The following is a 72,089-nucleotide window of genomic DNA, read 5'->3' as shown; positions in this document are numbered from 1 at the left end:
GAGGGGGGTGTATTCATATGCTCCTAGTATGATCTGATATAATCTCTCACTCATATCCGTACCTGACGATGACAAACACATGCAACTGTGAGACTGACTTCACACCTAACGTAGGAGGACGCAGGAGAAAAATCTGTGTATTTTTCAGTCTAATGGCTCATCATTTATGAAATCAAGCCAGGATTCAACTTGAAAAATCTCATAGTGAACATTAAAGTTGACAGGCTCTTCATTACAATCTGAGTGTGCTTTTGTGTTTTTGAGTGTGTGTGTGTGTGTGTGTGTGTGTGTGTGTGGGGCGGGGGATAGGGCTCATTGGCATGCAATGAGTCAGCCTCAGAGCTTTAAGGCTGGAGAGCAGCCCTGCACGCCTCCCACACCATCGCGTGTCACTGCCAGTGCCCCCCGTCACCACAGCAACGCTGCATCTTGGGACACAACATTTATCCCCTGTCTCACCCATCGATCCCCCCACTGCCACCCCAGAAAAGAGAAGAGAGCCACAGTGCCAGATTCTAGCCTCTACCTCTAAGGCCAACCAACAGAGGGGGGGGGGGGGGGGTGGAGGACATAAAGCATCGGGCCATCTGTGTGCACGGACCCCTGATGAATCCCCCCCCCCATCCCCCCCACCCCCTCCCCCGGCCCATTCTTTGCCAACTATTCTCTAAGGCATAGAAACTGTTCGGAATGGGAGGGCATCCTATTGCCCTTCTCCCGGCCCACCACTGTACTGTATGGTTCATCAGCGCCATGCTGCTTCCACCCACGACCACCAGAGGTACACACAAGCGTAGGCCACTCAACACAACTCAGTGACCAAAGTCAATTACCTGCCACATTTATCTCAGCTGGACCCTGGCCTGGGCGTAAATCTCTACCTCGGGTCAATAATCTCTTCTCACACTCCTCCAAGGGGCCTCTACTGCCATTAGACGATCCACTGGCAGGGAGGGAGAGGAGGAGAGGGAGACGAGAGAGAGGACGAGAGAGAAGGGATGAGAGAGGGGGCAGAGAGAAGGGATGAGAAAGAGGACAAGAGAGAAGGGATGAGAGAGGGGGCAGAGAGTCCGGCAGCCATCCATCTCCCCCAATGACCCGCGGTCACAGTTCATACTGAGTCATAATACAGCCACTCTGCACTACACATACAACCATAAACCCCTGGCAACGGTCAGACTACAAAATGCTCACGGTGAAACCATTCCCTCAGCCGAGACTGCAGCTTGCCAGTGAGTGGGCAGGTACAACACATCCGATGTGTCTGAGGACAAACACAATCCAGTCCTAATAGGAAATCTCCAAAACTAAAGATGTCATATTTGGCAGATAATTACACTGGATGGCATTGTGGGCCAATGTTTGTTTCCAACAAACGCTTGGCAAAGAGGCCTAATTAAGTACAGAGTGGGCCTATTCGCCCTGTGTTTCTGCGGTGGATGTGTGGATGGGATAATGAGTTTCCTGAAGAGCGGCAAGCTGGGATAATGAGTTTTAGAGGACTGTTTCATAAGGACTTGAGAACCGAAACATCCAGAGAGGTGACAAACAACTCAAGATTGTCCACAGTGAGCGTTCCACCTGCAAGCTGCAAATCATTATACCACCACCGCTCGCCATAGGTCCTCCAGTATAATGTAGGTAATGATGGGCGGTGGAAGATTGAGGACTCCCAGACTGGCATGCTGACAATGGCATTCAAGCAGGCACACAGCGGGGATGTTGTTGGTGTTTATAAACCATCAACAGCTGACAGATCAGATGACCAATAACTTTAGAGCTTTACGAGAGTGGCACACCCCTAATCTCCCTGTGTTGACAGATGGTCCATGTGGAATATGTGGGGCTTCTCAGGCTCTCTGTCTCTGACACACGGTTACCGCTGAGAGAGATGGGACCAAGCAAAACTGAGCATATCTTTACAGTGGTCATAAAAGGGACAATGAAGCGACGTGAGACTTCAATTTATGTGAGATGGCAGCTGCTGGTGCCAGCGAGAGCAAGTAACGGACTCTAGCACAATAAACAAGGCAATGAGAATAAATGGACTTGTGTGTGTGTGTGTGTGTGTGTGTGTGTGTGTGTGTGTGCGTGTGCGCGCGTGCCTATAGTACACTGTGTGTACCATCCTGTGTCCTGGTATAATCATTTGTGCCGTTCAGCAAAACTGAACTGCGGCTCCTCTGTAAAAGCTCAATGTATCCAATTTCCCGTGCTGCCTGAGGTGAATTTCATATTTTCTAAAGCATCCCTGGTGACGTTTGGGAATGTCAATTAAAAAGTGTACAGTAGGGTAAATTACATTAAAAGGTCTCATTTTCAGACGAACACAGTCCATGCATTCACAGCTAATCGGTCCAGTCAGCCAGGCGGAACACCCACTCTCCCTCCAGTGGCGGCCTGAGCGCGCACACACACACGCGCACGCACACACACACACACACACACACACGCTCACGCTCATACACACACACACACACACACACACACACACACACACACACACACACACACACACACACAAACAGACAGTGACATTCCAAAAGAGATAGAGGAACTAAAAGCCTATCCGTTCATCATTGCGGACAAACTGGTTTTCATTTCTCCTCAGGGCTGAAGACCTGTGTGGTTATTGAACTGTGACAATCAATTCCTAAAGTAAACAGAGAGAGCACACAGTCAGGGTTTAGGGAACCTTGACCCACTGTTCTGCCTTGGGAGAGAGAGAGAAAAAAAAAACTGCACAGTAGAAAGAGAGTGAGAGCTGAGCTGATCAATAAGTCACACCATATCGTTCTGCAGGAAGAGGGAGTCATAGAAAGTGGTGAGAGAGGTGCCAACTGTGAGCCATAATGAGTGACTGTCCAGAACCCATGGGAAGACCAGATCAGAGTCGCATTAGCCCCCACAACTTTCTTTTTTTTTCCTGATTTCAAGGGCTCCTCACAGCCTTAAAATTCATCATGGTCTATTCAATTTGGACCATTTTGTGCAGAGCTGAAATGGTTTTAAACTCAGGTCAAGTAACGAGATTATTTATATAGTGCCTTTTTACCTCACAGAGGTGCTCAATCACCACCCTGTAGAGTAGATGTGTCTGTGTGTTTGCAAAATAGTGAGAGTGAAGGAGAGTGAAAGTCTATCTAATTATCACAAACACGGTTGGTCAATAGTACTGTGTTGGTTGTCTTTATTGCTTGGACAAATTACTTTACTTGCTTCTGTGATAAGCTCTGATTTCACTGCAATTATGCTATTGATTAGGCACATGCAGGCTGACCCCGGTCTTTACAAGCTTGAGCAAACACCGACCGACTGAGCACTTCTAAACATTAACCCTTCACTTGTCTCGCTGCACACGGAACTTTAGCCTTGACTCATTGATAAAGGCTCTTTTACAACCCCAGACCGTATCGCTAATCACTTTATGTGCCCCCATAGAGGTTTGCACCAGATCCCTCTCTGTGAATGTTATCTTAGTTCTTGATGGTGTGCCAGGGGTTGTAAATGGTCATACTGTATATGATAAGGAGAAGGGATAAGAGGTGGAGAGAGAGAGCAGGTGTTATTACCCGCCACTGGTTCAGGAGAATTGTCTAAATGTCCTATTGCACACTGGGAATCACTAGTGAGAGACAGAATAAAGGTTTCACATGAAGTCTGTCAAACAATGAATCATAAATTGAGACCGATATACTGGTGAAAAGATTGAGGATGGACAACCCATACAGTTATGGGAGAGTGAGATTAAAGCCGGGCAGATGCTACACAATTACAGCCACAGATTTGCCACAAGCGAAGTTCTTACGACTGAATTTACATGTCATGAAACAAGAAATGTAGGTACAATAACTCAATAGGAAAGGTTCCGTGTATATCACACTTTTCAATCTAAAGATGCTGAATCTTCAGCCTGGCGAAGCATCCAGAGGGGCTTGGGAATATGATTAACTCAAGAGAGCTTATGGGAGTCCATCATATGACACACACACACACACACACTCACACACACACACACACACACACATACACACACACACACACACACACACACACACACACACTTATAGTGAATGACCACTTACAGTAAAAGTGACTGCAGCAGACCAGTTGGCTAACCCAATGATCTACTAATGGTCTAGAGATGGATGTTTTATTACAGTACCTCCCTCTTTTAGATGTGACAATTTACTGTAAATTGCAGTGTAATGAAGCACGGAGACTGTTCCTCTTGACTATGATGACTCATAGTGTTACTCAAGTCATCAGTGCTCAACAGAACACACACTGTCCATGAACAGAACGTGGATCAACTGCCATTCACTTTGGTTAGAGGTATAACAAGCTAGATAGACAGCAGTGAGAGCAAGCCAACCTGAAGTCATATGGAATTGATTCTATCAGTTACCTCCTGTCGAAAACTCAACACCTGTCATACGGTCAAACCAATAAAGCTTTCAATAAACATCCATTTGACGTGATGCCTTTAGGCCTGAGGGAGTTGGAGAGCGCAGAGAGAGATGGAGAACTGAGCTGAACCATCCTTAAGCTTTGTACACACATGGGGTAATTGTGTAGCTACTGACCAGTAGTCATTCATTGTCAATGGAAGATGGTGACAGGACACAACATAAATGCAACCCCGTAATGATTGGGAACCAAACACATCTCATCTCAGGGCCTGTTAAAACTAAGCCTTTTTTGAGCATGCTAATGTGCATCGTGTGCACCACCAAACTACACACTGCACACTATGAGTAGTGTACTGGAGTACAAACGCCCACAAGCGATCTACCCATGGCAAACTCGGCGGAGTCTCAAGACAAAATCACTCAAGACAAAATCACTAGATGTGTGTACGCAGATTTAGGGCCTATAGACCCATCAACCTAACTTCGCCATAAAGCTACTGTATGTCAGATCTACAAATCACTTGAATATAAGGCCTTGTCTTCTTGCCCACTAGTTCTCGCCTCCATGACTGCCTCCCACCAAGTCAGACCTTTCAAACACACAACTTCTGCAACTAGTCATGTTAAGTGAACCTATTTTTAAGCCTCTCTCCCTCCAAAAACGTCATCACCAATCAATCGGCGAAGTGAGGCATACCCGGTTAAGCACAGCGCAGGAAGGATACACTCTTGATGCATTCACCAGACACACACATCATGGGGGGTGAGTAGGAAACCAGAGGCTCTGGGACTGAGGTGAGGTGCAGATTTACAATAACATGCTGTGTAGCCAGGACACTTACTGCTTCATGCCGCCTCACTGGGAGAAATAAAGCCTCCAGGAGGCCATTAAATAACACTGGAGAAGAATGAGGTGAGAGGAGCGGGAGAATGACTGAGTTACAGTTACTGTTGTGTTATTTTGCTGTGGCTCAACGGAGAACAGAACAATCCAACTTCATCAAGATTTATGTCTGGAGATATAGATAGATAGATAGAGAGAGAGAGAGAGAGAGAGAGAGAGAGAGAAAGAGATCAAGAGATACAGTATATAGAATAGATCGATATATTGATTCAGAAATGTAAAAGAAGGGCAAATGTCTGTTCTCTAGTTTTGTGAGATGGTCTAGGCTCATGATTTTGCCCTACTTTGAGGGCTATGAGTGACCATCATGAGGGCATGTATTCAAATAAATGTTCACACTGTGACAGAATGAGGCTGCCTCTCATCCCTTGACATAGAGCTCTGACCAATCAATGAGAAACTCAGGACATGGTGGTGATAGGAATAGGGCTCTTTCTATTTTTCGCACTCTGGTAAACAGCACCAGAAGTGATCGCCCTGTCCTACAGACAGCAAATAGTTCTGGTGTGTAGGGAAGTACAGTATCTCACACGAGAAATGTCCTTACTTGGAAGAATATTTAGAATTCGGAATGCTATGCTCTTCTGTGCTATATGTGTGCAATATTGTATAGTCAGACATGGGATATAAAGCTACAGGAGTGATACCCCGTTGGCCTGTGACTAATAGCTAAAAGCTCTCAAAAAATTACAAAAACTTGTGGCATTCAGGTAACAGTGTGAAGCCCAGGCTAGCATCTGACCTGGGTACAGTGTTTCCTCCATGTTCTGTGCCTCCACCACTCTCTCCTTAGAGGTGGTAATAGGATCTAAGTAGAAGCCTGATTAAAAGGACACTTCCTCCTTGGAGACCAGGCAGACATTATTTTCGGGATTTTTTTTCCTTCCTCAGAGCGTCGGAAACCTTTGTGCGGGAACAGCGGGGCCAGATAGCGAGCTCACACGGCGGCGGCTAATTAAATTAAGCCTCCTTTAATAAAAGAGGAAGTGAATTTACCGCTTTAATCCTGACTTCGCCTTCAAAGGCAATGGCAGCAAAATAAGACGGCAGGAGAAAACACACAACCTGCAGATATGAATTTATGTGTGTTACATTACGCTCGCTGCCCCTGAGCTACACACAACCCGTGTGAAAAAGAAAAGGATTGTTTTAGGAGTAGTCTAAGTAAGTCAGAACTCTCGATATCACAAACTTTTCATCCCCAAGTCCAGGGTAGCTGGACTGCACTTGTCTTCGTGGTGCTAGTTCTCATTCGACTCTCAAGCAAGCCTCTTTGACAGCGGGAATACCCAGTCTTACTCTGAATCCCTTTACAGGAGCACAGCTCTTTTCTCCTTAAATCTGTTTCCATCAGTTGGCACAGGGCAAAGGAGGGATTATCATACATGTCTATTAGCAAACTCATCTTTCAAGACATACAGCAGGAGAGATATGCAACCGCAAATCAATCTGATCACAATCCAGATAACACATAATCATGGTATCCTTGACACCGACACACTAAATAATTATTCATATAGTCATCAAGAGAAAATTAAATAAAGAGCAGGTCAATTTGACAGGTAGGAATACACTCCTATCGTTTAAAAAACCTAGGACTTTGGTTCTCGGCAGGCCCGTGATTGTGGGCCACAGCGCTCTCTCTTGGCCCAGGGGGCCGGAGAGGAGAGTCAGAGAGAAGGGAGGGATGCTCTCCTCCTCTCATCCTCATTATGTAAACGAGGTGCATGACTATTCCTCTGGGTCCCTTGAGAGTTAATTACCACTGGCTTCTTGGCCTAATTGGCTGAAACTAAGAATTTGCCATTTCTTATTCCTATATATTCCCCCCTCCTCTCTCTCTCTCTCTCTCTCTTTTTTCTCTTTTTCTCCACTTTCAAACACAACCTGTTTTCCGCTCTCATAATCTCCTCTCCTCTCTCCCCTACTCGTTCCTCTCCTCTTTCAGTTACTTTTCATGCCAGCTGAATTTCTGGCTTCGATAGTTAATTTGAGCATCTGCTCCAGCTGGCAGCGAAAAGATAGATTTTTACAAATTGCTAATTCCAGCTATTTGGCTGGACTAATCACTATTGGAAGAAGAAGAGGAAGTGGCAGAGAGTTGCTCAACAAGTAGGAGTGAATCTAGCTCCACATGGAAACAAAATGGCCAGAGATGGGAATGACAACTTGGGACAGAAAATGTAAGTGCTTGAGTAAACGTGGGAAGAAATGAGAGAGGCTAGACAAACATGTTGAGAGAGGGGGGGAGCAAGTACAGAAGAACAGATGTGGATGGGAAAGAGAGCGAAAGCAATCAAAAACTATCTTTGATGCCCAGAGGACAAGCACGCATAAACAGTTTTTGAACTGCAAACCATTGGAGCATTGAATTCCTTCCATCTCATCAAGGATACGTGAGAGACATCAGTGAGTAGACTCTGTGATTTACCAACCCACAGGTTATCATAAGTCATCCCTGTTCTTACTGATCTAAACAAGTATCCTATTATCAAGATATCTACAGTAAGCATACTCTCATCAGCAGACTAGTGATGATCATTTATGAAGCTACGGTACCAGGCAAGGATGGTTACACAGTACCACCCCCATGTAGAGGGGAAACCATGGGGCTGACACTGACATAATGGAACTATGAACCCATTCATCCTCAGGCAGAACAGGTCATGGGAGGGAGGGGAAGCGGAATTGGAGAGGGGGGACTCCCTTGAAAGGTGGATTGATGGTCTGCCGATTCAGGACCCGCCATGTCTGTGGGTAGGGGTGTGGGTCGCATACAATGGAGAAGCCATTACCACTTTAATTAAGTGACAGTCAAAAGATATGGATTATGACCAGGGGAGTCGTAGGCGAGCCAGCGTAGCATGATGACTGTTGACAACCCTGTGAAGAGGGGACCGTGTGGGCTGCTGAAATACTCTGACATGCCTCAGAGTGCTTGAATGAAATGGTGCAGGCTGCTCACACCAGGAGAAATAAGATAAGCAGTCTATCTCGATGCATTGTAGGATCAATCAGCTTTAGGACCGCGGTTTCCGTTATCTCAAACACAATCTGCTACTTTAGGTTTAAGCTTTGCGTTGTCATGGCAACTCAAATAAAATGATAAAAACATAAAGTCAGACTCATTTTGCTGTCGTACATTCAGTCTAGAATTATAAAACAATAACAGGCACATCCACACAGCAGAGAAGACATTTGGAGACAAAAGTAAAGTACAGTCCCATTTTAAAGGAGTTGATCAAGCTGCATGGTGATGGAGAGAGAGCTGGAGATTAGCCTTGCTAGCAAGCAGTTTAAAGCTCTTCGCAGGTGCCATGCTAATGGTGGCTCCATACCGCTGGTGTATCAGGGACTCTGCAGCTGGCCCTTTAAAGATAACAGCAATATTAAACACTTCTGCCCAGAAATACTATTTATTCAGAGTAATGAGCAGATACCAAAGCAAAATGAAAAACCACAGGACTGGGGACATGGAGAACAGAGAGTGACAGAAAAATAATGATAAAGGTAGAATAAAGAGAAGAAAAGGACCCAGAGAGAATGAAAGGCATTGAGCACATGAAAGAGGAAGTACTGTATTCTCCTGCGCTTCAAAAAAAAAAAATCAAATAAAAATGTCATCCCTTCTGTCCTGCCAATGCATCTGTGTCCCTCCCTGAGTCTTCATGTGCCTATGAAGGCTTCATATTTACTTTGTATTCTGAGGTTAGGTACACTACTGTAGGCCTGAGTTAAGGTGACAACATACTGTAGTTTACCGGCCGGTGAAGAAGAAAGAAGAGGAGCTGGCAGCAGATAGGTATCTGGCCATAACTGGTGTGTCAAACAGCATGTTGGTACCCCCCTCATAACGCAGGTCAGAGCAGCGGCTGTATTCATTCTCACTTCTCGGCAGAATGGTGTGAGTGCCCCCCATCTTCCTCCCTCACTCGTTACTCTTCCCTTAACAATAAAGGTGGATGTGTGGGTGTTTGGGTCCAGGAGACAGCTGACCCCCCCCCCCCCCCCCCCCCCTCTCCCAGCACCTATTAGGCTGATTATCAGGGGTGTCAGTCAGAGGCTCCCTCCCCAGGCCTGCAGGGGCTGTGCTGATGGACAGATCCAGCACTCCGCTGAGACAGGGAGGCTGGATCTCTCCTCTCCTCTCACCACCTGGACCAGGAGGGAGCAGGCTCTCCCGCTGCATGGATCACGGCAGGAGAACACACGCAAACACAGGGAGGCAGAGAGAAGTCTGCAGCGCCTGAAAAAGGCCTGGCACCATACATGCTTGTGCGTACAGTAATAAAGGACCTTGTTTATCTAAGTATAACATCACCTTAAGTCAAATGCTCAGATATGTAAAAGGTGTCTTGGCTATGGGCTTGGGCTCATACAGTATACATAGAGACATGATGCTCAGAGACTGTGGGACAGCTTGCATGTTTCTGTGTTGTACCACAGCACTGGACCTCCATTAATAACTTACATGACTGAACCAAAGCTAGTAGGCAGTGAGTTCTGTGGGCAGACGAGGTGGTCTCTACTGTTCTATTCAGTTTGGGTCATTAGTGAGGATCCATATCATGGAGCCTCGCCTCTGGTTTGTCAGATCCAGCTAACAAGGGCCAGGTAGTCAGAATAGCTTTTCATGGTTTTGATCTTTATCCTCATCAAATGGTGTAGCATCATTACAAAACTACTCTGGTCTGTTTCTGTCTGTGAGTCATACTGTCAAACTGTATTAAAGTTAAATTTCACTGGGCACAACAGCAGAGAAAAGTTAATTCCCCTCTTAATTAAGCCGAAATTGAAGTAGGACAGGCAGGGATTCACTTTTGTTTTCCCTTTCTCAGAACAAACATTGGGCGTGCGTGCGTGCGTGCGTGCGTGTTTGCTTTCAATTTTTGACTCAATTGAGCTGGGTGCTCCTGACGAGCAGTCTGGCCCCTCTATATTGTGGAAGTGCTCAGTAATGAGGTGCCCGCCGCTGTTCAGTACGCCAAGCACATGTGTTGTGATGCAAATGAGCCCTCCCCACCACAAACACCACCCTTAATTGTCCTCTTTGATCTCAGGCTAATTCCACTAATTAGTAGTCAGCTTTCAAAGTTGAACGCTTTGCTTTTCCTCAGCATGTGTGTGTGTGAGAGAGGAGCGCCACACAGCCACGGTCCCCTCTCCTCTCCTCTCCTCTCCACCGCACCCTGCCAGGGTACAGCAGTTGGGGTTGGAGGGGGCAGAACAGGAGCAAACGGAGCACATGTTCTGATGACATGATGATATTTTTATTCAGCATACATAAACAAACACTGAGGCAAACTCATACTGTTCAGCCACACCATCCTGGTGTTAAGTCATAAACAGTCATTCTGCATGGATTAGCACAGATTCACGTACCGACACACAGTTCTATATGCACATATACTGTATTCACTGTTAAAATACAGACATGGGGAAAAAATAATTAACAAAATCAAGAAGGTACGGCCAGTAAAGCGTACAATCTGTCAGTTCCACACACACTGACACACTTACACACTCGCACACGCACACACACACACACACACACACACACAGAAAAAGACACAATTGCATTTCACATTCACAAACAGTGCAGTAGACATACAAACAGACACACACACTCTTACACACAACTGTAATTATGTACTATTATTAGCACCCTGTTCTAGCTCAATTTTTTCACAGCCCTCTGGGTTCTGAGTCCCCAGGCCAAGCTCATAAGATAAGGCCTCATTCTGGCATCTTCATTTTGCTTTTCTTTGAATTGCATCACACGCACGCACACACACACACACACACACACACACAGCCACCCTCCATTGTCTGTGCCAATTGTAGCCGCTATGTTTGAGCCAAACAGTTGTGTCAGCTTGTTCCATATGTATGAGGGGAAACTGCATTACCAACCGTCTATGCCGATGTTACTGTATCAGACTTGGTCTGACCTGAACACAGCCTGTTCTATTGAATATTTTCTTTTAGATTCTGCAGTAAAAGTTTCATTGAATTGTGCACCTTGCCAAAGTAGGTGGTTTTCATTGACATAAAGAGGAAGAAATCTTAATTGAAACAAGTGGTCTCACCTGCATTTAGAGGAGCTGAGGGACCTCACTTTAGGGCTCTTTTTGTAATCAATACTAATCACTGGAATAAAGTGCCGTAGACGGGCTCTGGGCCATCCTCTGGCCACTAGTAAAGAGGCCCATTCACTTCTGATTCCAATCAAACTGAATTGTGATTAGCTAAAGGCTAAACGGAAGGGAACCAATTCATAGTGTTGTATGGGTCTGACATCTGTAATGACAGTCCTGTTCCCCAGACTCTGTCAACACGTTGATTGTGGGTAAGTTGTGTACTATTTTCCCTTCAGATGGGTATGGATCACATAGACTTAAAAAAAAAAAAAAAAAAGATAGATTGCACTAACTCTATAGGGTTATTTTGTCTCCCCCTGAAAAAGTGGAAAGGCTGGACTATTCATTAGCAATGGATCACACACACTCTTAACACAAACCCACCCTGACACCAATACACACACTGGGAAAATCTTCCCCAGAGGAGAAGCAATAAAAAAAAAAAAGAGTCAATATTTTCCAGAGAGTGTGGATTATAATAGCCACGGAGAGGAGAGGGGAGGCGGGGAGGCAGCAGCCTGACACAGCACAGTCAGAGAATCCCATGCCAATCGGAGCATGGCCTTTTAGCCGCAGACTCTGGCAGAGATGCCAGTTTGACGGACGATGCGAACTCCAGTGACATTTCTCCAGGGCGGGGGGCTTTGGGCGGAGAACGGAGGGTGGGAAGATGGGGGATGAGGGGAGGGAGAGTAGAGGGTAGGCCTATATAGAAGAACGGGGGGGGGGCTAGATAAAACAGAGCTGCCAATTTGCAGCTGCCCATCGTTAGGGTTTCAGGCAGTGTAGCTACCCATCCCCCTCACCTGCAGCCCAGACACAAACAAGGGGCTTCTTGCTTATTCATATGGGCCTCACAGCTCATTAGAGTCTTACCCATTAGCGGTAGCCAGCGCCTCTCTCCTCTGTCAGTCAGCAGACAGACAAGCTGCCTGTCAGGAGTGAAAGGACGCTCACACGCCCTGCAGCACAAACACTCAACTTCCAACTCTTTATTTATCCATTTGTTTTATTTTTGTTTCCAATTCCAAGGACAGTCATAGGAGCCACTGGCGAGAGTTATATTGTGGTTATTGTGTGGTTATTAAGTGCCAAAAGGTTAAGTCAATTGGAAACACATTCATTTTCAGACAATAACCCCGCATTCCAAACAATGCATTTTGGGGCTTTTTGGACAAAAGGCTGGACATGCATTTTCAGGGAAGGTTTGAACTCTACCTCTTACAAGAAGTCTACTGTGATAAATGTTAAAGCAGCATCCCTTATGACCTTTACCAGTCCTTTGTTTTGGATTGGACAGATCCTGTAAATTCTAGAGGGGATCTGACCAGCTCGGGCCGTGACTGTAGAGCCAGTGTTCTGTGACGTCCTGAGGGACTGAGTTCCACAAAAAGGCCCATGGCAACCCTGCTGACGACCTCTCCTCTCCTCTCCTCTCCTCTCCTCCCCATTGGTCACAGCTTCCACAGCACAGTGAGGTGGAGCAGCCTCTCTCCCTCACACCACCACACATCACTCGTCTCAGACAAAGGCTCTAGAAGAACACAGCACACACACTGTACACTGTACAGAGAACAGCAGGCAGCACAACATATTGGTCTTGACAGATACAAAAAGGCTAGTTTCATCATGGATCACTCCTCTGTAAGACTGATACGATGAGCTAGAACAGACCCAGTGGCACTGAAAAGAGGTTCGATTGGGGACTAAGGTTGTTGTGGGACTTGTGCAGTGAAGGGGGTAGAGGTTTAATTTCAGGTCACATCCTGCCTTCGGGGGAAGTGGGGCTTGCTGTCGTCGTCCCCCCTCCCCCCTGCACTGCTCTGCCCCCTCTCGCTGATGGCAAGCTGGAGCATGGGCCTAACGAGCACTTTGTCAGGTTTGTTGTTCTAATTAAGTCAATTAGGGAAATGCAGGGGCAGATGGCAAGATGTGAAGGGAAATGATTGTGCTTCCTATCGCCTCCGCTCTCCCTTAACCCTGGAGCAGCACGGCCTCGCTGCTACAGATGTGAGCGTACAGGGCTCTGAGTGGAGAGCTGAGTCAGAGCTACCTGAACCAGACAGAGGTGGGGAGGAAGAGAGAGAGAGATACAAAGAGAGAGAGAGAGAGAGAGAGAGAGAGAGAGAGAGAGAGAGAGAGAGAGTGTGTGTAGGGGTCAACTACAGTATGGCCACATATCCTCAGAGACTACAATATGTGACTCATCATTTCTATGAACCCAAATATAGGTATAAACTGAGTCGAAAATAACATTTACACTTGCGCATAAACACAGACCCACACAGACCCACACAGACACAGACATAGACAGTGGTACAGACACAGGCACGCACGCACGCACGCACGCACGCACGCACGCACACACAGCTTGCCTGTATGAAAAGCAGAAATGTGTTCTCCTCTGCAGTGGGAAATGGCTGAGACTAAAGGAAACACTAGTGCAGATGAAGCAGCAGTCCGATTGGCTCCTTACCCCTCGGATTCCATCATACCCACTTTTGGGGTGGACTGTGTACGTCATGACAGATGGCTACAAAGAACCACCAGGGCAATCAATATTACAAAGGAGGAAATATGCTGAACTAGGGGAATCTGTGCAGCTTTAAGCCAAGCTTGAAGAAAACCAAGAAATATTTACTTCGCTGTTAAAAGTTGCATTCTGCAGTTGCTGGCGTTTGGATGCAAGTCGTGGGAGGGCAAGCGATCAGAGAGCAGGGAGTCTGGCTTTTCAAAGTGTTGAGGATGAGGTTGGAGTCTATCATCCCCATCCATCATAAACAGACCACACAAAGAACACTGAAAACTAAATTACATATTCAGTCAAATACACAAAACTTTTACCACAAATAATTCCATGCATTACTGAAGGCTAAAGAAGTTCCTCCCTGTCTTTCTCGCGCACGCACGCACACGCACACACACACACACACACACCTATCCACACCTACACACTGTCTCTCTCTGTCCCATCAGGATGTACCTGGCCCATGTTGGGATGCCAGTGTGTGAGGCAGCAGCAGCAGCCTACACCTGATGCCCCAACCTACCCCCCCCACTAACACACACACACACACACACACACACACACACACACACACACACACACACACACACACAGACACCCACAGACACACACACACACCCCAGGCCATGGAGTGTGAGCCCCCATTAGGATGATGGGATTTGGCAGCTGCACTGGACTGAGTTAGCGCTCTGCTCAGCCCTCCTCATGGCACCCTAATTAAAACAAGACCTAACTTCTAATTGAAAGATAATTAGCTGAGGTACTATATGTGTGTGTGTGTGTGTGTGTGTGTGTGTGTGTGTGTGTGTGTGTGTGTGTGTGTGTGCGTGCCTGTGCCAGCTAGACGGGCAAAGCAAGGCAAAGAGAGAGAGGGAACTAAGTATCCCATTCAACTAACTAATTAAAACTCTTAATGCTTTATAAACCTCCATAAAACTTTATAAATCCTTCATAAACCCTTATAACACCTAGATAGATAGCTTCACAATAAAGCCTTAGATATTGTAGTTTGTTTAAAGTGGGAACCTACAGTAGCATGCAGTGGGCCAGCTGACCTCAGTGACAAGCTTGTGTTTTCCCAATAAACAGTACTGACAGTTTGACATTTCCCAAGGAAGAGTGTCTGCTTCAGGTATGTTTTATTCATCCTATTGACATCTCTGCAGGCAGAGACAGAAACAAACCCCCCAAAATGAGCCAGACTGAAATAGCTCGAAAAATGATGCTTGTGTTTACCTCCAGATACTTAAGACTGATATGCTCATCTCTGCAAATGGAGATGGGGGAGATTACATACAGGGCTTGAGACTGACGCAGACAAGCACCATTCTCCTACACCCCAACCGTTTACCAAGCAGACAAAATGAGTGGATCTGGTGATACCTGGTACAAGGGACCCAAGCCTTATAGTACGTGCCAGTCTGATACCGAGCCTGTTGGATGGCACATCCGAGATTACGTTCACGAGGCGCCACCCCGCCTCATCCCCAGTCACATGACGCGGGAGCTCCTCTGTGAAGGCACCTCCAGGACAAAGCTCTGTTAGTGGGGAGACACTGACTCCCTTGTTCCCTCGCCTGGCTACCCATCAAGTGGTGTTCCCTTACGAGGAGGGCTCGGCCCCCTGGAGGGAATACACAGTTCAGCTCAACCCAAGACACACACACTGGGCCTTGGCCTGAGCCTGGACAGCCACTGTCTCTCTCTGTGTCTCCCTGTGTTAGCACGATGAGCTAGCAGCTAGCGTAGCGTAGCGTCAGAATCACAGCAGAGAGAATGACAGAGAGGAAGGGGGACATCGAGAGGTTGACCGATATATCCCCAAAGGTATGCAGTTATTACAGAAAGCTACGAGCTAAGGACCTCTGTTCTGATGAGTCATCACTGTTCTCTAATTTGGGCTGGGCTCCTGTAGTGGCTGCTCACACCTAGGAGGCTAGCGTCACGCACATAGGCATGATGCTCAATGGAGTTGAACACTCGCTTTCCTTTCCCTTTTCCATCCTAAATTCTTGCCTCCCCCAATCCTGGCATATTCTTGTAAATCTCACCAGTGTCCTTGCTCTGCCCTCAAGTGAACCCGGGCATGTCGGACCTGAATCCATCAATCACTCCATGCCAGCCATGAGGAGGGTGGATGAGGTTGTGTCTACTGAGGGTTTCCACATATATAACCGCGGCTCTGCTTCTTTCGGCAAAACAGCCTGCAAAAACCTCAGCTTGCAGCCTTAGAAATCAGTAGTAAAGTCACAAGAGAGCCTCACCAGATTTAAGATTGCAAGATTTACAGAAGACACACACACATGCACACACGCACACAGGCATGCACACGCACACACACACTCACACATACAGAAGAGAAGAGAGGAGAGGAGAGGAGAGGACAGGACAGGACAGGAGAGGAGAGGAGGAGAGGAGGAGAGGAGAGGAGAGGAGAGACAGGGTGTCAGTGGATGGGTGTCCTGTGGCTGGGCAGGATGAAGTGTCCCTGTCACAGGTCCAGCTCTTCCTCTGGGCCGCCGCTGATTAATTGGCCATCCAGCTCCTGTGATAGTGGCCACTTTAACCAGCGCTCCTGGGAACCTCACCCATGTCCCTTTCACTCCTGTCCTGGCAAAAAAAAAAGAAAAACACCTCCCCTCCTCTGCGCCAGCGAATCTCCTGCTAAAATTAGAGACTTTCTCTCCTCCTCATTCTCCCATTCTTTCTTTCTCTCTCCATTACAAACGTCAGCACCCCCTTCACCTTGCCAAGGGGGGATAATGTCTCTTTGCAGGGGAGACATTTCAGAACAAAGGATGGGGTCACACAAACAGCTTGAACCTCAGCATGCTATCCCCATCTGTTTACATGTTCACTAGTGCGTGTGCGTGCGTGCGTGTGTGTGTGTGTGCGTGCGTGTGTGTGGGGGGGTGTGCCTGCCTGCGTGCGTGCGTGCGTGTGTGTTTGTGTCTACCGAGGGCAGGTGCAGCTGGCTGAGATGAAGCACCACTGTCTCAGGTAAACGGCCAGACGCAGCAGGGGGACACTGCAGAGTTGACATTGGGCCTATGGTGCCTCTTTGTCATCCTCTCTCACACTCACTCTCTCTCTCTCTCTCTCTCTCTCTCTCTCCAGCTTTTTCCTTACCTCACGTACACTCATCAGAGTTAGCATAGCTTAGATAGAAATGTCATGATGATGGTTAAGGACCGTGATGACAAAACATCTGTTATCAATCAAATACTCCTTAAACTCATCATTGAAGGTAGTTCATCTCAGGCAGGTCCCTGGACTGAGTAATTAAAAGTATGTTCAAACATCATTCTGGTAATGTCATTATCCCCAACATATATATTTGACACTCTGCTGTTCTAGAAGCCATCACATAAACTGCCTATGGTGCCTATCCCCGTCCTATCCTCCAACAGCGCCCATAGAGACGACCATGCTGCGGTGGGATTACCAGGCTGTGTTTTCCCTGAACAAAGGCACTTACTCTGCACCCGCATCCTCCCTCAGCCCCCAGCCCCCAGCCCCCAGTCCCCAGTCCCCAGCCTCCAGCCCCCAGCCCCCAGCCCCCAGCCTCCAGCCCCCAGCAGCCAGCCACCCAAGGTCAATTGCCTCCCCCCCTCTCATTCTGTGGTTTATGTACCTTTACACCCAGGGAAAGACGCTGCGCTATTTCTGCTCTGCTGCAAGGTGACTGCTTACACAGGCTGGGGCGGCAGGCGTTCTATAGGCTCCACTGCAGAGAGGTTGGCACACGGTGACACCGGGTTCCACAGGCCCGTGACACTCTGGCCATGAGAGAGGTGTACAACAATGGAGCTCTTCACATGGCACACTCTTCTTTGTCACAGGGTCTCTGTCTCTCTCTCTGTCTGTGGCTCTCTTTCTCTCTCTCACTCACTCAGTCTTTTCTCTGACTCTCTCTCTCTCTGACTCTCTATCTCACCATCTTTCCCTGTACTTTCTTCATCCATCTTCTCTCTCTCTCTCTCTCTTTCTCTCTCTCTCTCTCTCTCTCTCTCATATATATATATATATCCCTCTCAAATCTCTGAATCTGTCGATCCCTTCCTCCTGTTCTCTCTCTCTCTAAATTCCCCCGCTCCCCGATGCCTCCTTACATCTGCCACGGCTGACTGCAAACTCATTTATTACAGGTCACAAACGCAAGTGGTTCATTTAAAAGGACGCTCCGCCCCAGCCCCCTGAAGCACAATGAATAATCTACCTGCAGAAATAGAGCACAAACACTACTCCATCGGTACAAGGAAGAGAGACACAAGCAGAATCATCGTCCCTTTGTTTGGCTCAGCGCATTATAAGGCAATTTATCTTAACTGACCGTGCAGCAAAACATTGGGCTCGTTTTTGGATTTATTCATGCGCACACAAATCGTCAAATCAAGATTAGGCTTGAGCATGCGTTCCAGCTGTCTTGAAACAGTAAATATCACTCAAAGCCCTGCTGTAATTACATTGTAAATGCAGATTAGCTGTGAATATTTTAAAGGGGATTATTAAAAGAGGAAAGAGAGGGGAAAAAAAACACAGCAAAATTACCCCTTCAGCACATCCACACACAAAACACATGAAACGCTCTTTAGAAGGTGGAGCTGTGCTTTCATGGCTAAGTTTGCCAACCTATTATTATTCCTTTATTTGTTCGCTCATTATTCACAAGCAAGGGAGAAAAAAAAGAAGAATAAAACAAATCACTCTGACTTGTTAGCCACTTCCCAGGAAATAACAAGGCAGACACCAGAAATTATAAAAGGCACAATTATCACACACTTAATTCTAAACTTTGTGGTAATGAGTGTGTCTTAGCGGAGATTAGCCATATTTCCATTGTCATTCTAATTCTCCCTCTTTTGTGGAGCTCACAAAGCGAGGGATGAAAGCACAGAAGTAGACAAGTACAGCAGTCTGAGGAAGAGAAAGGCTGTGGATTACCCGGGTGATGCTGTCAATCACCATTGAGGCTTCACCCGCACACCCCTCCACCTACCCCTCCCCCTCCCCCCTTCCAACCCCCCTGACGGTTTAAAAACTCTCTAAAACACACTTGTCAAAAGGCCTCTGCCAACACTAACTGCAGCCTGACAATGCCCCTCCATGACAGAGAGAGAGGAGGGGAAGCCGTCGTATTGTGAGAGTGGCACAAAAGTATGTGGAGATAGACAGACGCACTTGGACTCAGACATGTGCATTGTTCATGCATGTCTGAATGAGGCTGTTTGAAGGATGGGTCAAACGCCGCATGTACGGCATCATGTTGACACAAAGGGAAGACAACGAGGTGGTGCAATGCAGGCCTGCTAACGGCTCTCAAAACTAATTGACAGTAGCTGTACCTGTGTATGACATTGCATCACTTGGCTGCTTCTCACCATCTACAGTACAGCACGTAAACCAGCAATGCTTCATGACAACAATAATAAACAGGACATTGTCAGTTTTGCCCCCCCCCCCTTAAAATCCTAATTAAAACCCAGGGGATTAATTCCACCACCGACACCGAATTCTCAATCCATCTTGGCAAACAATGGCGGATGTCATTTCTATTTTTTCCACATATTATTTTCTGTAAGCATTCCATCTTTAAAGAGAAGTTCATGTGACACACACACACACACACACACACACACACACACACCCACACACACACACACACACACACACACACACACACACACACACACATACATACATACACATACATACAGCCTCTACTCAGACACCTCAAACTCTGACATTAATTGTTACACAAAACAATTCTTTGTTTTGACAAATGGCCATGTTGTGGAATGTGCTGTAGTAAAAAACAGAAATAATGTGACACAAACCTTCAAAGCAGGGTGAGTGGAACTACTCAAGACATATGACCAAATTGTAAACACAGGAAAAAGAGAGAGAAAGCACAGGAGTGTCATTCTATTTCTGCAGGCTTAATGAAACTCCCCGTGATCTAATTGTGCAATCTATGTACTATACATGTGATGAATTCCCATCCCAATAAAACATGCAGTGACCTTTGGGATGCTACTCGGAATTCAATTAAGACATTCTCAAGCAAAGACACTTTGATGGATGACAATGATGCTGATAAAAACACATGAGCCTATCCTTGCTTGTATACATGCCCATGTGACATATACATGTATGGGTGATCTACATGTCACATTCAATCCTCACTCTATTCAACCATCACATAATTCTATTCATGAGGACAGCAACCGTTCTGAAAATGTAAATATTGACTGTAAACACATACTAGTCCAGATTTGACAGTATAGAGCATTATTCTCCAATCAATGTTACAACATGCCGCTTTTTTGTCATTCAGAAAAGAAACAGAGGTGGTGGACACAAATCCCCTGCCCTTTAACTTCCCTCACGCGCCACCTCACAGGATCAGTGGTTCCTGCATGGTCTCTCGATGCTCTTTTCAGACGAGGACGTCGTTGGGGAGTGTTATGCATCTGAGCGAGGCACTTAATGCCGGGTCCAGGGAGCAGCGAGTGGCTCATGAGCCCGCCTTCGCTTGGCAATAGAGGACATCGTCTGAATCAAAGCCGGCTATTCTTCCAATAGAGTGCCAGACACAGAGAGGTCAAATCGCCTTTCATAGGCAAAGACGGGAAAACATGAATAAAAGACCATTGTGCGACGGTGGTATATTGATGTGTGGGCAGTAAATGTGACACCAGTCTTTCTTGACTCCATAAAAACAGAGGGGAATACAAGTGACATTTATTTCACCAGAAATTCAACACACAATTCCCCTCCTTTGTGATCCAGCGTCCCTGTCTCCTCCACCCTTTGTAAACATTCAGATTTACTACTAACCCAACCATTATGAGAACAAACACTAACCCAACCATTATGAGAATAAACACTAACCCAACCATTATGACAATAAACACTACCATGTCATCTTTGCAACTTGTCCTTGTCGTTTTAGCGACTGTGTGATCTGTTGGTAGGAATACTCTTTGCAGGTCCCCTTGACAACGCAAAAATCCAATCGGAGTAAATCTTGTCATTCAATCATTAAAACACATAGGTCTACATTAATTGTTGACCTTCCTTGAGGAAAATTCCAATTCCTTCAAAGCCAGCAAAAATGATCACCATAACTGTGAAGGGGGAGCTGGTGTGAAACCCTAAAGGTCCCGGTGCATTCTGTCAGTGGTGCCACTGTGGGACCCCCAGGCACACGTGGCAAAGGTGAAGTGCTGAGGTAAGCCTTGTAATCTTATACAGGGGGGGGTCCATCACACGCAAACACACACATACATACATAAACATAAACACACACACACACACACACACACACACACACACACACACACACACACACACGCCTAAAAGCAAACATGCACTCATAGGCAAGCAAACCGGCGTTAGTGTTAAAAGTACTATTTCAAGCCACAAGAGGATAGGGGGTTTCATTTTTTGATGATGGTGTTTCTCATTTCTGATGAGACATTTCTGTCTTCTCACTGGCAGGGCTTGATAAACACTTAAGCTGATTAACAGACTGATATTTGTATTATCTGGTCTTCCACGGCTTCTCTCTATGTCAACTTTGAAATGTCACAATTTACTGTGATTTAAATCCACAGCCCTCTGCTCCACAACTGGAGAGATGGTGTCATTATGTTCTATGTGAGGGAAATGAGTATGCATGTGCACATATGCAGTGCATTAAACTATATTATACTGCATTATGAAGTACAATGCTCACAGAAACTGCAGCAACAGAACCATAAAAAGAGCATAATTGCTGTGCAATCTAGCAGAAACTAATCAATGTAATTGGCTGTTTCTCTAATTTGATCCAAAACGTTTAGAAAACTTTGAAAAGGCGATTGTTGCTAATAAACAATAATGTCCATATTCAAAGAATGTTTGGATGGAAAGCACATCAAACCAGACTTTATGTGCTGCATAGTTCAAATTATTGGCGAATTGGCCAACGCAACAACCCAAAAGTCTGTCTAATCACATACGTGGTAGACGCGTCTGTCCCTTTCTTTTCTGCAACCTCTTTATTTGTTTAATCTAAAAGCAATTCAATCACTTTATTGTCGGCCTCGGGCAGTGCGGGTCAACTTCCCTGCGCTTTATTGCACATTTAGATCTGAACAAACCACATCCAAAGGCGCTGGTGGCGCGCGGAGTGAGGTGCGTTTGCGCGCACGGAAGTGGTGTCCGTTTAATCTAGTAATCGCCTCGGGTAATTGTCGCAATACGGTTCTTAATGTGTAGACTAAACAAACGAGAGGTGATTTGAGACCAATTGTTTTTCTTATGTATCGACAGACACAGAACAGCCAGTGAGGTCGGTGGCGCGAAAATAAACGTGCCAAATCGGCCATGTATTTTTTAGGGGCGGGAAGTATTTTCATTCTGAGACAAATAACCATTAAACGTGTCAAACATGTAGGCGTTGTAGCAAGAGGCCTGTAGAAAGTTTGACCAGACTGAAAACATAGAAGAAAGTGAAAGCATGTGTCGTGCCAAGGATATGCAGAGCTAACGAATCAATATAGACTAATTAATAAAATCAGCAGATGTACATAATGACAGTCAAACCATCTCTCTAAGTGAAAACAAAAAAATCAAGTGTCACAGTAGATGAAAGCCACTCCACAATCCTCGCGATTATGCTGTGATGCCAAGAGATCTGCCTCACTCGAATACTTGGACAGTGCGGGTAGCAAATAGGCCTATTCGTAAGCACAAGTCTCTCTCTCTCTCTCTCTCTCTCTCTCTCTCTCTCTCTCTCTCTCTCTCTCTCTCTCTCTCTCTCTCTCTCTCTCTCTCTCTCTCTCTCTCTCTCTCTCTCTCTCTCTCTCTCTCTCTCTCTCTCTCTCTCTCTCTCTCTCTCTCTCTCTCTCGCGTCTCCAGTTCATACTACCACCGTGTGGATATCTGCACTACACGCAATCCCAGATGCCGTTGCAAAAAAAAAATCAGTTACTAATCACAGTTACTAGCATTACACTACTGTACTATGGCCAGCTGATGCTGCAACTATGCTATTACTAGGCTGCTAGGCCTAGTATTACTACTACTACTACTACTACTACTACTACTACTACTACTACTACTACCACTACTACTACTATTTCTATTACTACTAATAATATTAATAATACATCACAGTCCTAATACGTATGATTGTAGAGACAGCTAAAAGTAGCTGCACGGGAATTAACAACCAAAGTAAACAAAACACGTTTATCTGCCGGAATCTAATGTTGTCTCTGAAAACAAACAAACAAACAAACACACACACACACACACACACACACACACACACACACACACACACACACACACACACACACACACACACACACACACACACACACACACACACACCAAATGTCCACCAACCCAACGGACGGCGCGAGAATAATAAAACCACACCACCTGAGTGGTGGACTTTTCTCAGTGGGGTCCACTGTGCCCAGGAGACACGTGTGACGAATATTCAATTCTCTGTATTCTCTTAAAATGCAACAGTACCGCTCTGTGCGGTTGAGATTCCTTTATCTTTTTATACAAAAACAGTGTAAATAAACAAAAAGAATACACGACCAACCCTTTATTCGTTTACAAATTCGGGGCATTTGGGCATTTGGACAATAGATGCTGTCATTAATTCCCAATAACATGTCTTCTCTGACTTCTGGCGACGTCGTATGAGGAGACGCGCACTTTGATGTTCAAGGTTTTTCGATAGAGGACCATTTATTTGCGAACGAAAATGCGTAACGAAAATGAACAAAAAGTGTGAAGTGTATAGACAATGTTTCCAAACAAATTACCAAATTCATAGGAGCTGTTGGCAAACTGGACACGAGCCCTTCCACGTTGTTACTGTAGGCTACGTGCGTGCGCACAGTTGTGACAAGTGTAGCCTACAAACACCTTGCGCACCAGACACCATGGGCTGTCAGGGCTGTCAACTCACTCACCTGACTGCGAAGAGCTCGTTCGAAACAACACTGAAGTGAGGAGAAAGCCGAAGCAACGCAGAGCAGATGCTAGCTTCATGTTTGGGGTGGCAGTTACTCCTTTGATTCACATGTCCAGTGGCAAATTCCTTTCGGCTCGAAAAATATTAAACGTAAGCTTCAGTCAGTTTGCCACTTTTGACTCTGGTAAATTATAATAACTCCAACTGTCCCCGCTTAGTTTGTGTCTTCCGAGTAATTGTGAAAGTTCAAACCGATGGACGTGTAGTTTCCACGGCGCGCTACAGTAGCCTATGTATGGCTTGTCAAAATAGTAAAGCACTGTTCATGCCATTACTCTCTGAGTTGGATACGGTGCGCAGCGAAGACTCACAATCCAGAGACACACCCCCTTACAACTCTCTCTCCTCCCACAGTCAGAAGGATTGGTCTAGGGTCCAGTTGGTTAATTCAAACCCTCCCCCTACACCTCAAGGAATGCACCCATTGGCTTTTGGAAGTTGCCAAAATCCTTGAATTTGTTGCGTCGCAGCATCGGTTCGCTTGCACCTGTCTCTAGCCCAGAGGAAAAAATATTGCTTGTCAGAATGATGCACCTGATCCGTCGGGAGACCAAAATAAAGGACAAGACAGAGTTAAGTCTATTGTTAAACTTTTAGTCGAATGTAGTATATGCATAATGTTTATGTATTAATGATTGTGTCTGAAGTATATGCCTATGAATATCAATATTGATTAAAAGTTGATTATCAAGTAATTTTGTCATAAATCTCTTAACTTCAAGCGACCTGAAACTCCATGACCAGATCAGAACGACCTACCTCCCAATAACAGTCCTCCCTTCACACCGGAGGAGAGGGGTGAGCACCTCCTGGAGTTCCAATATGCCAAAACATCTGGTCCAGAAATGCAGTGTCTTACGTCCTACGCACACATCCACCCACTCACCCATGGGTGCACGCGCACGCGCGCACACACGCACACGCACACACACACACACACACACACACACACACACACACACACACACACACACACACACACACACACACACACACATCCTTGAAAGGTTGAATGAAATACGGCAGGCCTATTATTTTTCGTTTATTCCTCTTTCATTTTTTAAGCTTGACACCTCAATCCAACTTTAACATATGACTGACACCCCACTTATTAAAGAACATATACATACTTTTGAAACTATTTAGACTTTTTAAATCTATTAGCATTTAAAGTTGCATACATTTACATTGGTTCCAATGAAGAGCACACTGTTGCTATGGTCATATTCAAAAAACGCTACAATTAATCTTTTTAGCTTGACTGTCTAATCCACCGTAACATTTTATCTACTGCCATATTAAGATGTTTAACTTTCTTTAGAAACTTCCTTTTCTAATTATTATTGTTCTTCCTGATATCTCAACGATACTCCTCCTACAGTTTACAAGCTATAAACACCGATCCAACTTTACAACTTACAGAGAGGTCTAACGTAAATTGCTTATGGGTGCAATCTGTAATTCAAACAACAACAAAGCGGACTGCCCGCCACTTGTTTGGTAAACAGCTGAGGGATGGGGCTGGAGTAATGTAAGCACTCTCAATTTCAAAGACAGAGCTATTGATGCAATGACTGACCATCTATGAGATCAACATTATAGTTGTGACCATGTGTTGAAGCTGCAGATTGTTTGTTTACAATTATTTTGCCCCAATAAAACCACCTTGCTCGCTCTCTCTCTCTCTCTCTCTCTCTCTCTCTCTCTCTCTCTCTCTCTCTCTCTCTCTCTCTCTCTCTCACACAATTTACCCATCTTCTAATGGCTACTTCCAGCATGATAATGCACCATGTCACAAAGCAAAAGTTGTCTCAAACTGGTTTCATAAACATGACAATGAGGAATGTTTCCAACATCTTGTGGAATCAATGCCACGAAGAGTCTAGGCTGTTTTGAGAGCAAAGGGAGACCCTACCCAGTATTAGTATAGTGTTCCTAATAAAGTGTTCAGTGAGTGTATATCTTACCTTAACAATCCTCTAACCTTCTCTCATTTCTCTGGCTATCCTACTTCTGACCCTCTTTTATTCATCTTTCCATCCTATTACCTCACTTTCTTTCTGTGTAGACTGTGTCGACCGACTCCACTTACACAAATGTGTAGACTGACTCCACTTAAAGATCTCTCATTCAGATTTGTAGACTTTTTAAACTGTAAGCATTTTAGGTTGCATTCATTAATTGGTTTCCTATTGTACACTTTAAAATACATCTCCTCTTTCATCTTTTAAGCTTGACACCTCAATTCAACTTTAGAATGTGTAGACTGATCCCACTTAAGTAACTTCTATACAGACTGTTGATACTATGTTGATACTATCCAGGAAATCTATCTATATACTAAACCAGCTTTTAACTGACTTTGCAAGTGCACAAAGTCTCTTCAGAAACTACCTTTTCTAGTTTAGTATAATACTTTCTTCAAAAAATAATAGTTGAAACATTCAGAAATTCTAAGCATATCAGGATATATATGCAATGAACCTATTATTTTGAAATGACAATTCTATAACAATATGATATAGTTATAATATTTCATTTCTTTGTTTATGTCGGCAGCTGCCATTCTTCCTGTGGGTAAGGTGGTGACCATTAGCCAAATTCAGAATACATGTATTGACTACCTGGGCCCACAGTAAGTGTTAGACTTTTACATCAGCCACTTGTTCCAGTCCACTTCCCCCTATTTTATGTAATTTATCTCCTCTACAAATTATCCTTGAGCACTTCTTAAGACTTTGAAAATGGGGAGTTTGCACTCACTTTGCTAAAAGTCAAAGGGGCTGTTTTCTGCTTGAGCGCAGAATGAATAATGCACTGAGCTGTGTGGCACTTCCTTTCCGCAACTGTACTGCTGACCTTTCACCACAGGAGGGAGTCACAATCTCACCTCAGAGGACACTGATGCAGCAGGGACTACTGAGGGTGACTCAAGCTGTTAGAAAACAGGTCTACTAACTATGAATTTGACATTGGCACCTTATCATTTAGACACATTATTAAATAGGATTCAATGTGATGAGCATTTAATATCAGTGACCACGCAAAGTGATTAAGAAATATTAAAGCGAGATATCACATTTAATATGTTTTTTGGGGGGCCTGAGTAATCTCGAATAGCTGCCTTTTGTCGTTTTAATACCTAAAATGCAATTTAGCAGCTCCATGTTTTTCCATTATATATAGATCTTAAGATGCCTCCTCTGACAGTATCTTCTTAATGCTGTCAATTAGATAATTTATTCCTGGGATTATGAAAGGGAATACGATGAGGTTCCATGTGTTTGTAGAGGATCCCCCAGTGCTGGGTGTGTAGCTAATCTAATACGTAACTCCCTGATTTGTTTAATGGATGAGACTTTGCTGCATGAGGCGCGCCAATAAAAACTAAGCCTCCTGAGCCCATTCCCCCTCATAATGATTCCAGACACACAATGTGAGAGATATGAAGCAATTTTATCATACTCCTCAGTGTTTACTCCACTGGTGTCTTGCAACCAAGGTGATTCCTTTCCTGCAGTAGGAGCAGGAGCATATATACCATTCATACTCATGGGCATTCAACATACTGCAATAATAGACCCACATGTTGCTATGGTGAGCGGAGACACCTGGTGTACTGTAGTGCATTCAGGGGTGGTGGTGAGATTAGTATACAAGCTAATGGAGCCTTAAATAGACAGACGTTTCCACAGAAATGGACATCCATTTTGGAAATTGAATGGCAAAAAAATCCTTTCACAAAATTCACATTCCTTTGTAATACAAATCACATTCAGCCTTGTAATAACCAATTGTGATTCATTTTGCATGACAGGCATTTTAAGGCCTTAACTATCTGGTATTCTTAAAAATACAAAAGAAATATTTCCTGTAAGTTTTTATTCAGAAGCTTTAACTGCATGTTGAGAAGTGCAGGAGCTGATAGAAAGGCAGTAGGGAAGCAGGTACTGTCAACAACGATAAAACTCCACCTGTGGCAAATGTATCTTTGGGATACAAAGTCTATTTTGTGACATTTCTATATCGTAACAGCCTTTCAAGGTAAGACCACAATACTTACAAGAGATGGCAGAGGAAATTGTTGAAAAACTGTGCACTGTACGTCACAACTTCTCATTGTAGCTGTATTGGTCTTTTAGTATTTCTCCTGAACAGGACAGAGTCTTTTTTCTCCTCATAGTTCCATCTGAATTGGACCCTCAGGCCTAAAATAATGGAGAACATGACAGGTTTGTTTTTCTCCCTTCCAATACAATGCCTGGAAAAATAACAGGCTTAGATATGCTGTTCAGAGAATGATTCATGGCCAGCTCTGAGACACTGTGGACAAGAAATGTTAAAGGCATTTGTTTTTGTTAGATATGGGATGCATTGGAGTGAGTTTCTTTTAGTGCTCCTCTCCCCAGAAAAAAAGATTGGACTGACTAAATCAACCAACTAGGAATGTTACGCCTATGATTGTGCCTTAAGAAGATGTAGCAAGCAAAGTGCAGCTCCTACAGTAAAGAATGTGAAATGCTTAATTACAGTCATCTGAATATGTAAATAATATCATTTCCATGTGCATTTATGGTAGTGAGGTGCATTACCTGATCAGACAGAGGCCACATACTGTAGGGAATGTTCTAAACAGTGATGAGTCAAGCTCCGGGAGCAACCCACTGAGCAATAAGCAGCATTACTGCATTACGCACACATGATTACATGGGCACTTCCTCAGCGAATGACTCTCATCAGAAGTCACTGGAGAACTCAGTGAGTGTGTAATTGTTTCCCATTAGGGGAAACGTTGGCGAGCATCGGATCACATCTCTCCCCGTGTTTGCTGACGAATGCTCAGTGTCCAGTCAATGAAGCAGGCTCATTCTCTATACAGCCAGTGGGTTGTGGCTGAATTGCCCAGGACCCCAAAAGCCAAACACGATTGTCTGGCAGTGGGGATAGACCAGATGAGACATGCGTGTGTGTGTGTGTGTGTGTGTGTGTGTGTGTGCGTGTGTTGAGTGTGTGTTCGGTGTGTGTGTGTGTGTGTGTGTGTGTGTGTGTGTGTGTGTGTGTGTGTGTGTGTGTGTGTGCGTGCATTGCAGTGATAAACAATTGTCAGCATGCGTCCTTGTGAATGTGTTCTTAAATTGGATAATTTACATTGCAAATTATGAGCCGGTCGACAGTTCAGGCAAGGCCAGCTCTGTCAGGTGAGACTCCTGGATGAGGTAGAGAGGACTTTGTTTAAGTTATTATTGGAGTGACTGGTCACTCTTTCGATGAGCTGTGGTTTAGTGTAGATTATGGTAATGATGATAGTGCCACTCCGAGGACAGTTTCTCTATACACTGCTGCCATCTAGTGGATGAAATAAACTCTGGCGTGTCACTGACTAGTCTCTTTAATGAGACCTTGGCAAGTGGATTGTATTGACAGTGATCTCATGAATAGCAAGTATTCAAAATGATTGCATTCCAAGTAATCTCTAACCAGGATAAATTCACAGAGAGAACTAAGAGGTATTAAATAGGATGTTATTATAACAAATCTAAGGGAACATGTAATACAGTCATTTGCATACATACAACAACAAGAAATATGATGACAATCATGTTAACTACTGTAAATGAAGTCTATCATTTTGGTCAAATGGTAATCCAGAAATGAGCATGTAGACTGTGTAATATGTGAAAATGTCTTACCAGTCTTGATTACTGTTAGAGAAATACTGTTATCCACTGGCCATTCATGTGAACTGCATCTGCGGTAAAGGCCAACACATCTCCTCTGTCACTCGTGTCAGCTTGCAAAACTGCCAAAGGAGTATGATCATCATACTGTTTTACAGTGATTACATCTAATGTATACATTTAGATTTAAGAACAAACAAGACATTTCTCTCAACCTCTAGTCTTTTTTAAAGATTTCATTTTTCACCAGACCCTAATACCACTGGATGGCAGTACGAGAGAGACAATGAACAAGGTGCCTATTCTCTTTTTGGAGCATGGTACAGTACAGTGGGACAGTAACCTCTGAATGTGTGTGTGTGTGTGTGTGCGTGTGTGCGTGAGTGCGTGCGTGCGTGCGTGCGTGCGTCTTCCTTTCCACTCTATTGTTGTCAGGCAGGTTTTTCAACTAACTCTCCTTCCTTTATTCCTATGAATCCCAATTTCTGAGATGATTTATGCCTCATGCATGAACACACTCAGCACCTTAGCAATAGGCACATGCCCACTGCTTGTGCTTATGTCCGCCCTCAAAGGTAACCAGTAGGGCGGGAAGAAGGCGGAATGAATTATTTGAGCAATACTGAGACTACCTCATACCACTTTTCCCTTGATGTAAGTGCGGGGGCTGTGTTAACTTCTATAATGTAGGGTTAAATCTAACATTGGTCACATTGACTCATCAATACTATTGTCACGTCATGTGACTTGGAGGAAATTCAATGAGGAGAGAGAGAGAGAGCAGCACATGCAAACCACAGGCCTCAAATACTACAGACTAAATTTCTCTCCTATTAATTCCTCTCTTACTAGAAAAGAAAGACGCCTGTTTTTCTCAACCTGTTGAATGTGGCATTACAGACATAGCCTTTATGTCTGTACCACCATATTAGTGTAGAAATACGATAACAATGACCTTTCAGTTTGTTACTCACCTATCCAGAGAACTACAACAAACAACAAAGTCTGTAGTATTCCTTGGTTCAACCCCTGTGACCACTAATAAAACGACAGGGGTGTTAGGGCAGAAGGGTGAGTAAGGTCAGGCCAGGGGCGAGTGTCACCTGGATTACAGCAGTCATACCAGTAGCAGAGCAGCCCCACCACACCATAGAAGAACAGTGAGTTGCTCCCAACTCAACCCAACTGTCAGTTTCAAGAGATCTCTCCCCAGATAACCCTCTTTGAAGCTACTCCCTCCCTGTGCATGCATCTCTGTCCTGCACATTGCTGCAGCTCTGGGCTTTCTGCTCTCTGCATGTATTGAACTGGTAGGGACTGGTAAAGAAGTTCAGGGGGCCCGCTGTGCCACAGTGTCCGCTTTGAGTGTTGCATATCTGGGGCCTCTTCACTGCTCTATTGACCCCAGCCTTGAAACCACAGAACAAAATCGCTGACATTTGAAAGCTGAGAAAACCGTGCCAAGCCCTTGCAAAAAATGACACGTTTCTTTGTTTTTCTTCTCTTCTCTCTCCCAAGGGGGTGTCTCCAGCAGCCTCGAAAGAGAGGTGTGTGGTGTGTGAGTATGATGTTGATGTACAGGGTGCAGCACTGCATATGTTCATAAACAGAATCTCTATCTATTGAGGGACAGCACCATGAGAGATAACATGCCCTTTAGACCAATTCAGGAATTCATACCATATGATTCAACTTTCTTTGAGTTTACAGTAATTCAACATAGGCCTACTCAATTGCCATTTAATTACGTTTGAGCCCACAGGCGGTCAAATCAATTCACCTCAAAAAACATCAGCCATTAAGTCCCCCCCTGCTGTGTTGCCGGAGTGTTGCAAAACAATACTGCCATGTTCTGACATGTTCTAATATACGTAACTGTCATAACGCACGTGTTTGTAAAAGGTGGAGAAGTACAATCGAAGCCGAGATGTACAGTATAGAGAAGCCGAGATGCTGACAGAGGCTGTGGTTTAGAGAACTAGAGGCACGCGCATTGGTTAAACGTCTGACATATGGACACAGCAAACTGCTTCCCCTGCTTCATCACTGTATGAAAGGTTTGAATAGCTGAGCGATGGCCCCCCTCAGAGAAAAGCAACATTTTTATTGCATGTAGATTTATCCCAATTATGATGGTTTTCCTCCAGTACTTTCACCCTTTCTCACCTGTTGACAGTGTATTTTGTTTTTTTAATGACATGCATCTCCATTATCAATGTCTACCTCATTCTTGAACGTTGCTATGCAGGCATGAATAACTATGATTTTAAAAAGTGCATGTTTATCAGTAATATGTTGTGATGAATAATATTATTCATACTATCTATCTATCTGCAATATTTACAGTATTGTAGTGTGTTTCTATTGAAGGGATCTACATTTATTTCCTGTTTTCAGTTCAGTTCTTGGCAGCTGTGGGCCCATTTCTGTCAAACCACTGGTGTCTGTATCCCTACATCCCCACACCACACTTCCAGCTTAAACCCTCACCCTCACTCTCTCTCTCGCTTCCCAATACTACATAACTCACAATCCAAGCCATCCTGCAGGTGCATTCTGCTCTTTTTTTTTTCTCACACTTTTTCCTTTTGACAGGTGTCTGGTGATCTCTTTTTACCTTACCTCTCTCTCTCTCTCTTTGTGTGTCTGTCTGTCTCTCTGTCTCTCTCTCTCTCTCTTTGTCTGTCTGTCTGTCTGTGTGTCTGTCTTTCTCTCTTTCTCTGTCTCTGTCTCTCTCTCTCTCTTTGTGTGTCTGTCTGTCTGTCTGTCTCTCTCTCTCTCTCTTTCTCTGTCTGTCTGTCTGTCTGTCTGTCTGTCTCTCTCTTTGTCTGTCTGTGTGTCTGTGTGTCTGTGTGTCTGTCTCTCTCTCTCTCTCTCTCTCTCTCTCTCTCTCTCTTTCTCTCTCTATGCTGTTTGCCCCATAATTTCCCTCTTGTGATGATGGCTATATAACTGGGTAAGCAGAGGAAGGAAAGTGGAAGTTCCCCAGTCCAACTTCCTCAGCACACGTAGATTGCGACCCTGAGCTACCTGACCACAACCCGAGTCTGGTTTCTCACACAGGATGTTTTGTGTCAAAACTCATCCTCATTGCTCAGGCCTTACAGTATAGGGTGTGTTTTACTCAGCCAAAATGTCCATATGCCACTGTCCCATGTGAGGGTTTCTTTGTCTAACAATCACTCTCCATGTGTCCTACACTGTAGAGCACCAACCGCCCACACCAGTGGAGCTGGATTCCCCTGACACAAACATTCCCCTCTCCATACAACTTCTGTTGGTCCCACCCCTTCCACTCCCTATCCTCCCCTCCCCTCCAGCACTGTGACGTATCACATCAGACAATCACTGCACTGAACACGCTCACACACCTATCTAAGTGTAGCATACTGTATAGTCTCACCATCCACCCGCTGGTCTGGCACATGTTCTTCCACCCCTGTCTTATTATAACCACATTGTATGTCTATTCCCAACTCAGCTTCATAGGGGGCAGTGGCACAGTAACCTGGGTACAGTATGTATTGTGTAGTGTTGGATGTGTGCTTGGTGAGTGTTGGAGCAGAGTCACAGTGCACAGGGCCAGCCCAAACATCCCCCATCACCAGGCTGGAAAAACAGGAATAGGAGTCACCAGCGATTGCACAACTAGCGAGTAGATATTTCTGGGCTTAAAAGATCAGGAACTGCCTCCTGTAACTCTAAACTCAGAAAACAAAGCCCTTCCATCTTTACAGACAACTTGTCATTTTCAAAGCTTAGACAAAGGTAATATCACATCAAAAACACTCACTGTTATTAGATGGTCATCATCACGTCACACAGTAAGCCTGTTATTAAGTCATTATGACTTTGCTGTTACATTGTAGGATCATTGTAGGATTTTGCCATGGCAGTTTCAGTATCTTTACAGTGTGAATTGACAGTGACTGACTCCCTAGGCTCTCTCAGATCCCTCTGTCACATCAGTCTGACCACAGGCATGCTCTGTGGATAGCAAGAGACCCCAATACCTCCACACAAGGCTTATCTTCACATGGGATCTGCAGAAGAGACACACACTGCCCATATACCAGAGAAACCTCACAGAGGAAGTCTCGCAACAATCGCTGAGCAGCACAGGGTAGCTCTGCCTTTTCTCCACAGGAAAACCCCTACTGCAGTCTGGCTTCACTGAGTCCCAATCGGGTGACACGTGAGAGCCAAGAGTAGGACACATCTTTTTAAAAAGATCTTTTTGTATCAATATATTTTCATTCAGCCTTTTTGTATATCATTGCAATCAGATTTACTAGACCCCATTATCTAGATCCCATAGATAAGACACATGTGACTACAGTGCAACTGATTCAAAACCATCCAATGCTAGATCTATTCACCATGAACAATAGACACACACTGTCAGTACTAAAGCAAGCACCCACAGACTTGATAATACTTTATACTAGCCATTGTTTGATTGCTTAGCAACATACTGCAGTCGGCTAGGTTTGCAGTAGCCATTGAAGCTACAAGTGAGGACAATTCTATACTTTCCCTTCAGCTAAATTCAACCCCTCACCTCGTCAGAACCTCTGATATTTTAGCCAGACTGGCTACCACCTTTTGCTTTGACAGTTGTGGTCGACCGCTTTCTCATGGGCTGTACTTTAATCCTGAACACTATGTCTTCAGAGTCACGACTGGTAAAGCTACACTGATAAGGGTTCTAATTCAGAGAAGTGGAAAGGACAAGTTGCCCCTGTGGCTGATTCACACTCCGACCACACACACCGTCTTAGATTGGCTAACTGAGGCAGAGGCCATCGCACAAGTCTCTGGGACCACATTTGCCGCCTCTCAGTTTCAGGAAGTTGAACACTAATTGGTGTTCATCAGCGTAAGCTCAGTGCAGTTTGTACTCCCTTTGATTTCATACTTGAAAACACTGCAAGAAGATGTCACTGATCTTAAATCTGAAATAGTCTTGAAATATATTATATATATCTTGTATATATTGACTACAAGTAAATAAAGTATTAAGAGTAACAAACCCAACTTCCCTACGTGCTAATGGAGGCCCAGGCAGAGTTTCAATGCTCCAGTGTTTAAGATGTGAGTCAAACATACTGTATAGATATGATCTGCAGAGGATGAATTTGTGATGCTACCGTCCCCCTTACATAACTTTGATTTATGTGATGTGTGTGTGTGTGTGTGTGTGTGTGTGTGTGTGTGTGTGTGTGTGTGTGTGTTATGAGGGGGTGATATGCTGATCTGACATTTACACAGTCCAACAGTCACTAGAACCTGTTTATAGATAAAATAAAATAAAAAGACACCATAACTGTATTGAATCACACCTGACAACCAGACCATTAAAATCAATACTTTAATAGAGAAAAGCCCATGCCTTATAAACATACAATATGCTATTTACAGCACATAATTCTTCATTTAAATGTCATGGATTCTGTAGCAACATAGATTTTGGTCATATCCCAGTATTCCTTCAGGTCCATTTGTTTGAAACATCACCAAATTCAAAGTTGTGCCCAATGGAGTAACATCACAAGTTAGGATTTTGAGACTGTATTGATAAAGAAATCTGTCAAGAAATACAAAAGTACATAGAAGGCAAATACCTGAGAACCCCCTATATACTGTAATGAGATATGTTACGGGTACACAGTGCAATAGCACAAAGTACTATATAGTGCCAAAATATACACAGTAATATATATTACTTATATAAAAATACACTGCAACCCTCTCTTTACCAGCTTGTTGGTTAGCACTTATTAGGAATAAAATAAAAACAAACATGTCATTTTCATAAAACTATTTCTATTTTACATTTCCAAAGAAAAATAGAATTCCAACACACTCTTTCAGTATAAAAAATGCACCACAATTTAGAGCGTCACTAATGTCTCTTCAAGTATGCTCTCTTCATGGAGTCTTTCAACTGTGGATTCTGTCAATAATCTCACTTTTTTGTGTTGTGTTCACATAGACTTTAGCCTGCAGATATATTTACAAATATGGTTCAATGTTTTATCATTATCACTCTTCAACAAGGGAGTACTTACAGAGGTAAGACAGCTTGTACTGTATTTACAAGACAGCTGCAATAGCAAAACACTTCATGAGCTATGAGTGCATACCAAAAGGGCCTCTCCATACACAGCACCGCGTGCCAGTAAAAAGCCAGATAATGCAATTTCACTGTGTGCTATCAAAATTACTCTCACTTTCACAGAGAACAATCATATTTATTTCCAGTGCACTTGTGTAAGTTTGAATCTCCCTCAAAAGCCTAATCTTGATGTTCACACTATTTCCCTCAATTGGGAAACAATTCCAGCATGCAGTAGTACGTATAATATAAGAGGAATTCAGCACATTACATTACGCAAAACGAGTACAGAGAAGAGGGCTTCAGGTAAAAAAAACAACCTGTAAATAGTTGAACCATTTAGCAAACATAAAGCTGATCTGACTGATAAGTTTCAGATAATGTAGACACATTAAAACCCCTCTGAGGCAGAGGTTTGAATCAGTCAGCTACCCAAAAGGCCACTGAACAGCCTGACTGGGTACCAGACATACATAAAAGAAGCCATACCGGAGAGTAATAAGCAGTAAACATGACATTTCCAATGTACCTGGACATGGAGCACAGTAACAGTTTCTACAATTAAAAAATATAACACATACTGCCTCTACATCCATAATCTCCTAAATATAGTAAGCCTACAGCGACTTGCTGTGAGAAGTTTGCTACAGATTGAATGACTGATTGTTTTCTGAACATAATTTGTCCTTCATGCTTGCTTTGTTGAGAAAAACAAATAGATAGACACATATTCATTACAAGGTACAACAATAGGCAAATGCAGGCACATTAGAATACCTTTAGTTAGAGATATTTTGTTGGATTACTGTACATACCATGATAGGAACAAATAATTCAAAAGAATAATGCATTGAAGGGATGAAGAATAATTACAATTGTCAAAAAAGTGTAAACAAATTCCAGTGCCAATACTTGACATTAACAGTAAGCTGTTGCAATAGGAGTACATTCCTCTCACTGAAGTATCTGTCCATGCCACTGTCCTGTACGTAAACAGAAAAGAGCTGCCGCTTTGATCAGGATTAGGTCTTACACAACAAAAACAGGATAAGGAGCCTACGAGATGAGCTCCACCTGAGTCTGGCCACACTGTGCTGTATGTTAGACCATTGTAACAGACATGTGTCCAACATTTATTAAAATATGACACAGGCTGCATAATCAACAGTGCAACAGTGAAATTACATATTTTGCCAGCAAAATCGTATATGAAAAGCAGCATTTACATTAAGCCTTATGCAGTTCCTGTCCAAGTGCCATATCATCATCAGTTTCCCTCCACTCTCTACTCTGAACAGACTCTGAGTTCACCCTACTGTCCACCACACTGCTATCTGTCCAACACAACCAATGCTTCAGCTTAAAGTGCATAGCCTACAGTATTTTACTGAGCTGGATCCTTTCCGCAGCATATACCGTGAAGTATTGACATGGTGCCTGGAGAAAGCTGGGTGTTTACCATAAAACACGGGGGTGGTGTGTGTGAGCTGGAGATATTAAGTACTATCATTTAACTATCTAGGAAAGGAGTGGCTTACTGCTTCCTCTCTATACCCAAAGCTTAAGACCTCAAGTGCAAGAACAATTGGTGGTTTGCAGTGCTAGTACTCTATGAAGTGCCATGAAACCGATAAGGTTATACTGTAGTTGCAGAAAAGGTCACTCTTTAATGTGACAACATGACGCCTGTGCAGATCACATGAATACGACATACAATAAGATGCAGAGAGGATGGTCTGATACAGAGGAACCCAGTCCCACACTACGACAGGAAAGACACATACGAAACACCAGTGGTGCACAGTAGGACTGTCCAATATCCTACTATGCATGTTTGGCTATATGGAAACTACACAGCATGCTACCAGTCATGCCACATTCCTTCAATATCCTGGTTCAGCACAGTTGGGTATACTATACAACGGGGGTAAACACATGGAAATGAGTTGAATATGGCATATCAAAACTGAATAACTGGAAAACAATAGCAGCATAGCTGAAAGGGAAATTAAATACAAAAGTGGTCAATATGGTGCAAATCAACCCATCATTTTCAATTAGCCTCTGGGAAATGTTCATCATTTATTTTGGTCTTTACGTAATGTTTTTGTTTGGTTTTGTGATGGGGGACGCCTCAAAGAGTAGAGCCCTTATATGGTTTGTCTGTGTGATAGAAAAGCAATAGAAAAGTACAATAGCCTTTAGGGAAAATAATACAGCAAGAAAGGGGTGATAACATCTACAGTATAACTACTCACAGTAATAGCTGCTCTGTTACAACCTCAGAGACAATATGTCTGGCTGTACTTTTTCATTTTTCATTTTTTTCCCCCGACAAGTAATCACCTAACTTCAGATATATACATCCCAACCGCATAATCTTCAAAATGGCTTTTTTAAAAATGAAAATGTGTATTTGGCCCAGACCTTCATATATTTGTTCTGAATGATAGCAAGTAGCTAGCATGCTACAAATGTTGTTTTTCTTGTGGTTATTTCTGTTGACCAAACTACTTTCCCTGTTTTTATTTTTGATCCTCTACTGAAAGGTGTGTTCTCCACGGACTATGTGTGAGGAGAACTCGTAGCGGTCCTTGCTGCGGTGGCCACAGATGTTACACTCCAGTGGGTCTCTGTAGCCGTGGCAACCCATGTGGATGGTGTACATGACATGGTCCAGGAAGAGAACACGGCAGTGCTCACACTGGAACACTCTGACCTCCTGCCCCTCACGCCCAAACACACGCACCCCATCCCTGCTCATGGGCCGCTCTGCCCCCCCTCGAGCCACCTCCGCTGTCACCCCTACTGCCTCAGGCCCCCGCCCCTCATCCCTGCTGTAGGCCGAGCTGGGCCGAGGCCTGAGGTGGGGGTTGTTGCTGTGGTAACCCATCCTCTCCTGCGGGCTGCTGCGAGCGGAGTCGGAGTCCAGGCCGCTGTTGCAAGGGGACTCTTCCCGGCCAGCTTGGGGTTGCTTGTGCCTAGGGAGGGTGATAGGGCCATTGGAGACTGTGGGGAAGTCAGGGGGAGGTGGGGGCAGGGGCGGGGCCTCGCGGCTGCCTGGTTGTTCCAAGTGGTGGCCAAGGGGGTAGACATGGTGGAAGAGGGGGTTGACCATGGGCACCACCTCAGCCAAGGAGTGGGGCGGGTGGTGCCCCTGGTGGACCATGGGCCGCAGGGTGTCAGAGCCCAAGTAGGAGATGGCGTTGTTGATGGCCTGGTCCATCATGTGAGCCTGCATCATCTCAGCCTCCTTCTCATACTTCAGATTCATCTCATAGCTCAGCTCAGGGTAACTATAGCGTGACATCTTCTCACCTGCAAAGAGCATGCACACCACTTTAAGACTCACATATGACAAACTCTCAGTAAGTGAAAATGTCCACTTAAATCATACAACTTGAAACCATGTAGGTCCCATATCCACCACAGAGTATAGAATAGATAATTGTACAGTTTATGATGTGTATCAGTTTTTTAAGATATTGTGAAATACTCTAATTAGGAGAAAGTGAATTAGTCAATCAATAGCTAAACTGTATGAATACGAACATAAGCACTCTAACTGTTCCACTTTTTAACGAGCCGGCAAACTCAAAGTACAAATAATTTTTTGCATGTATATTTTCTCTGATGGCTGCAGGTATTTAATGGTGGAAAGCCCCATTTGAGTGCACTGTTTAACCCCTACAAAACATGGATGCGGTGAGATGTTTTGCTCCCCTCTAGCTCGATAAGAGCAATGGCAAAGCTACAGGTGTACCAAACCACAAAGTCAAAAACATTTCCTTGTCTCTCTCATCCGCTCTCTGTCTCTTGCTCAATCTCTTCCTCTCAATCTAATAGTGTGGTAAATAACACTTAATAAACAATCCTTTTTCAGTACTAATAATTGCTTAATGAATACATTTCTAGTCAGACATACAGTAGGTCAATAATAGTTGTACTACACTACAATACTTACTAATAAAATTTGACACATATTGAACTTACATTATCCTTTATTTCTGACACATGATGTGTAATTAATTACAGGTTTTAAGAAAAGAAGGAGCAATATGCACTGTGGATATACAATTTATATGAGTAAACTGTAGCCTCCAGTAACCTGTTATATACAAATAAACAAATAAACAAAAGCATGATCCATTGCCCATTATAATTGCAATAATTGTAACTATTGATGCTTGTTGTTTAATACCGTAAACACAATCATGGTGCTCCCGAGGTAGTGATGCTTACCCACAAACTTCTGAGGGGTTGTGCTCTTTCTCTTGCCCAGGTTACTCTGCAGTCTCTCAATGACGGGCGGTCGATCAAAGGTTGCCATGGCGGCGGCCCCTGCCAGAGGCCTCTGCTCTTTGGGGACCTCACCTGGAAGGTCAGGGAGAGTGGGTGGGTGTGTGTGGGTGGTACACCACAGGGCAGTGAGAAAACACACTCATAGCTAACAATTCCTATTTCTGTATTGACTGTCATGTCAAGAGAGCAGCTTCTTTAGCAACCCATTCTTTTGATTCGCATCCAGGGTTAGATACTGCTAGAGTAGGTCAAAGTCACTTACCTGGGTAAGGTCCAGTGTTAGAGGTGGTATCCATGCCAACACTGCGTAGGTAGTTGTGGCAGCGCTCCTTATGCTCCTCTAATGATGTACGCTGTTTGTAGCTCCGGCCACAGTAGTTACACTTGTGTGGTTTACCCACTAGATGTGACATGACATCAAAGGAATAAAAAGTATTAATATCATTCACCAACTCGCAGACAGAGAGAAGGTGGGTACAGTCCAAACACTTTTGAGATGACACAACTAGATGTGAAATCTGTAGAAGCCTGTCGTACATAGAGCAGGGAAGCCATAAACTAGAACAGGCCACTGAGCTCATGGAGTCATAGTTCCACTACTAGTGTGATCCCACACATCCATTGCCAACCAGACAGAGACGATGTGGGCGTGATACACAAAGACTTGCACATGTCTGCTATTCATACGCCCTGGAACATATGTACAACTCTTCCGGGAGCACACCCACCTACAACTGGCCTGCTCTATAGACAAAAACGTTTACATTTAAAAAAAAAAAATCAGCATCCCGTAGTGGTAGGAAAGAAACTCCAACGTTGGACCAAAATATTGTGTGTGTTTCTGTTCAGCAGCTGGAGGTGGGGAGTGATTCATGGTGCAGGTTCCATTCAGACTGGGTACATGCTGGGGCGACCGAGCCCAGAGGGAGGGACGGAGGGAAGAGGACGGTACAGTAAACAGTAAACCGCATCCATCCATCCATCCATCCATCCATCCATCCATCCATCCATCCATCCATCCATCCATCCATCCATCCACTGATCCATTGATCCATCCACCGATCCATTGATCCATTGATCCATCCATCCATCCATCCATCCATCCATCCATCCATCCATCCATCCATCCATCCCCCCATTCATTAAATCCTCTATTTGTTGATTCATTCATTAACAATGATGCCATGTGGCAGGCGAACCCAAGGAGGATACTACTGAACAGCAAGACACACAATAGTCATCTGTAGTGTTCTGAAACCCTTTAGTATGAATCACAAAGGGACATAAACAGATACACAGTACACAGGCCAGACAACATCCACACTGTGACCCAGACACTGTACCAAGACATGTGTGATTCACGTGAGAAAGTGCACAAGTTGTGATGTGACCCCTTTTACTGAGAACAGTGATCCCAAAACATGTTTCGGTCGGAGGTATGAAAGTCTATGAAAGTGAGACACAGACATGTCAGTAACATTTCACATGTGGAACTCGTGAGAAATGATTGAGCTAATATGGGTGTGAGAGAGATGGAAGAGAGCCATGACATGAGTTGGTTTGTATTCACTCAATCGGTTTGAAAAAATCCATCGAGTGTCGCTCATTGAGATCACTTATCATCCAAAGTCATTTACTTGGCTATAAAGCTAAGAACATTTGCAGATATTTACAATAGGAATCTTACATAAAAAACACTACAACAATTAACCAATTATAATTATTTTTTTCCAAATTAAATCAAATTGTCCTGCCTATGGCTTTTGAATAAAGATAACATTTGCTTTGCTTAACCACGTCTGAAAATTGTTAGATCGTAAAATATAACCTCATTGTCATAGACCACTTTTTGAGTCATTAATGTGGAACGATTATTATAGGTTATCTGTCTGTAATCTTGTGGTCTGTGAATGTCAATTGAATTTGACACGGGGTTCAGGGTTTATGAGTAAGACAAGATGACAAAACAGTGATGGTTTCAATATTTTTGATATGTGGGTGTATGAAGTACCAGTATTAGCATCAGGACGGAGAATGTAGTAGAATAGTATTAGAGGTAGTAGGTGTTTTTCATATATACAGTACTTTATCTACAAGACATCACAATGGAAATGTCTGCTCCAATGATCACAGCCACAGCACCTGCAAACTGTCGACTGTGGCATTGGGCAGTCACACTTTCATTTTGGAATAGGCAACACACATTAAGACAGAGCACACACGCACGCACACACGCGCACACGCACGCACGCACACAACACACACACACACACACACACACACACACACACACACACACACACACACACACACACACACACACACACACACACACACACACACACAATAGCACTACTCATTTGTAAACCCACCCCCACATGGCCTTTTGCAGATGTTGGATGCATCACTAAAATCCCACTTTCAGCAGCTATTCTTGGTAATGCAAATGCTTTAAGAACTGCATTCAGACTCACTTGGTTGCATCCACTTGGGTGATAAACAGGAACTTCTGATCTGTAATATCAAATGAAAGGACCTCTCTCTCCCTCTCTCTCTTTCTTCTTTATATCTTAGTCTCTAACTTCCCTCTCTCTGTACTACCCCTGTTTCCTGGGCAGCATGCATACCATGTGTCTCCCAGGTGCCAGGGGGCAGGAGGAGAGGAGAAGAGGCCTTTCAAGTGGTGCCCTTTACGTCAGACAACGTCACTCTAGCCAACTCCCTATGCCACAGCAGAGTTCCTGACATTCCACTGGAAGTCAGGTTGATGGGCAGAGGAGAGGCATACTGCACAGCTACAGCTACAGTACAACATTGCAGAGGAAACTACACCTCATTTCACCCTATGTACTGATTGGGGAGGCTGAAGAATTAATTTAGCCTTGCAAAACAGGAAGTGAAAAAGACAAAAAGGTCCAGAGAGAGAGAGAGAGAGAGAGAGAGAGAGAGAGAGAGAGAGAGAGAGAGAGAGAGAGAGAGAGAGAGAGAGAGAGAGAGAGAGAGAGAGAGAGAGAGAGAGAGAGAGAGAGAGAGAGATGAGTTGGACCCTGAAAGATTAGCATGTGAGCAACATCTAAGAGGGCAGGGGATGAGAGATGAGGGTATTGTCTGACCCTGATCTCAAAGGCAGGGGGAGTACACAGCGTGTGATGCTCAGATAGGAAAGTGGGTTACAGTTAGAGAGCAGTGCCTCTCTGGGGTGATGCTCTCCATATGTCTACAGAGAGAGAGAGTGAGCTAGCTGAGCGGGTTAGGAACAGCATGCCCTTGGTGTGACTAACCACAGCACTCACAGGGCTGCCTGCAACAAAGAAAGCCCCATAGCTGCATCCATCCAACAATGAAAGGCAGGGTTAGGCACGTGAAGGGACTGATACTCAGTCTTGACGTAAATATAGATAGATACAGAGTCAAACCAGGGCATGCTTTCAGTCAAACAGAGACAGCCCTATAACAACACAATATTATGGCCATAGAGAGTGACATAAAGAGTGATACTGTATCTCCATAGCTAAACACATTGCAACTTAGGGGTGACCAAAAGAAAGTTCTGCAGATAACGCAGGCATAGACCAATGGAAATAGGAGAGTAAAGGAGTCTAGGCTTAGATGTGAGAGAGTGCCATTATGGGGGATCAGGAGGAGGATGTACAGTGTCTGACCTGAGTGTGTGCGCAGGTGGCCGGTGAGTGCGTCACGTCGGCGGCAGGCGTAGTTGCAGAAGGGGCACTTGAAGGGCTTCTCGCCCGTGTGCAGCTTGACGTGTCTCAGAAGGTTTCCCTTCTGCGTGAAGGAGACACCACACTGGTTGCACTGGAATGGTCTTTCACCTGAGGGGGACACAGAAAGTCAAGGCTGTTGTCGAACAAATTCCATCTTTAAATGACAACATTAAATAAAACACACAATCGCCACAGACCTGCAGCTACTCTACCCAAGAGCAAGAAACTGTCTGGACCGTTAAAGTAACCAAGCCTTAGCAGAGACTAAAATAAACGGTGCGATTTCAGTGGGGAGACAAAATGCAGCATGTGGTTAGATGTAGTACATTCATACTAACACATTGTGAACTAAACCCCTACTGTTGTCACCCTGTGCCATTTATATCTGCTAGTGTCTGGAGTGTGGTGATGATGAGGTGTCAGATCTCCACCCTAGTAATAGCACACTCCTATCTGTGCTGCATCACAGGCTCTCTCACCACACAACAGGTAGGCAGGCAGGCTCATCGAGTGTGTTTCCATCCCTCACCAGGCCCTGAGGTAAGGCCATAGGTCACATGCTTTTCCACACACCAGTAAGAAGGTGATAGCTAAGTTTAGCGTGGCTAGCTGTCGTCGCCTAGTCAGACGGTTTACAGAGAAATACACAACAGGGATGTTTCACATTTACATTTTGGACATTTAAGCAGACACTTTTCTCCAAAGCGACTTACGAAGTACATTCGTCTAAAGTAAGCGAATCATCTATACGTCAGTCATCGTAAGCAAACATCTATGCTAGGACCAGGTGCCATTGGCAGTCACAATGCGAGAAGAAGGAAGGATAATTATTATAATTATTATAATTATTATAATTATTATAATTTTTTATTTTATTTTTTTATTAACAGTAGAGAAACTGTACAGAGGGGTAGTGGGGGTGTCGAGGTCTTTAGGAAGGACAGTCAAGATGTAGCCTGAAGAGATGGGTCTTCAGTCTATGGCGGAAGATTGGTAGTGACTCTGCAGTCCTGACAGCAGTGGGAAGCTCGTTCCACCACCGGGGAGACAATGACAAGCCATGACTGGAAAGCCATGACTGAACAGTGCGACCGCTGCATCCTCGTAGAGGCGGCGGTGCCAGATGCCCAGCCGAAGTGGAAGAACGGAGTGATTGGGCAGGGGTTTGGGGGCTGACCATTGCTTGCAAAGAGGGAGGGGCTGTGATATGTTTATTTCATTTTCACAACGACCTATTAGTAGACCAGAGGTACTGCACATTTCTTTCCAGCTTTACCAGAGATGATTGTATTCTGTATCTTGTTTGCCTGGTTCCCAAGTAGTGCAGTAATCTAGTCTCGAAAGGCACATTTTGATCTGCTGCCGTTTGGAAACGTGATCCTGATGCTCTGACGACCAAAGCAAAGTAATAGCATCAGGAAACAGGTTGCGGGGGATTCCTAGGATATTTTCCCTGATAATGATTCCAAGGCTGAACTATTGTCTTGTACAAAACAACAGGGCTCTCCACACCCACAAAACAGAGAAACAACTCTCACATGAATTCAAATGACTGAAACAATTAATGGAATACTGGTAGGAAAATACACAGTAATAGTAATATCCATTAAAGTGTAAATATAATAAAAGGGGTTATTGTTTTGTTTCAGTATTCTAAAAGTTATGCTTGATGTAGCCTATGTTCTATAACAATCTTAACACCAGAAAGCAAACTGGGTAATTACAATTTAGTAACATACAGTGTAGGAGATTTGAGTCAGATTGAGAGGATATGTGAGGAAAGGACTATTGAACAATATTTACCATTGGGCAGTTGACTTCCTGAATCGGCTGTCTCAACTGTCCCAGCTACCCCATCTTGTAGGTTGTTTGGGCTGTCAATCATGGGCTCCTCCAATCCAGATCCCTCTTCCCCGCTTTGGCCCATCTCCTCTGGTACTGTGCTCATCTTGTCCCCTTCGTCTTCCACTCCTCCTTCCTGTTTGATTGTACGTTCTATACGAGATATTTAAAGTAAGTAATCAAAGTGCAGGGTTGGAGTGAATGACCTGTGGAATTGGGATTGTGTTTCCCTTTGAGTATCTAACTTGATTGGCGAAACAGGTTAAATAGTTGTACTAAAACTCTCAGGTGCTAACCCTCTCAAAGCATAGTTGCTCCAAATGTGGCTATCAGACCCAGTGGGGACACAGCACACGTTATGGATGTTATGTACAAAAAAAGGTTATGTACAGAAACACAGCTCTACTCCCAGTATAAGTGGACTGTGTGATGTGCTGCCAACATTTGAGATTTGTGGAGAAATTAAAAACAGGCTGGTCTTGTTCCCGTCCCTGGGGAGTAGGGGAGTGTCCTGGCCAGGTGTTCAGCCCCTGTGGGTTTCCAGTTGACTGGCGGTGGGAGACTGGGTGGATGGGGGGCGGGGGCTCTGACTAAAGGCGGGAATTTCTCTTACTGGGTTTGCCACAACACTCTCAATATCTATCACCAGACAGTAGGGGGGCTGACAATACACCATGAAGACAGAATGTGCACACACACAGACACACATTAGACACACACACACACAAACACACACACACACAGTCATATAGACATGGCCCAGATTCTCCTCCAGCCTGGCTTTGATAACTATTTTGAGAGTCACCAGATACACATACAGTACATAATATAGGGGAGACCGGGATCAATTATAACACCCTGCTTTTTTCAATCAAAAACAAGCTAGAGAGATAACACTGATTATGCACACACTCAGTGTTCTCTCCCTCTCTAACAAAAATCAAGCAAATCTCTCACCCCCTTCTGCATTTGTCCACAAACATAGTTTTAGAGGTATGAAAGTAACTTTTTTGATTTAAAGTATTTTTCTTCTGCTGTCCTAGATTCAGACCCAGGAAGACAGACAGGGGACTGGCCCTAACGATACTTGAGAGTGCAGCAGAGCAAATCTGAACCAGCACATGTATGAGACGTGTATGCACAAAGTCATTATATTTTGGGACCATATTAATGGACTGATGAGAATATATATATATATATATATATATTTATATATTATTCTGCTTTAACACTAGTCTTCCCAAACGGACGTCCACGGACATTATGTGACATTATAATAAAATAACTCTGGCCTAGTGAAACCCATGCCCTCCTCCTTCCCTGACTTTTCTTAAATGTCTGTGTTTAACATAATAGCGTTGTTACAATTTCAAAATCATAGAAGCATTGGAATCTGGAAGCATTTTCATGACCTGAGGCGCGATTAACACCTGCTCTCAAAAGGCGCTCCATCACTGTAACTTTTACCCTCATCATAGTGAATCTGAAACTGACCTTACAGTTATGAATGGCTTACCCGTAATGGGTCGCACATATAAACAGAAAGTATTTGCATGATCAATGCGTGATTACATGTGAACAAAAGCCAGCGCGCACCCAGCCTCTGAAGAAGAGACACCCGTATGTTGAAAAACACTACGTTTTTTCTTTCAGTCTATTTAGACCTTGTTTTCATGCATCCTATGATATCTCAGGCTACAGTATGTGTGTCTGCGTAAAGGCCGGTGATGTTGAAACTGAAAGTCATGATGTGGATAATGGACATATGAACATTGGAACATGAACATATTACTATAACAGTTATTTGCATGATCAAAGCAATTAGATGTGAACAGAAGCCCGCACAGCACACACCCAGCCTGCCAAGAACAGACATGTGCCCTTCATCACACCCGTATTTCGAAATATAGGATTATAACATTTGTTTTACTCAAGCCATCATTTTGTCTCTTAGAGCCACCGTATTTCCACCACCTGTCTGTGTATGTAGGCTACAGTAGCCTACAGTATTGTATGTGTGTCTGATTGATAAGGGAACCCTGATTGCAGACATTTGGAACACTTTTGTGAGTAACTGGATTGCTTGTTATAAGCCATGACACAACATTAATATTGGTTTTTAATGTGGTTTACATGGAGTGGAGCATAAGAGACGATGGATTTGTCTGTGCACGTAGCCACTGAAAGAAGAAGTGTTTGTGTCCACTTTTACTAACTTTTGCAAATGACTGGGGTATAGACCTTCTTGCAAATATGTATAATCATACGTCATTACATGTGATTATTGCTTCAGATTACTGCTCTGTTTCACTTCTATATAGCGTTAAATTGATGCTTCACATTTGACTGCAGGTTATTGCTTCTTTACATGACGCTATGTACAGTTACACCAACTATGTCCGTCAATATGTTGTATTAAATATGTAAGCTCTTTAAAATACAAAATGTAATATTCTAACAGAACCAGTTCATAATTTTGAATGGCATTGATCTAATGATTACACTGTTACATGAACATCAATAAATGGAGGTCTCCAGAGTCTGGGTACTCTGGGTACTTTAATTTGTATTGAGGGCCCGGGGCTTCTAGTAGACTGTATGGTTCATGATACAATGTTAATTGATTTCTTACATCATTAGACCACACAACCCTCTGTTTTAAAGGTGTTACATTTGCCACTGCATACTGTTACAAATGCCCCTGCTCAAGGGGGCAAATAACATCAGAATTGTTTAAGTAAAGACTATTAATGGTATGAGTGATTAGTAGACAGATGTACATTTCTATTACAAACAAATTTGTATTCCTCCGCAGATACGTGGTATACAAGTGGAATGACACTGCTGATGTCTGGGTGTATGTGACCCTTCATGTTTGAGGTCTACATGTTTGAGGTCCAGTTGTCTAACAACAGGTGGTTATTGACAGCAATAGCTACCTCTGCTATGACATAGCAGTCTTTAGCATAATATTGCGCCTTCTATCACAGAACCTATCACAGAAGCTGTATCCTGGCAACATCATGCAGATCTAAAAATTTTCCATTTATTTGTAGCTTTTTCTTCTAGGCGTGAGGTACACATGAAGTGTTCACTGTGGTCACAGCTGGTTGAACTTGAAACGGTTGCCGAGACAACGGGTTCCTGCATCCAGACAAACTACTGTATAAAGACAAAGAACCTCCAAAAGTATGTTGGTTCATGTTACCAAGGGGGACAATGCATCAAAGCTAACAAAAAAGTGCTATGATAAGCAAACCTGATCATGGATAGTTGAGAGGAATGTGGCCCCATACCTAGCTGTGTATGAACACTTGTGAGAGGGACTTGCAGAGGAGAGCATAGTTTAAATAACACCAGGGTCAGAGTTCGTACAGCACTCAGACTAATAGTGGCCAACAGAGGGGGCCGACCATAAGGCGTTGTGCCTGTAGAATGTATAAAACTGACAGTCAGCATGCATATCCAAGACAATATATCAAACATTGTCATTGTACATTTTATCAAATGTATTCAAGATCAAAGTTCTAAGTTAGTAAGGAAGAGTAGTTTTTGTTTTATTTTCCAGTGTAACACTGTCACACATGCTTTTCAGGGGTGATTTACAATAAAACCACATTTCAGTGTTAGGTTACAACAGTGTCTCAGCCAAGTCATGTTAGGCAACCTCTGGGACGCAGGCCATATCTGTGTGAACCATCTCCCTCTGGGACTGAACCCTGAGTCTCTCTGTCTTTAACCTGGTGTGCGCCTGTGGAAAGCAGCTTCCCTTTTCTCATTCAGCAACCTCATGATGATATGTCCCAAGCCAATCAGAAAAAAAAGCCCTGAGCTTCAGCTCTTCCTTTTTTTTGGTTTATTTAGGGTAAGAGAACTATGCAAGACTTATTCCCTCAGATACATTACAAGGTGACCTTTTTCGAAAAATATCACTCAAATCCTAACTTTGGTGACAAGTAAACCAGATCTACCTGATTCTGACTGAATGTGATTGTGACTGTTAGGAACGGTAAGGTGTGATAAGCAGTTTACACTTTATTAAGCCTTATACTGTTCAACACCAGTGTGTCACTAGATCACTATAAATGCATTACTGATGCATTATCAACAGGTGGTTCATAGATAGTGTTTCTCAGGGTTATAGTTATAGTACTGTAGCTAAGCATGTGTGGATGTGTTGAGTCACCACTCACCACTGGGGGAGTTAGGACCCTGAGGCCTCTGCCCGTTGGTTGTGTTTGACGACAGGTCCTCCAACATTCTCGAGTTCTCCTTCCTGGGAGAGCAGTCACCGTTACCTGGGAGACAGACAGCAACATGAGAGCTGGGAACATGGCTCTTCTCTGCTCTGTACAGTATACATGTCACACCTACATCTCTCCAAACATTCTAACACACGCACAAAGGCTTTGAGAGGTGTCAATTCTAGCAATCATCCCATCTCAAAAAAGTCTCAAGTTCATGAGAAATATGAACAATCATTTCATGGTTTATTTCACCCATTATTCATTTCACCCTTTAAAGGGTCAATCTGGGATTGGTACAGTACAATAGTTCACAAGCTTAGTTCAACTGTCTTACATCATCAGAATCCAAAATATAATTTTGTTTAAATGCAAACTTGCAATACGCTATGAAAGTCTTGTATGTCACAAACTGCAGAATGTAAACAAAACTGGAGCCATTCCTCATTTTTGGAGACAGGAGTCATCGTTATGACGCTAGCAAAATAGTATTACCTTCCAGTTTAGTAAACCTTGGGCCAAATAAGAACATATTTACCATTGGTTAGTAACTGTTTAGATTTACTTTTGCTAGCAATCATAATGCTGACGTCTGTCTCCAAAAATGACTCCAGTTTTGTTTACATTCTGCAGTTTATGACGCACAGACTTTCATATCGTATTGGTTTTATTTTGATCTTGTGTAAAGTCAGTCCTTGCATGGTCAGCACATCCATAGCTCTGTCTATGCATTTGAGAGTGGTTACATTACCTCAGCCCCATCCCTCAGCTGATTACCCCAAAAGGTGGCAGGGAGAATGCTTTGTTACTGTTTGAATCTCAGATTTCCCCTTTAAACAATGGCACTCTTTGCAGGACAGTGTCCCCAATCACTGCGCTGGGCTATCGGGACGAATCCTCAAACACAACTTCCAGCAGTCAACAGATTCTCCCATCCAACCAACCAGGCCCAACACAGCTTAGCTTCAGGAGGTAGCCAGCATCGGGATATAAAAGGGTATGGCTACTGGCCACTGTGTGTGTGTGTGTGTGTGTGTGTGTGTGTGTGTGTGTGTGTGAGCCTTATGTCCTCCTGATGCAGATCAGATTGCGTCCTCTCAGCACCCTCTGCACAGGCAAGGCCATGGATAGCTCTGTGTCCACTCAGAGGGAGAGCTACCCAATCCCTTATCCCGTTACACTCCGGCCCCATTAGAGCCACTCCAACAATGCCTCACCAACACCAGAGCACCCGCACTGACCTAAGTGTCAAATCCCACAGGAACGAGAGAGAAGCCTGCTCTTCACCAGCTGCCATTGATTTCCCAGCATAGCTACTGATCATTTAGAAACACTGGAAAGTACCTGAGATGTCTTGAGAATACCCACATAATAGTCTTCTTGATACCTCTTCAACTAGACTTCATCATATCGTACATAACATTTTCAAGAGGATCCTCACTGCATTTCATCTCTGCAAAAGATTGCTGTCTACGATTTCTGTGCGTATAAGATAAGTGCTCGTCTTTTATCTGGTAGTGTTCCATTGTTGTGTTGGCAGGTGACTGAGGCACGCTGGGAGATGCAGTCCATGACACAATCCCTGGGCCTTGTCTCCGGTTGCACACGCCGGGGTTGGAGGAAATCTCAGGTGACCGATGGCTATCCCTTGGCAATGCTGTGGTAGAGACAGCCAGCCAGGACTGGCCCAGATTTGTCATGACGGATTTTCCATTACTGTAGTATGTGCTGACGGCTGCCAAGCAGCCTTTGGAGGTGCTCAGCTCAGGTAAACTAACAGTATTGCGGTGAAGAGATACAGTAGTACTAGTAGAACCTGAACAGGTACAGTAGTGTATACTGCACTCATATAACCTTCCAGGAGGGCTCCAGAACATCCTCAGACATGTTGATACAGTATGAGGTGATGTGTTGCTCAAGCTGAATAACAAAAAAACTCACTGAAATTCTCACAATGACCTCAGAGTTATGAACTGTTTCTTGTCATTGTATGTTGTGTACTTACATATATATATACAAAATAAATGTAGTACAAAAACACACACTGTAACTGGGGTGACACACCCTGACTGTTCAGATACAGTCTAGATGCTTGCTAGATACAGTCATACAGTATGTCCTACGCACTCACTTGTTTACCATCTTCCAGTGATTTAACCATGTGAATGGATCATAGTGAAAAAATGCCACTCATTACCAACGTAGAGTGGTGTATGCTGGGAACCTGTGGGCCCAGTGAAGAGACCACAAGAGTGACCTCAGTAGTGTCTGGGGCTGCCAACAGACACACGCACGCATGCACGCACGCACGCGCACGCGCACGCACACACACACACACACACACACACACACACACACACACACACACACACACACACACACACACACACACACACACACACAGTCAGTCTGCTGAGTCAGAATCAGAGCTTTGATTCACACCACTCATTTACTGAGTCAATACTGTATGAACTGCACCATATCATCAGCATCAGGCACATCATCAGGCTGGGAAGACAATCTGAGTAACACATCAGAGAAAGATTATTCCATGTGTTGGCGAGTGGAAAGTAAAAAAAATTGAAGATAAGCAAATCAAAAATGTTTTACCAAATTGTACCAAAAGCCAGTACTAACGAAGTGAGTCACAGACACTGGAATGACAGAAACTTAAAACAAGAGTCCAGGAGGTGTACAGGATTATTTCCCTTGAAAACACAGAGCACTCAGTCGTGGCATGTTGGATATACACAGGTAGGAGGAAGGATCTGGTTTTTCCTGTCAAGCCCTGCACCTCCAGACCATCCCTCCACAGAGAGATAGAGAGAGAAAAAGAGAGAGGGAGAGAGAGAGAGAGAGAGAGAGAGAGAGAGAGAGAGAGAGAGGGCAAGAGAGGGCTTACCTTTAAAAATTCAGAGAGTCATATACTTCAAATATAGGCTATATAGTATATTTATCCGGGGTGTGAATAGAATACAGAGGACACTATCCTACCCAACCATCATCTATATTCAACCTATCCCAAAAAGTGGTTCTGCACCTGCAAGAGTTGCCAAAATAATGATTATCAGCCTGTTCCATCTGAGGGAATCTGTGGGACGGAGAGTAGATGTTATAGTACCACTGTGCACCTGGTACAGTCCCACCCTACAGATAACAAATCTCTTGGGCAGCCAAGAGCAGTTTGCCACAGCTTAGGCTTCACCTCATACTTCTCCCCGCATCATAGCTGTGCTAATAATTGTAACACACACTCAAACATCTTACTGCTTTGGAAATGACTAAATCAATACATACATTATGTAATCAATAGACCCACAAATTGCCACAAATGATAGAGACGGTTAGACAAGAGTGCAAGTGCCTGTTACATTACAACAAGAATGTTGCCACAACGTCTTCACAATTATTCTCAGATGTGGGAAGCAATTCCCTGCTGAATCACTTCAACAGAATTGGCCCACAACAAACAAAGGAGAAGGGACAAGGGGCACCTCCTTCTCCTAGCCATCTGCACTGACTCTGCACTGCTCTGCCCCTTCTCCACCTACAGAGTGTTCTTGGAGGCCTAGTCCTGGGGGGAGTAGAAAGTCCCCTCTGATGTCATGAGACCTACCTCTGTATGGATACAGTTACCCTACAGGCATGATGCAGGGGTGCAGAGAAGGCACTTAGATAGAGCCTGCCCATAGGAAAACAGAAAAGGGCAATGAAGAGGCACAACGTGTGTATCCAGCATCCGCTACATGAAACAGGATGTTGCTACAGCATCTTTTCATGAGTTTTGAGAGCTGATGCTCTGAGGGAAAATCCCAGGCTTTGTTTACAATCTTACTAGTGGTGAGTGTAAAATGTAAACGATCATCAATGTTACCATCTCTGCTAGAGCAAACCACCTGGCTGCAACATGGTTTCACCACAATATCCAAATGAAATTGTGCCATCCAAATGTAACATGTACAAATTCACAAATACATTAACAAATTAAAAATAGAATCTAAATATTGACTTTATATATGTATATCTATGCTTTATCAAGGTAATGGAAGTTGGATTTCTTATATGCAATGGCTTAGTTCATCCACTCACATGGCCATGTCCTGACATTAGACACAAGTCCTAAACGATATTTCAGCTATTCATGCATAGGTCATAACACTTGACTGAAGAGTTAACTTACGAGCACAGTAGCCATCTGTTCCTTTTGCTTCCATAGTTGGGGCTATGGGGGCTGTGGGGATCAAAGAGAGACATCTCTGTAAAACAATCTGTAAAACAGCATCGTATCTATACTAGTGGCCTATCATCTTTAGTGTTGCAAAAAAAAACAAAAAAAACATGTGCAAATAATGAGGTGGCAATGTTTGAACAAAACCTGCACATGGGTAAATCAATCAGTCAAACATGATGAGCAAATTAATCAAATAATCAATCTTGTAATGAATGATCATTTTGTGAAAAATGGGTTAGGGTTAGTTGCGTCATTTTATTATAAATGTTTATAGTTTTAATGAAATGTATTGCTTGCTTAATCAGACAATACTGTATCTATTTCCAGACCATTTAAGTGGAGTACAACTGAAGAGACCATAAGCACCAAGGGCCAAACCGTAATATGAGAACTGGGTACACATCTACATTTCTGTGTACATCAAAATCAAGTTGGAGCATCATTGCCAGATTATTATATCTGTTTACTCTATGGTTCAATGTTGTAATGCTGATGGTCAAGTTTGTAAATGGTTCTGTGCAACATGATTAAAAATGCATTCACTCATGACTGAAGGTTGCATTATTAGAGAAGTAATGAAGTCTGAATGAACTATAAATGTACATAGAGTGAGAACAGGCATGTTCCCGGTTCATGTAGTTTCAGGTCCTCTGAAAAAGACTAAAGGCTAAAATTAAATGTGTCTGTGAGAACAGAAGTGAGCTGCATATGACCACTGGCCAACCTGGTATGCACCATCAAGATATGGGGATGATGCTCGATTCCCATTTCAACTACATGTTCTAGTCTGACCCTTTTCGCCTTTCATGCCACTCTACCATTCAACCCGAGTACAGATTTGGAGAAACATGATTTTACTTTGAATGACAGATATCAACATTTTGGCAAATGTATTGTTCAATACCTATTTTGGCAAATGTATTGTTCAATACCTATTTTGGCAAATGTATTGTTCAATACCTACCTACCACTTCCTCCTTCATGATCACATATGACAATGGTTACATTCACAAGAATTATAAATCAAATGCACACTCACTTAAAGCATTTCACAGAGTATTTGACTTCTAGAAACCACCCTTGCCCCATAGTTGACAGTCACAACTGTCTGTAGCAACTTAATTGATAAATTAAATGTTCTTCAATAACTAGCTACGTATTACAATGAACATGTATACAATATCCTATAGGAGGAATGATGGTAGTAGACCTAATCTGTTACATCTATAACATCTACAAATGACCATAATACATGAATTATAAAAACATACAATCAATGATTTCACTCGTCTATTATACAGGGCACGTGTAAACAATGAATGTTTGTATAATTCATGTACTCTTTGGACTTAATATCTTAACACGATGCGTTTCATTCCCGGATATTCATTTTGAATATGAAATAGGCCTAGGCCTACTACAGTATTATTGTTATTAATTAATAATGTATTGAGTATTCTTCATTAATTGATTAATTAACTCTAAACTAGACTAAATAAAAACATATTTTCTTGACATTAACACATGTGTATAGGCTGCGTTTACTGTTGTAGGCTATATACTGTAGCGTAAGCGGACAAACGATAACACTTAGGCCTGATATAAAAAACACGCAATAGGTAGTTAGTTTCAATTAGCGTTAAGAGATTGTCTTTTTGACTCATCACTGTATGTTTCAATGTTAACATATTTGTTCGCGAAGGCTAAAGGGAAAGCCAAGTCTAAGAAGAATTGGCATTACCTACAGTATGGCCATATCCCCGGTGACACCTGTCTCAACAGCCCCCCCGCCGTGCACGTGGTTCACTCAGTTGACAGCCCAGGGTCGCCCTTCAGCAACGCCTATACGTTGGACTATTACAGGTGAAAACTAAATTCTGCATCAAAGGCAAGCCTTCTGTTTAAATGAATCATGAGTCATGTGATATTGTGATTGTTTTGCCATCGAATTTATCTATTGATAGGCTACCCCTGGCAAATGGTCGATCAATTGAAAAGTAGACCTAGGTAGAGAGAATGATTGAACTACCTGTAAAATAAAATGTTATTGAACGGAAACTCAGGACTGGTGAAAATGTTGGTACTATAGGTTAGCTAGGTTATTGTGCCTCTTATTCCCCATGTATTATTACTCAATGAAAACCCAGAGTTATTTTCACATCAGCATGACATACAGCTGGGATGTAGGCTATTATAAATTCATATGAATGATACCTATCAATGACCAGAGGAAGACAAACAGATCTTTAGTTTAGGCCTACCTTTCGTTGTCTCCCCTGTGCGAGTGCTTATCGATGATCTTCTCCTGGGGAAGATGTGGCAACCTCCCTCTAAAATGCAAATTGAATAATCTCACGATAATCTTTCTTTGGTATGTTTTTAGCCTACTTGGATTACAACCTATGATGGGGAAAAACGACATGCATTCATATCCTACCGTTTAAATAATAATTTAAAAAAAAAACAAGAGGAAAAACGAAATAAAGTGGCTGAGAATTCGCAGGTGAGCAATAACACGGAATGATCATGCACACAAAATGAGAAAAGTTAAGGAACAGCTATCTCTCCTCAAGTACGTCTGGTTACTTCCTCTGCAAACTCGTCAACTTTTCCACCTCAAGCGCGACCCCCGCACCTTCCCTAATATTCTACCATATTCGCACGTAGCCTATGAAGGATGCTTTGGATAGTGGACTCTAAACATATAGAGGTTCTGTATGTTGTGTGTTTACTACACTAGCAACAAAGACGGGAAGAGACGACAAGCTTGTAAATGAAAGAAAGAGAGGGATAAACTGGATCCACCGGTTCCTACGGAATTAGCCAAAGAAAATGAGCAGGGAGCAGCCTATTTCTGACGGAGGTGGGAATCGGAAAAAGACGAGATTGGTATTTAAAAGACAGCCTATTAGGTGAAGTTTACCTGAGTCATAGGACAACACTGCCGATCCATACTTGTCATCTCAGTGCAAGCCTGTCAGTTTATTCGTATGTGCCGGCACTTCACATAATCATGTAGGAAAAGCCTACAGCACGTCTCTCAATATGTGCTCGTTTAGTCTACTAACTACTGAATAATTACATTAAATCGGCTAAGTATTTTGCCTCAGAGAGACAGAGTGTCGCTCTTAATACTACGGTTAAAAACATGTTCATTAGGCTTCATAGGTTGTCACAGACGGAGTCCACCGTACTCCGCTTCAACAGGTTATCCGATCACCGTATCGTCGTGAGCTGTCTGGCATGTCATCTATCAGTGAGACGCACCTGTCTCGCTGGATGCAGTGCAGACGGCATGCGCCTCTGCTTTGCATCGCCTGATTCAATAGTCGGACGATGGGCATTTATCCAAGGACAGACTTCAGTCATCAAAATGTTCAATCATAATTGAAATGTAATCATAACTGCAGTTTTTCGTTCTTTATTGATTTACCTTAACAGCGCAGGAGATTACATAATCCCATCATCTATGCTTTGAAGTTACACATTTCACCCAATGGAATTTCTTTCTTGGAATACATTCTAATTTACAGTAGTTCCTCAGCAACAGTTAATCCGCCGTTTACTTCCTCCATCTTCGAAAGCAGAGCAGACAAACCGCCCGCGTTGCTATTCTGGGAACTTAACACAGAGAAACGGATCACTCGAAGCTTCATGCGTGAGCTCGGCAATCGATTACAGAAGTTCAGTGTATGTTTTATCAGTCTGAACAGTTATTAAATAGACTAAAGCAAGAAAATGAATATCTGATTATGTTTATGTACTGTAGGCTACCTAATGAACATAACAACAACAATAACGACAACATTGGTGATAGTACAACAGTAATGGCGGTAATACCACACCACTGGGAGTAATAGGTGATAGTAATGGTGATAATAATGATATGAATCATCTTTAAAAAAAAAAAAAATATTATATATATATATATTTTTTAAATATTTTTTTATTAATCTGATAATAAGTTGACATGACATATGTATTATTTTGGATCTGATTCTTTTGACTCAATTATGCCTAGCCATTTTTACAATGATATTGTCACAAATTGGGTAAGCACAATCCTAAACAGGTGACATTGTAAGAATACAGAAATAGATACTATTTTGATTCCAAAATAGATTAAGCCCTGTGGCTTGCAGGCCATCAGACATTTGTCCTCCTGTCCTGTCCCATCTTTTACATATTGTAAAAGCAACAGTCCCACAACACATTTGCTGATGCCTATAATTCACGCTGCCATGTGTAGGAATGTGGGTTGTATCAGAGCTAAAGTTAGGGCTAGGATTAGGGTTAGAGAAGGGCTAGGGTAAGGCCTAGGGTTAGGATTAGATTTTGGGTAAGGGTTAGGGGTGTTGTAGATAAATTACTGTTCTCTCTTGCTCCCTCCAGTGGTATAAAATAGTACTGATATACTTGGATTTGAGGGATGGACAGAGGAATATTGCAGAGGTGTTGTTGTCAATGCTGTGTTCTGCCCAAAACAATATTTAGTCAATAGTCTTGATGTCAATCTGGGAATGGATTAGTCAAGTGCAGATCTGTAGTTTATACATGTACATGTCATACAGCACATCTCAGAGGTTGTTTCCTTTACAAACATGTTATGTTTTTACTCACTACTTGATGAAGTGGTACAAACTTAATTGATGAATGACTTATTTATCAAGATGTTAACTCTTTCCCGATACAGAACATTTTAAGTCTTAATGAAAAAGCAATGAAAAGTTTCTCATTGCTGTGGGTGTTGCTCTTGGTGAATTTATCAGTAAAACCTGAAGCATGCATCAATTGAGAGCTATGCTAGTGTGGTACAATCCCATTTTCTTTTAAGAAAGTGAAAGCTATAAAACCTGAGAGAGCTCTGAAATTCATAATATGTTTTCATTTGGCATAACGTGGCTTTCCATTTCTGTAACAAATGAGAACTTCATTTTAGTCACCTTCATCAAGTGGTTAAACATTTCTCTCCGATTTTGCAGACATAAAGAAAATGTCAGTGATACTACACCTTACTGGTAATGGAACAATAAGAATAGAGTCATGTGAAGACACCACAAAAAAACATGAAACTCAAAGTAAAACATTTTCAAACTACAGTACAATATTTCATCATTCCATTTCTCTTCTAAATGTGTTGTTATACAAAGTTAATCTATACAGTGTACATGACATCAATGATAAACAACTCTACAGCCCTTCATAATGTATTTCAAAATAGTTTCTTCATCTACATACTGTACAGTATGATTGAAAAACAAATGTGTATTCGGTACTTCAAACATTACATTTTGTAGTAAATTGTGGAGCGGGTAAAATTCTGTATTTGATTTCTCATGTACAGTTAACTAATATTTTACATAATGTAAATTCAGCAGTTTGCCTTACTAAAGGTTTTCAGTGGTGAAGACCATTTTTCTCAATATGTTTCATGATTGGCATTTTACAGTAAAATTATCCTACAGTTCTTATCATGCTCATTCTTATTCACTTTATCTTCAAAGACAAGTAGAGACACAAACACTTACAGTACACGTTTTATGTTCAACTGTGTTGTACAGTGTTGCCAGGTAAGACATACCCCCTCAGAAAGTGTCTTCACAATGACAGTCACCTGCCCTATGTGTGAATGCAGAGGAAATTTCCACTGCTTCAGTGTAGTGTTTGAAGTGGGGGGGAAACCGTTACAATCCCCCAACCACCCTCAAACCCTCAAGCCTATCTGCCTCCCTCTCTCTCTCTCTCTCTCTCTCTCTCTCTCTCTCTCTCTCTCTCTCTCTAGTAGCTGTAAAGTGGGGACTCTATTTCACTTTTGTTTGGTTTTCATGTAGAAATTACTCAATTGTGTCGTTTATGATGATTAGTATGACTTTGTTCTCAAAGCTACCAGAAAAAGTTAACCATGTCAAATTTTAGCACTATTATATTTATCCAAAGTTACACAAGAAGCCCAATGTGATATCAACATGAAAGTAGGAGATACAGTCATTATCAATCATATACAGTCATTTGTATTATTAAAGGGGAGTCCATTCATATTTTAGGTCTCCGATGTTTTGTTTTTCTCGTCAAAATGTGTAAATCTGCATGATTGATCATTCCACAGTGAATATGTGTCTCATTTACTTTTTACAATAGCGGATGGTGTATAGTTTGATATAGTGAAGGCCTGCTCACTTCATCATTTCCTTAAGAAGTTGGAAAACTCCAAAAGAACTGGTAATCCTAAAGGGCATGAATGGAAGCATACTAGACTTTCAGTATATATGGTCCCAGCAGGAATCAAACCCACAACCTAAGCATTGTTAGTGCCATTCTCTACCAACTGAGCCACAGAGGACCACCATGTAAGCCCTATTGGTTACATGGAGTCCCTTCAGGTTACCTGGAAGCTAAACCTAAAATTGGTTACATAGAGTCCTTTACATCTCTCTCTCTCTCTCTCTCTCTCTCTCTCTCTCTCTCTCTCTCTCTCCCTCTCCCTCTCTGCTTTGTTCCAGATCGATTAAGTTGCTGTGTAGTTAAATGAACAGTCTTATAAATGCTGATGTATATGACATTGAGCGTCTTACAGTAAAAACCTGTAAAAAAAAAAAATGTTGACCATGTTGAAAAGGAACAGATCATTGTATTTGTCAGGGCAAAACTATCAATAGAATCCAAAAAGTTCAATAGCTTCTAACAATAACCCCTATCAGTCAGGCTTCAAGAAATATAAATGTTTCCATAATAAGTTTGACTGTACAATGTATTGTAATTGTATTGTATTTAATTAAGTTTAAAATCGTTTTAGATGGTTGACAATGGAAATGATGGGTACATGTATGCCAAACATCTTTTTCTCATCCCCAGTTTTTTTTATTCAAAACATTCCGGAAGCATACAAGTACAGTATGTCCATTAGACTCTGAACTTCTGAAAACATTCTTCCTTTTGCCTAATGGAGATAACTCATGCCCCTTTCCCTTTACATTGGTACTGTAAGTTCCTCCTACCGATACATATGGCTTTCTTGATTGTCACTGACTGCACACAGCAGCTTGACACTACATGTGTATGGAAGGAGGCGAGTTCACTCCCAGTGAAAGTAGAAACAGCCTGTTGCATTGCAAGCAGATGCATTGATATTTTATACTGTTAATTCAATACAGAGAATTGTGTCACAAAACCACTAATTAGAAAAATAGCCCAAACCACAAGACCGTCTACTTTTTATTCTACACCTAGTCCCCTTTCTCTGTCTCTTTTTTTCACTTTCTCCCACATCGTCAAACTAAGCTGAAGTAGGCATCACCTCAGAACAAACGAGTGCCTCTTCCACCCACATTAAGGTCGCGGGTCTTGTGGCTGGATATCCTGCAGAGGATGGAGGGATAGTGATATGAAACCATTTTTGCACACTTTCAATACAGCTCTGCACCTTTAAACAGGAAATGTTAATATATACCTAAAGTTGAAGGAGATTACTGTTTCCTGCATGAAGTTATTATTTTAGTTGAAAAGAAAAATATGTAACTGAAAAAGCCACATATTATTCCTTATTGTTAGGATTAATAACAATGAGCCAGTTAACTGGTGGCAAAAATCCATCCATTGCTTATGCTGTATATACACTGTATATATTTGTTTATATTTGTATTTCTTATCTAAAGATTGAACTGTTGAACAAGGCGAACAAACATTAGATATTGTAAAGCATTATTATCTATTGGACCAAAAGGTACCTGGACACACGGGGCTTCTTTACAATCATTTCAGGAGTGAATTGATAGAATAGGAGAAATATACCTCGATGCTGCCATCCAATGTTTAAAGCAGTAACTGCAGACTAGTGCACATCTCTTTAATGGTGTTTTGTATACGAATGCAACAGTTTTTGGTTATGTTTCCCACAATCTTCAAAAGAATACAGTACTCATCCTGTAACCATGATGTGTTGGAACATGTCAAATGACTAGTAAGTGAATAAGTAACAGTCATTTCTGGAGAGGGTTGTCATTGCAAAAGAACAAAAGGATCAGGTGTTGAAAGAGAGCACGAGTGGTCTTTCAAAGGTTTTGGATACATCTAAGATGGAAAGAGCAAGCATGCACATGTTTTGTTACTGTCTATAAATATATTGTAGTCATACTTACTTTGACCAAAAGCACCCGTATTTGAAGTTGAGGCTTTAAAATAGCTGTAAGCGCAAATGTAAAGGTGCACCTGAGAGTTCAAAACAACACGTCAAAGTTATGAATGGAATGAATGTATGAAATGTAATAGAATGGTTCTAAGTGAAAAAAGACTCAAAGTCATGTCCCTATATAGGGTTTTGGACTGTACAGTATATCACAGGATAACACCATACTAGTATGAAATACACTGTGTTTTACATCGCCCTCCTCTGTATGAACACATGTGCAGACACAGGTCTGCAGCCTTTGAATAATTGTTTGTCATCAGCTCTACTGAGGTTGGACTGAGTGGCACTTCATGCATTCTGATAAGAGAGGCTATTCTTTCACTGTGAGCTCATCAGTGCAGAGATGGGGGTGTGGAGAGGGGCTAAGAGTTATAGCAGCAGGCCCAGGCGTACATCTTCCGACGCCACCGCTGCATATCTTACACAGACAGCAAAGGGGATTGCATCGTATTTCACAGCCAGGCGGCTATCGTGGGCGAGCAGCTCTCATGTAGCCCAACATGCTCTTGTCAAGAGGAACATGCCCTCTCATCATAGCTACCACTCTGACATGCTTCCAGTGCTGTAAATTCTACTTTAATTCCTACAAAACCTAACATCCTGGCACTGGTTTGTTGTTGTAGTTCTTCTCTCAATCAACCCCTCTTGACACTTTCTGCAGCGTGCTTTGCCTGTGAACAAATCAAAACATAAGTCGTTCTCATTCTCCCATTAAATGTCTTACCTACTGTCTGGTAAGGGACATGGGGTAGTTGATGTGCTGTGTGTTTCCAGAAAATAATATAACGCTAGTAGCAATACAGTGCTTCGCTCCAATCAGGAAAAGTCAAATCTTCTGACCAGTTGTAGAACTGATGATGGTTGTATAGTAGCACTCTCCAAAACTCTGATATCTGAGGATTTACAACAGCTCACCACCGTGATACACTTTAAACCATCTATTTTTTCAGATGGAAGTGAGAATATGTCAATCTCAGCTACAGGTGGTCATTAAGCCCACATGTGAGCTTCATCTCTAAAGCCTCTCTGAGTGCCTTTGTATGAGTGGTTGGCTGATCCATCTGCCAAATCAACACTGACCCATTCAAGCCTGTCTAATACACACCATGGAATCACAGTGTCTCGGTTGGTGAAAGCCGCCTGAATCTTATCAAATTAATTTTCTGAACAACAAGACGTCGATAAAATGTCCAACAGAGCAGGAACACTGTTTTTATTACATCTGATTCAACTGCATTTTCCAATAACTGTTCAGGCTTTTAACCCCAAAATGAACACATTCATTTTTCTCTTGTGTATGTCAGCAGAAACATCTTCAATGATCAGTTTGATTTATGTACTGTACAGGGAAAGCCCAATCTTATGCTACAATAGCTAACTGAATTTAAAGGGATTTTCCACTTCAAAATAAAAGTTTGTCAAATATTTTCATACATCATCAAGAGTGAAATAAGTCCAATTACACCACTCCATCCAAGTATTTATTCCAATTCCACATGTAGCTGGTAACCTCTGATTCATTTGTCATTTTGCTCAGAGTCAAAGTTGCAGACAAAGGAAGTCCAATAGACTGTTTAATTTATTCTCAGCGAGTCTGCACACCCTGGGCTGTGAAATTGCAGAACAGCAACTGAGGCAATAAAGAAACTTGAAAAACAATCAGAAAGCACATCTACCCACACAGAGCTGTGTCTCTCTACTTGACTTCTACTTTTAATGTGTGCGTGCATGCACATGTGTGCATGCATGTGGGTGAGTAGCTGTGTCTGTGCTTGTGTTTTTTGTTTTGCATGTTTACTTACTACTTGCCAAAGTAAACTACAGCCTGTCATCTCTGACCTTGTTCAGAAAACATTGAACAGATTACAGAAGAAAAGGTTGTGAAGGCATGACATATAGCCTCATTTTGTACTGCATCAGACTCCAATCACAGAATGGCCCTGCCATCGGTCCAATCATTTCCTTTATTTTTTATGGTATTTTGATGTCCTCTGTTTACCTCAGATTTATAATCATGACTCTGCGTGCCCTGTGAGAGCTGTGAAGCAGATATAGATATGCTCAGAGAGCAAACTAACCAAATTACTATGCAGGAGGCTGCGTCTCACAGATATTTTGTCTGATCAAGGTCAAACCCTTCCTTTTAAGTCACTTATTGAAAAGAGAAGGGAAACATTGTATGCCTCCATTCCTCCATTTCCCCTGTAATGGCTGTTTTTCTAAATGCCCTATCTCCAGAGGCCTTGGGATGCAGCCCTGTGGAGCACCACATCACCTCAGTGTCTGTTAAGAGTGCACTGTTCATTACCTTGTCCTGTAGATCTCTGCTCTGATGACAGTGGGACCATTTTATTTCTGTTGATCACTGCTGTTACACTTCAGGGAGTTTGGATCGTGATTGCTCTTGAGCCTGCAGCATCTCAGGAGATTAACTGTATCACTTTCCACTGTTGGATTCCTTTAGAAGAAACAGTTACTAGTACACTTTCTGTTGCAATGCCACAATACCAAGACAGAACTAGGGATTGATGATAACTACAGTGTGTACTTTTTCAACTTAAAAAAACTATGTTCTAACCCTAACCATAACTACTGTATGTACATTTCGCATTCACCTACAATATTGCAGTTGACTATGTACTATGTAATTCTAATCCTTGTGGTCCTCTGTGGCTCAGTTTGTAGAGCATGGCGCTAACAACGCTTAGGTTGTGGGTTTGATTCCTGCTGGGACCACATATACTCACTGCAATGTCAAAGTCGCTTTGGATAAAAGTGTCAGCTAAATGGCATATATATAATCCGTACAAAATGTTGTTTAATCGTTATGATTATAAAATCGACATTGTAACAAACTAATACAATAAAATGTAGACATTTTCACAGGCATTGACTGAAAGCAGATCTTGACATAGTTTTGGTTTTCCTTGCATGTATACTTCAGGTCTCTGTGAAAGACAATGGATTTGAGGAAGTCTGAATAAAGCCACCCAAGCTGGCCCTGAAAGCAAGCCAGCTCAAGGACATTGGACATGTCATAGTGAATGTGGTTGGTCACCTTATGTGAAGCTATACAACCTAAATGCTCTACAGACTTCTAATGGGTAGGATGATATTTATCCATTGTCCTGTAGGTCTTAGAACGATTTCTGGCAACACTCTGTATGACATGGTTGGGATGAAGCTGGCAGTAGGGCTTTATCAAAGGCATATTATGCTGTCATGGCACATATAAAGCACATAATGTTGATACCACTTCACAACTGACCTTAGTTTTCTAATTAACCACTAAACTAATTATTGCTATTATATATTCTGTGTTTTTAATGTGACCACCCGTTTTAATGTTTCAAGAAACAATTCAGAAACTCTTGTGATATGTTTGTTTCTGTTCCTTACTGAGCATTCGGAGCTGTAGACAAGAATGTCAATCTGATTACCAAACCAAGGTTGATGCTACCTAAACATGAGTCTTTTCACTGAAGCTAGCAGAATGGTTTAGCCTCCTGTGACTCTCAGTGGTTGAGGCATAGCTTCTGTTACGTCCTTCTACTATAACACAGTGACTACAGGGCCATTGTGGGCAGGGTTGTATGGTGTTTGGTGGTTTTGCCGTGAGTCATCTGTTTCATACGTTCCTGAGTGAGTGGGACTATTTCTCCATCTCGACCCTTACATCACCCATTCACTGTTACAAAGCTGCATGTGGTTGGGAGCCTATGATACATACTGCATACCGAAGGGAGTGGAGAATAATGAAGGCAAATAATGTTTGTCAAATAAAACCAATCAATGGTCAAATGATTATCAATTGTGGGGGACCACTCATCTAATTAAGCACCCATTCTTCACTACAGTAGGGTAAAGTATATACATCAATGATCTACATATCAGTGATTCTTTAGTTTGTTCAATAGTTAAGTATTTATAATAGGGAGTCAAGAGGGGCATGACAGTAATGGAGTTAAATTAACTAAACTCTCTTGACTATGTAAGATCATATGAGTTGTTTGCTAAAAGATTATCAAGGAAAGCAATTGTTGAGGTTTCAAGGTACTATTCACCTGTCATACTTGTGATCAGTATGATTCATCTAGTCATCTACTGTATCAGTTTGTCACTCCGTCTGATGCAAACTTGTGAAAGCAGTGAAAACATGATCAACCGTAATTGTAACTCTATAAACCACCTCCCCTTGCCAATGGGCTAACCACTGAAACCTTTTTGAAAAGTTTTTCACATGGGGGAGTTTACTGTATAATGACCCAATTTTCACACCAGTGTCTCTATTCTTTTTTTAAGGTTATACCTGCAAAGGATGAGATATCTATCATTTTAGTTCTCATATCTTGTAACCCCCCCACACACACACCCCTCCTCTACATAAAGTAGATCATAAGTAATTAATACGTATTTGCAACATTTTAGCTAACTACAGTAGGATTATAAGCATTGCTTTATTATGGTGAATTTACAGGAATTGCTTACACAAATGTTAGCACAACATAATGCCGTTTAAGAGAATGCAGCCCAATCCTACCCAAGCATGGCTTTCAAATATACTGTAAAGGCAAATATTTTTAAGAATCAAAAATGTCATCAAAATGACCTGCCTCAGATTCAAGGAAGGGGGTGTGTGGGTTGACTGGCAGCACTTTGTGGCTTGGTAAAACATACTGTATGTTCCACAACTCTCATACACCATTCAGTACCTTCCACTTTGATGTACAGTGTGCCCTCCCTCACCTCAACAGTTTCCAGTGGAGAGATACTCCCCCACACACCTGACTGGAGTCTGTTTAAGGCGTTGTTGGAGGAACAACCGTGGGCAGAAACCACTGAGCTTTTTCTCTCTCTGAGGCTCTGTATGATAATATCACACCTGTCTGCTCTCAAATCCAGGTTTATCTGTTAATAACTTTGCATAAACCTTAATCCAGGTTTTCAATTAATCACAGTTAAATTCATTGTAACATGTGCACCAGCACTGTGAGGACCACCTCAGCTAGGCTCTTACCTTAACTCACCTTCCTGTCTTTCTCCAGAGGATTAAAGCTCTGATTCAGTACGAAACCTCTCAGCTTGCTCACCACATACCACATGACTTTGGGGGGAAAAAGATGGTGTGACCGTTTGAGGAAATGCAGAGTATGAAAACAGTGTCATTTGTGGCAAGCATAATACACCACAACATCATTTTCGGATTAATCTACGGATGATTTGTTTATTGATTTTCATTACTCAGATGCTTTGAATAGAGCACATTATGTGTATTATTGAGCATATTATACATGGTGCTCTTGGAACCAACTTTAAAACATCTTTTAGCTTGCCATAAAGAAGGTAATGTACAACTTACTTGCAGCTGGGACTGCTGTAACGCCTGTGAACCGTGTAAAATGACCAGCTGTTTTATTTAATTACTGTGTCCCTCAGAAAGCAGTAAGAACATCCTATGGGGTCTTGTGGGTCATATGGCAGGACCGGCAGCAGGTGCTTCCATCAGATGGTCTTCACCTGGAGCGACAGGGAGGGAAGGCTGGCCAATACGTTCAGCTTTGATTCTCTGCTACCACTGAGTCATTTTACTTAGTTTAGGGAATAAAGAATATGCATAAAATCCATAAAATTAATGACACTGGTCATGTACAATGTATGCAACACTCACTGTATAATACAACATGGTGATGTTTTGGTTTTATGCGAGCCATGTAAAGGAAATGGCCACTCCTTGAGGTATTTAGGGTATATGTCTATGAAATAGATAAATATACAGTATATGGCAAGCAGGCAGGCAGGTAGACAGACAGATATAAGGAGATCTATGTTCATTTTGCACAGAGAGAGAGATGACACAACCACCACATACAACCTACCTTCACGTACTGTAGCTTCCTGTCTGAGGACATGAAGAATGAAGACCTCATTAATCAGCGGTTGAGATTAAGCTCAAATGAGCATTGAATACAAGGGATTTTCTTTCATTAAAATGTCATTACTGTTAAAAGCATTGACAACAATCCATTTGAAAGCACAGACCCCATCAAAGAAGCCTATTTTAGTTGAACACAATACACTGTTGGTGTAATTAGGGGATCTGTTTTTCGGGGATTCGCTTCCTCCCTCTTTTTCGTATATCTTCCTAATGTATTATGGTCTGAATGGAGGTGAATGCAGGAACATCAGCTCCTGAGTTGACCATGCAGTCATCCATGAACCCTTTCTCTCAGTAACATGCCAGCCATGTCATAGTTACCTTGAGGGAACAAATCTAGCATGTTGGACTTACACTCGCTCATCTCTCCCCTCTCCTATCCTGTACAGACACACCTCCAGTGTGTACTTCTCTCACCGGTACTGTCAGCTCTGGTAATTGAGTCTTACTGTCTCCATGGAGTGTTCCACTCTGCTTCCCAGACTCCACGACTCCACATGCAATTACCAGCAGCAGCTCCCCAGTGCCTTTAGGTGGATAGGCAGAGGATGGGGGAGAGGAACCTCACACAACCTTTCTCCACCACCTCACGCTAATTATACTTTGATGAGGAACAAAGAGGGAGCCTGCACTGCTGCACACTCACCAATCCCATGCCCCGTTGCAGCTGTTAACTAATTGAGTTGGTACAGGTGCCACAACATTGACACAGGGCTCTGGATTTGTCGTGGCAAATCATTGGAGCAAGGGTTCACTGTTGCCTTTTGTTTGTTGAGTTAATTAGTCAAGTGAAGGCTATATAACTAATGGCATCTGACCATCCGTAAAAAAACTAACGAAATACATTATGCAGTAAACTACATAGCGCCTTTGTGCTGCACCATAGCAGTGGCCCCTACTAGGTATCTCACAAGGAATGATCAAAAAAAGAAGAAAATACTGAACTTGATAAAAAAAACAATTGTATTATTTGTGTGTTTGTAAACACTGCAGATTGCCCTAAGTGATTTGATGTTTGCCAGCTCCAACTTACATTAAACCACCTTTTGCTGTATCCATCAGCCACAGAGAGAGGAACTGCTTCAGCCTAGCAGGCCTAATGATCCGTCACAGATGTGCACAAACCAATTAGCCTGTGTGACCCTGGAGATGGTGTGTCTGCAGCGTGTCAGTCTGGGATCGCCACACGGCTGCTACCACACCCCTTATCAGTACACCCCTGTCCGGGGCCACCTCTAGTGTTCTCCCTGCCAATGGGAAAAGAGGGAATGGATAGAGAGGAGGGAGTGGAAGGGGGGTGGGAGAGTGACAGCCTGATGTTATCAGTGTCAGACACTCAGTGTGGAGAGGCGGGGTCAATTAGAAAAGGCCACCAGCACAGACCATGACAAAGGTTCTGGGGATGACGTTATATGTCTGCCTCTTCCACTGTCACCTCCACCTCAAGAAGCATAATGCTCTTAGACATGGGGTGTATTACTGCATTGTGGAATATTTAGGACAGTGTATGGAAATCCAATTAATAGAGCAATGTATAGTTTCCCTATTCTACAGTAAAAGACAAAGAATCATATCTGCCCTGATTTATACATTTCTACCTGATTACAGTTTAGTGAAAAAGGTAGATAGATAAAAGGATGGAAATAAGAGAAATGATGGGACCCTATTTGGTGATGTCACATTTCACCCTTTGTCACCCTTGTTATCTATGTCACCTCAGCATCTCAGCTACGACTGTAAAACAAACACACACACACACACACACACACACACACACACACACACACACACACACACACACACACACACACACACACACATTTCTGTCTTACAGCGCTCTCTCCGCCTTCGATTGCCTACATTTCGATAGTAGATGAAGACATTGGGAGCAATTAGTGACTTTCATCCTCTCATTAATGGAATCACTGGAGAAAAGAAAATGCCATGGTCAATGTGAGAATACTGGGTCAGTATTAATCAATTAAAAAACACTGTGTTGTTATCAGTAGCTGGGTCAGTGAGATGTAATACAAACCTAGAATGGCACCACACATTGATCAAACTGAGTGATGGCTGCAGAGAAAGGAAACAATGGTTGCATCGAAAGAGAGAGAGAGAGAGAGAGAGTGAGGGAGAGTGAGAGAGAGAGAGAGAGAGAGAGAGAGAGAGAGAGTGAGAGTGAGGGAGAGTGAGAGAGAGAGAGAGAGAGAGAGAGAGAGAGAGAGAGTGAAAGAGAGAGAGAGAGAGTGAGAGTGAGGGAGAGTGTGTGTGTGTGTGAGAGAAAGAGAGAGAGAGAGAGAGAGAGAGAGAGAGAGAGAGAGAGAGAGAGAGAGATTGTCTTCAGATGAGACTGTCGTCTTTGCCATCAGCAAGGGAGAACGCTTTTGTATGCATCCTGTCATGACAACTGTTCAGTGAATGGAACGTGTGCCTGTTTTACTGGAGATGGTGGATCTTTTCCAAAGAAAGCCCTGCAGCCGGAATTCCAGTCTGAGAGTTTGAGAGGACTTGATTTGCAGTGATGCGTGGCTCTACTTTGTGCTAAGTTTCCCTGCAGCAATAGACATCTCTGCTCTCATCTTCAACACCAGGGCTGCATGCTGTCCACGCCAGACCCAGACTTACTAACTAAATAATGGAGCAGGCCAAAGGATTAATTATTTCTGGTTTAGCCTTGGTGCAGTATTGACTCTGAATCACTCTATGCTGCTAGAATTGTCAACTTTGTGTGCATGACCTATTCTATCTCTCCAACAAAGAGAAATAATCGATCCTTATCTGATTCTATATATTGTACCTGTAGTCTTAACACAACCCCACTCCTCGAGAAAATATACAGCCTGGTACAATGTATGAAGTCCGCATAATACTGTACTGCACTTATGTATTTCCCCTGAAAACCCTGCAGTACACGGACTACCATAAGATGTGACATGATGTCCCCCTTCACCCCCTTTGCTTTCACTCCTACATCACGTTGCATCAAGTCCTTGAAGGCCCTCCAGATTCTTTGTACTTTGATCATGAATGTTGTCAAGGACAATAGATCAGAGCGTGCAATAGATCATTATTAGAACAGTCCTGTCAATGGGATTGATTAATTACTGTTGTCATCCACTGGCTGGTTACAACATGCTACCACGTCTTCATGTGTAAACCCATGAAAACCATGAAACATCACCGCAGCCTTCTCATCAATAACACACTGTCAAGCAATTACACACCAAGGACAAGTTGCATAGTAGGGATAGTCAATTTATCAAGATGTAAGAACTGCCTCCATGGTTAACTTGGGATCAGGACATACCAGTCTATGATACCATACAATCCCTGATTGTGAATCTTATACAGTACCATTGGTGGAACAGTAATTAAAATAACAAATAACATCAGATAGGTAATAATGAAAAAAATATTGCCTTTTAATGTTAATAAATATATATAATAATAATAATAATAATAATAATAATAATAATAATAATAATAATAATATATGATATGTACAATAAATAATGATTTATAATTATAATAAACTGTCATTTAGACATAATGGTCCATCAGAGTCAGCGTACAGCAGCATGATGCTGTTGCATTGTTAGAGGCCTGCTGATGGACATGCTCTGCTCTAAACGATTCCCATTGAAGCTGTTGGGTGGGTTTCTTCTCCTGGCCAGCTGTGCTGATGGACGTCCAGGGGGCAGTGAGAGACTCCGTCCTTGTTTCTGCCTCCAGCTCAATGTCACTCAGACCGCCTGGTGGCACCAGCTTGGTGCATGCTGGGCATATACACTCAGACAGTTGGAC

At 42.9% G+C, this 72,089-nt stretch overlaps 2 protein-coding genes across 8 annotated transcripts in view; both read right to left on the bottom strand.

Annotated features, from left to right (window-relative positions):
• Window positions 1–24,233, bottom strand: part of erbb4b (erb-b2 receptor tyrosine kinase 4b) — a 193,040-nt gene extending 168,807 nt beyond the window's left edge. For all 5 annotated transcript variants that reach the window (XR_014554531.1, XM_083681567.1, XM_083681568.1 and 2 more), the window contains exon 1: window positions 23,967–24,233. Coding sequence is in view for 4 of the 5 variants with exons in the window: in XM_083681567.1 (XP_083537693.1) it covers window positions 23,967–24,045 (79 nt within the window). In the remaining variant the exon portion in view is untranslated. The remainder of the gene's footprint in view (window positions 1–23,966) is intronic.
• Window positions 24,234–35,060: 10,827 nt separating this feature from the next.
• Window positions 35,061–57,739, bottom strand: ikzf2 (IKAROS family zinc finger 2). 3 transcript variants are annotated; one of them, XM_083682569.1, is made up of 9 exons: window positions 57,599–57,739; window positions 56,427–56,495; window positions 54,115–54,165; window positions 49,884–49,988; window positions 45,652–45,843; window positions 43,789–43,956; window positions 40,389–40,526; window positions 40,067–40,198; window positions 35,061–39,142 (listed from the first exon to the last, which is right to left on the bottom strand). In XM_083682569.1, the coding sequence occupies exons 3-9, from the start codon at window positions 54,146–54,148 to the stop codon at window positions 38,364–38,366; spliced, it is 1,548 nt and encodes a 515-aa protein (XP_083538695.1). In that variant the 5' UTR covers window positions 54,149–54,165; window positions 56,427–56,495; window positions 57,599–57,739; the 3' UTR covers window positions 35,061–38,363. The 3 variants fall into 3 exon arrangements, with proteins under 3 accessions (XP_083538695.1, XP_083538696.1, XP_083538694.1); XM_083682570.1 differs by lacking the exon at window positions 57,599–57,739 and adding an exon at window positions 57,089–57,388; XM_083682568.1 differs by lacking the exon at window positions 57,599–57,739 and adding an exon at window positions 56,603–56,895.
• Window positions 57,740–72,089: the final 14,350 nt, after the last annotated feature.

Source organism: Argentina silus (genome assembly GCF_951799395.1).
Source record: "Argentina silus genome assembly, chromosome: 12".
Taxonomy (NCBI): Eukaryota; Metazoa; Chordata; class Actinopteri; order Argentiniformes; family Argentinidae; genus Argentina; species Argentina silus.
The sequence above is the reverse complement of the archived record's forward strand: the minus strand, read 5'-3'. Positions and strand labels throughout refer to the sequence as shown.

Coding starts and splice junctions, on each gene's coding strand:
- ikzf2 (XM_083682568.1), bottom strand. CDS start 56,693: ATGATCATTCCGTGTTATTGCTCACCTGCGAATTCTCAGCCACTTTAT. Junction 40,527..43,788: donor CCACCTGCGCACACACTCAG/GTCAGACACTGT, acceptor TGTCACATCTAG/TGGGTAAACCACACAAGTGT. Junction 39,143..40,066: donor AACCCCTCAGAAGTTTGTGG/GTAAGCATCACT, acceptor TGCTCTTTGCAG/GTGAGAAGATGTCACGCTAT.